Here is a 72,089-nt window from a genome sequence, read left to right as displayed (position 1 = left end):
GCGGCATCTTTGGCTTGCCGGACGGCCCAGAGCTGGTCTGCCAGCTCTGAACTTCTGATAGCCGCCTCCCAGCGGCGGCGACGCCTACGGAGAAGGTCCCCGGCGGCTCCCGCGTCCGGGGCGGCGTCGGGAAGAACGGAGCTCGAGCCTTCTCCTACTCTGGCAACAGCCGCGATTCTGGACGCGTCACCAACGGAGCTGCTTTGATTACCGTTGTTGCCGGCACACTCCCAGAGCATGTGTCGCAGCGTTGCTCTGTGTCCGCACGTTTTACACGCGTCTGTTGGATACAAACTCGGATAGCAGTGGTGTAAGATAGCGGGGCTAGGGTAGGTGTGTGTCTGGAGCAAGCGTAATGTTACGGCCTCGTTCCTGTTAAATTTATCGTGCGGTGGCGGGAATGTGCGTCTTTCAAGTCTGTAGTGTTGGGTGAGGTCTCTGAACGTGGTTAGGCGATCGCCCCACGCCCAGTGTGTTTCTTGTTGCTGTGTTTCTGTTGTAGTGTCCAGATCCGGCAGATCCGATGCCCCGCTCTCGGGGGCGGAGGCGGCCACATCATCAGCGGCGGCTCGGCGTGTGAGACCTCGAGCCGTGGCGTGGGCCGCCTCGTTTCCCGCGAGCGGAACATCGGTGTGTGCCGGGGTCCAGAGGAGGAAGACCGTAGAATTTTGGGGTTGCGAGGGCGAGTCGCCGTCGTCAGAAATTTGGAGTATGCGGGCCGCTTCCCGCGAGACACGACCACAAGCGAAGCCCCGGATTGCCGCCTGCGAGTCGCTGATCACGATCGCAGTGTTCGGCACCGCGACGAGTGCTAGGGCTATCGCGGCTTCTTCGGCCGCCTCCGTGTGTCCCGTGGTCACCGTGGCGCTCGCGAGGCACCTACCCGAGCGGTCTACAACCGCTATCGCGTGCGCGCTTCTCCCTCCTCCATATCGCGCCGTGTCTATGTACACCGCCTCGTTGCTGTTACCAAACTTCTTCTGAAGGTCGCTTGCTCGTTTGTTGCGCCTCCCGGCGTGGTGCGTCGGGTGCATGTTTTTGGGAAGCGGCGGGATGATCAGGCGGTCGCGAACAGAGGCGGGAACCGCCGTCTTTTCTCCATGCTGAGTGTGGTACGCGATGCTGAGCGACTCGAGGATGCATCGACCTGCCTTTGACCTTGATAATCGTTCGTATTGCGCAATGTCGTGCGCCTCGATTAACTCGTTGAGGGAGTTGTGAACTCCGAGCTCTAGAAACTTGTCGGTGCTCGCGTTGAGTGGAACGCCGACCGCCCTCTTGAAAGCCTTTCGGATCATGCATTCGACTTTGTTTTTTTCGGACCCGATCCACCTCAGGTAGGGGGCAACATACGTTATGCGGCTTATCGCGTACGCCTGCACGAGACGGATCGCGCACTCTTCACGCATACCATTGCGTCTATTCGTGATGCGACGCAAGAGTCTGATCGTGTCATCTACCGAACGACGAAGTATTCGCACCGTCTCTCCGTTATGGCCGTTTGCCTGCAGGTGTAACCCTAGGATCCTAATTTTCTCTACGTGCGGTACGGGAGTACCATCTGCCAATGTAATGCGTATTTTGGAATATTCCCGTTCCTCTTCGCGCAGGGTTTTACGACCTCTCCTTGTGGGTTTGTAGAGTAAGAGTTCGGACTTGGTTGCCGAGCACTCGAGGCCCGTTCCACGCAAGTAATTCTGAACCGCATCTACTCCTGCCTGTAGTGTTCGCTCGACGTGACCGTCACATCCTCCTCCGGGAACCCAGAGGGTGATGTCATCCGCGTAGAGACTGTGATGTAATCCTTCTATTTCTGTTAATTTCTCGGGTAGACCGAGTAGAACTAAATTAAATAGTAATGGTGATATGACGGACCCTTGCGGCGTGCCGCACGGACCCGTCTCAAATTCCGGTGATTCCTCGTCGCCGACGACGACGTATGCGCGCCTACCCGTGAGGAAATCTCTAACGTAATTATACATTCTTTGGCCTAGTCCTAATGTTCTAATTGTTTTTAAGATCGCTTCGTGCTTAACATTGTCAAACGCCTTTTTAATATCTAAGCCTAGAATTGCCTTAGTGGAGCTGGTAGTGTCGTCAATGATCTGGTGTTTTAGCTGAAGCAATACGTCCTGTGCTGAGAGGTTGCGGCGGAATCCTAGCATGGTGTGCGGGAACGCGTCATGATCTTCGGGAAAGTCGGTCACGCGGGTGAGAACTGCGTGTTCCATGACTTTCCCGACGCAAGACGTAAGCGAAATCGGTCTTAGATTATCGAGCGTAACTTGCTTGCCAGGTTTAGGAATCATGATAACGCGGGCCCGTTTCCACGCTTTGGGAAGGGAACCCTCTCGCCAGCACTCATTGACGTCGGCCACGAGTCGGGAGATTGACTCGTCGTCTAGGTTTCGGAGAGTCTTGTTGGTAACCCGGTCCGGGCCGGGCGCCGATCGAGTGTTGAGTTCGAACAAGACTAACCGAATTTCCGATTCGCTAAATTCCGCGTCCAGTTTCTCGTTTGTGACGCCGTCGTACTCGGCGTGCTGGATGCTTTCGGCCTTCTTAAAGTAACGGTCACGTATTGCGTCGAGGAAGTTATCGCCTTTATAATCTCTTAGGAGTCTACGAGTCTTATGGCCTTGAGCGGCCCGAGTCTCCTCCGGATCTAATAGGTGTCTAAAAAGGCGCCAAGTGCTCGCCCCGGTCATCTGCCTCTCGAGGCCGTTGCACGTGTCTTCCCATTGTGCCCTGCATACCTGAAGCGCGTGTTCTTCAATGCCTCTGTCCAACTGTGCTATGCGTTTGCGCAACGCCTTATTATGTCTTTGGCATTTCCATCTCTTTAGGAGGGCTCGCTTTGCTTCCCACATGTGTAGGAGCCTGCTGTCAATTATTTCGATTATTTCGATTATTTCAATTATTGGTTCCACATGCCATTTTTATTAGAACAAGCTATCTGACCCAACTGTAAGTTGCTCCACAATGGAATCGTTTGTGAAATGTACAGAACATGTGAAAGATTTCTAATCTTGTGTATTCCGTATATTGTTTCTATATAGTATTTGTTAGTATTTCATGTTCGCATTTGTTTGAAATTTCCTGAAATTTAGTTTTGAGTTGCTGTTCCTGCACTGATTCCGTTACCCGCGGCTTCGTGGGCCTGGAAAAAGGCCCTGCAGTATCCGAAAATACGAGGGACGTTCCGAAAGTAAGTTTCGTCATTTATTTTCATTCGGAAGCTTTACTGCCAAAAAAATACTTACACCATGGAATTATGAACTATGGATCTAGCACTATTTTTCCAAAGAGTCACCAACGACATTGAGGCATTTTTCGTAGCCCGCAATCAGTTTGAAGAAACCACTCTTGTCAAACTCGTTGCCCTGCGATTGCCTAGAGATGCAAGGAATTGTCGCACAGCCTGCTCCACCTAAGCATTGTTTTGGAAGTGACGTCCCGAGAGTGTGGCTTACCGGACAACATCACACACTTCCGTTGGCGACCACGTGCTCGAATAACCTCTGGCACCACCAGTCTGCTGCTACTCTGTCTTCTTCGGCGCTCAGCGTATGCGCCATTCCTCCTCAACTGGCGCTCCTTCCTTCGTATAACAAGCAAAGGGCGTGGATTTTTATGGCGATTGTTTGTTTGACCTGGTATACCATCTTCTCTTAAAGAAAGAAAAAGAAATGACGAAACTTACTTTCGGAACGTCCCTCGTAATAATAATAAGGCCAACAGACAGTGAAGCCAATGAAAGCGCAAGTGTCATTACTTGTATATTTAATTGGAATGTGCAAGTTGTGAACAATGATGTTATGTTTAAACTTATGATACGCTTCCTATTTATTAATATAAGATTCGATGAGTGGCAGAAACAGACAAGAAATTGACGCACATGGGTGCAGAACTCAAAACCACCGCGTGAGGCGTGCAATGCTCCGTCACAGGATTTACCGCAGCCGCTGTCGTACACTTTCTTAAGTATTTGGGTAGGCATGCACAAAACTATAAGCCCGACAGTAGAGCAAGAACGCCTGTATCACTAATCCAAAGTAGGCGTTGTCATGGGCCTCAGCTCGCTCCACTTCCATCGAGTGTATTCCCCTCCAGGGTATCGTTGCTCAACGCTCGCAAACCTCCGAACACCGGCCGCCGCTTCTACCGCCAGGGCGCTGATGTCGCGGCAGCTGCAGCCCTCGAGCCGGCCGTTCCTGCTCCGCGCTTTGCTCATCGGCACAGCCGCTACCTCGGCGACTCGGTGGGCGCGACGGCAGACAACCGGCACGGCTTGCTTGCGTGCGCGTTCGTTCCACTCTTCACTGACTGTGCGTGCGGGCGTGCGGGCGAGCGCGCCTGTGATCTAAGGAGTGACTGGTGTGCGTTGGATTCACTTGCTGAGCGTGCGACTACTTCCCGGCGCTGAAAACGACGCTGATTTGTGCCGTCCAGTTGTCGTGGAAGAGAACGCGACCGTCACTCGACCCGAGCGGAGCGTGGGGTGGAGAGCGGCGTGCCCCCTCCGCCGTGCATTGGGAGCCTTAAACCATTGAAGCTTGGTAGCCGTGTACCAGTGTAAGCCAGGGAAATAGACACCGTTGTGGGTTGCGACCGTAGTTTGATAACCGACTCATGGGCACGCTATAGTGTGATCACCACCAGATGAATGATTCTCCTCTGGATAGCCACGGTTTCTGGGATTATTGCTCAGGTCGTCTGCGCTGCGGTCGTCACCGATACATCTGAGTTGCCTGTAAAGGCCAACGTGTTCGATTATGTCCTGTTCGTGCTTGGAATAGCGCAATGCTATAGGACTGTTGGTGACATGGTGGAGTGTAGTAAAACATGCTAAAATGACGGGACAAACGACAAAGTCTCAGTGTTCTGCAACGGCTGCTGGTGATGCTGTGGAGTGTAGTAAAAAAATTAAATGGTGGAAGGAATACCCCACTCCCAACGCTGGTGCTTTAATTTACCATTCTAATAAATAATTCGTTCACTTGACAGCAATAGTTAACGTTCCAGGGGGTTCCTTGGGAAGATGGACAGCGGATAATACTTGACACATACCAATATGGAATGCACGATTGCTTGCGCAGATTATAGCCTGAGACTGAGACACTGCGCTCAAGAGCATGCACACTAAAAGCGGAGAAAGGATAACATCGACTTAGTGGATGACTGCGCCGATTAAGAACGAACATTAAGTATAAACATCTTACAAATGCTACAGTGGTAATTATTTAGCGACGAAGCAAGTAATAATTAAGGATGTCGTTCAGGTAATTTTAAAAAAAAAAAGGCCTCGCATCATTTTCAACATATGCACCGAGAGAATCGTAACTCTGTCAGTAAGTTAAGCCGCTGGGCGCATCGGAACTTACTAGGATCGGAACAACATGAAAATTTCTTAAATATTTCCTCGCTTTTATATACTGCTTGACATAGTCATGCTACCCTGAATCTCAACATCCCATGGTTAATACTGAATTTTCTCGTCGTTGAATGTCATATGATCTCTGGGCGTATGAGACTCCCCAATATACGGCTCCTTGGGTACGTCACTCAGCGCCGGCGACGTAATATATAGCGTGACGTCGCCGGCCCACATGCAGTGGCTCTGGTTGGCAAAACGACGTTCTCCGCAAGCTCTCGGCGGGGCCCAGTCATACAGTGCTTGGTGCTGGTGTGTGCCACGTGGACGCGTTCTTGTTTGTTCGTGAACCTCCGCGATTATCTTGTCAGTCAGATTGGCAGTATTGTACGCCAGAGAACGTCGGTGTGGGGTAAGCTGCGTGATGAAAAACTGGCGTCCCTGGATTTTTTACTTGCAGAATTGAACAACGTGGATGTTTGTGGTGGATTGTGCGATTAAGGACGGCGACACCGGCTTTTCTTCGGAAATGGACTACGTTTATGGTGGCTTAATAAAGGCGGCGAAATATAGAGACGGTATGGGCTCATACTTGCGTAGCGAAACGAACTATATTGCTGTCTGTGTGTGTGCGCGTTTGTGTGTGTATGTATAATGGGTGGTTAGCAATTCATCATGTTCGCAAAAATGTGGAATGCGGACGCACGTGACAGTAATAGGAGACTACAACCTAAGATTGTAAGCTAAGCACAGTGTCAACTAAGAGGAATCGACAGAGCTTCAGGGCCCGTCCCTTTTGTACAGGCCGCAATGACTGAGCCGCGATGATAGGTGAGCGCGTATATCTCATCGGCGTCTGCGCTGTGTGGCGAACAAATCGTTTGATCTTAATCTGTCGCCTCCCCCCCCCCCCCCCTTTAAGGTATGACTGTAAATGAGTTCCTAGATCCTTCTTTTTTTACCATTCCCGAAACACCGTACGTCTTGACACAAGGAACGTGAATACACCACTAGCAAGTGTTTGCCATTGCACCGGCGTCCTGTGTATACGCTTCTCCACGTGGATTGCACAAAAAGCGACCCACTACATCTATAGCACTTGATAGCAGATGTCATGGGTTTTAGTTATAACAGAGAACTTATTTTTATTTCTTGTTTCTATACTGTACCTTACGTCATAAAATTTATGATGTGATGATGGACATAAACATGTAAAGCTAGGCCTTCTAAAATTAAAAGCAGCAAAGAGAGGCTGCAAGCACGGCGATCTTACGCTCAAGGAATTATGTAATCTTTATATATGCTACGTGCATTCAAATTGCCATGACTACTACGTAAAATCAATTAAAATCTGTAGCTAACATCTCTAATTAGCAGAGTGGCTTATGAAGAATGCTGCAAGGAAAAGCTCCGGACTTATTTGACCCCTGTGGTTCCTTACCGTGTACCAAAACTACTGCTTTTGCATTCCGCCCCTATGGGAACTTAAGCGCCACCACCGAGTATTACTTATAGTTTTGGACGAAAATATTCCTGCGTACCATTTGGAATTATAGTGTAGTTAACGCAAATTAAGTGTGTTCACATGAATGTTATGCAATTTTTTTCCCGAAGAGCACTCATTTAAGCGAAATGTCGTTTCGGCAGAGGAAGAATGTTCCTCGTTGGTGAAATATTCGCTTTCGACGACTAATATAATTTCTTAAGCTGTTTGATCTGTGGAAGATACATTCTTACGAAATCAGCTTATACAGTTTTGAAGCCACCATGTATACGTGGCAAAACACTACGTTGTTGTGCCAGTAAAACGAGGACGCTTACTTTCTAAGCAAAGTTCGCAGATGCTGTCACTTCAGAAAATGACAATATCCAAAAATAGCGATCACAGCAGCTTAGCTACAAGCAGCCCTTCTATGCAGAGTTGGTCGGCTGAACGGTTTGTGCCAACCAGCGCCCACGTCGGAGGTGCGGTGGGGGAAAGAGGCATTCGCAGTGACGTCAAATTTTTTGCATATGGAGAGAGGTCCAGCGGCGAGTGACACCCACTTTTTGAATATGTGCACGTATGAAACATGGTCGGCATGGAATACGACAAGCAGGGACTGCACAACAATTGCATTGTGCAGCACTTGTGGTGCTTTCTTAAAATGCGATCCTCTTACGGCCCTTTAATACCTTCGCGACAGTGTAAAAAAAGAAAGATAATTGGAGGTCAGAGGTATGTGTCGTTCCTCCTCTATGCGTGTATACTGTGCCCAAGCGCATGAACGCTGCCCCGAAACATGCACCCAGAGGTACAGCGGGTGTTTTATAGTAGGAGCGCTCACAAACTATATGATACTGGACTGGGATAAGTGTTTTCTTTGTACAGCGCTATCCGCAATGAGGGGAACAACGGGAGTGAAATTCGCAGAGCCATGTTGCGAAAAAAAATTTGAGGCAAGAAAAATCTCATAAAAAAAAGCATATTCCCGCTGTTGAAAACGTTCATAACACCAACAAATGTTTACAATACCCACCTCTCTAATAATGAGCGCTGGACAGACGTGCACGCACGGCGGGAATCTTAGCCTTTGTTTGTTGTCCCATCTGCTACCACGGCACCGGCTCGAATTCTTCTCCTTGCGCATAGCAAACATCGAAAGCTTCAAAGTTGCTATGGGGAACAAAACAGGGAAGGTTTCTCTCGTCCTTTAGTAGGTGAGGAGGGTGCCGTGATTTACTTCTCGCTTTTATTCACTCCCGAGTGCTGAAGCGCCTTTGTGTACGTTATCATTGTATTCTATCTCTGCGCTCACCTGCGCTATCGCTATTTGATGCGTCTTGCTTTTTTTTCTATAATGTCAGTCTCTTTGTGAACAGTTCTATGATTCCAGCTCTTCCACCTTTATTGCTGTTTTCAAGCTATATAAATTGACGCGCTCCCCCAGAGTGCGATTAGTTATTTGTTAATTTTAGATAGCTTGACATCTTTATTTAATTATTAGTGATGAGCTGTGCGCTTCTGCAAATTATTTTAAAATTGTTTTCGCTTCATTTCTAGCTCATAGACATTTGGGACGACTGAAAAACTTCATCAATCTATGTAAAATCTTACTGGCAAAGAAAAGTAACAGCTGTTAGATTGGTCTCATATGCGATAGTGTAGGCATGCATTTTTTTCATGGTTACGCTTTGTTGAGGGATATGACAGCCAGAGCAACAATGTACGAAACTTAGTGCAAACGCAATATGACTGAAAACTGTCGTATGCGTATACTCAGACACACTCCTAGACATAAACGAGGGGCTACTATGCCTTTTTAACTTCATGTTGCAATGGGCACTGTTCGATCGTATGGGGCAGTTTCTTCTTCTGCCTTAAGGCAGAAGAAGCCATGCCTTAAGGCTTTTATTCTCGTCGCACAGTTAGAGTGTAAGACATGCGCGCTAGAACCTTAGCACTAGGTTGCTGTGACATTTGCTGTAGCACAGTACCTCATGGAGCTTAGGAGCAACCACACATTTTAGCTGAGCTGCAACGGCTTTGAAGTACGAAAGAACACCCACATAGTCCTAAAAACTGATTTTCTATGTCCATCAAAGCGGCAAAAAAATGCTGTAGAAGGCGTAATTAATTATCCAGAAAAGCCCACCTGATTGATCATGAGCCTGAAGCAAGGCTGAAATCTGATGGTATCTTGTGGAAACCTCAATTTCGTTCAAGAGTCACGAAGAAACAAAGTCTGCCCTGAGAAATTGCTGCGCGAGATTCGTAGTGAAGCACTTCACGGCATACCGTTCGATAATTTCTGGTAGGCCTTCAGATTACGCCCTGTAACAAATTAGAAATTTGGAAACATGGAAAGCTGGCTCTGTCTCAGAAATAGCGCTTGCCACGGAGGGCAGCACATACGAGCTTTGAATGTTTCCGATCCTACGGGTCGTCAGATTAACTAGTTTCCCAAGAGAATTGTGCTCAAATGCAGCGATAGATTGTAGCACATTAGAGTGGTCACAACAGCCGTGCACTTCAGTCATGGAACTAAACAAATTGTGAAGAGGGTCTTGCTGAGATTCGCGAATCAGGAGACAAGCGAAACTAAAATTTTCAGAGAGCTCTTTTCGCAGCAATATGGCTGACTTACCGGTGACAAGCCAGCGACGAATTGTCTGTGGCTGTCTGGGGACGTCAAACGTCCAGCTTGAAATCCACTTTCGTGAGTGCTGTAAAGAATTTAGCATTTATAAATTGGCGTTATTTCAAGAATTTCTTTCCTTAGGAGTAGTACGAGATTATGCTTTACTGTTGAGGCAGTCAAACAGATTATCAATTTTTTCAATAAAATCGGCTGTAGGTTTGGCAGCCCCATCCAGGTCACCGTGTAAGCAATCGTGACTGACAATAGCTGAAGCAGTTCCACTCATAGCTTCAGTTGCAAGCGTCACCTTCATAATGTTAAAAAGCAACCTGTGGACACGGCTTTTATATAATTTAATTGCCCATTCTGAAATGATCTCACGACCACTGTTGTACAATTTAATTATGTATGACCAGTCTACCATATATGTGCCAGTGGGCTGCTTAATTATCATGTGTGCGAAGATTATTCCTGCTGCATTTTATCAGGCGCAGCGTGTGAAAGAAGTATACCTTCTCCCCGTCCACTTCAAGAAATATTTTTTCTGATTCCAGATCGAGTTGTTCAAATAACTGAATGTTGCTGGTCTCCTGATCGCAGACAAACACGTTGTCAAGCAGCCAATTTTTCATAAGCTGTGTAATCATGGCAGAAGGAGGTCCTCTATGTTTTCTTCACACGGCTTGGTTCGGCTTACTGCAAAAATCAAGGGTTGCGCCCAGGGCTTTGAGATTCTGGAGAGGAGGACGACAAATGCTATTTTTGCCAACTCCACAGTTCTGGCCGTACCGTTGCCAGAAAAGCCAATGACCACATTGTTTCTACTGTTGCAGTGCAAGTTTGCTAGTAGCGACATCTTAGCGAACATTATAAGGCAATCGCGATTTTCTTAGTCCACTATTTTGTGGTGTCCTTCAGAGCATCATTAACCCCAGGTATAATTCCGGGCCCCATTGGCACTCTTAAGAATCATCACTTTCAAAGTCATCTGGGAGTTGGCAAAGCAAGAAAGTTAGACATGTGGCGGAAAGGTCTGGGGCAGCGCAAATACAGACCAAGGGCAAAGTTTTCCATCTCTTCCGACCACCTCCTTCTATTAACTTTCATGCCCTGATGCTTAATGTGGCCACGAAAGAGTTGGTAAAGCGCCGGCTTTACCCGCGACCAAATTGTCTGCAATGCAGCCCTCTCGGTCATGTTCGGGTTCTTTGTCTTCGGGAATCTTGAGAATGCCTTACTTGCAGAGCCTCATGTTGTCGGCCTTGTACATTGACAAGGTTCTGGGAAAAGTAGTACTCGTACCCCTCGAAGCGTAAATTGCTTCTGGGCGGAGCACCCTCGTCGATGCCATGCCTGCTCAGCACATACACAACTTAAGAAAGAGAGAGAAACGAACCCACTAAAAACGAATAAAAAAATAGTATGGTACTGTAATAATACCTGCACATACGTGACTCAATTAACATAAAGGTCAATATGAGACATAATCAAAACTAATCTCAATAAAATAAAAAGAACACGCAAGAAACAATAACATCCATAAAGTCTCATTATATAAACAGGTAGAGCACAAGCATTATGCACTAATAGGCAGCCAAGATTTCAGAGCGGATTTCAATTGTATGTTAGACTGCAAACACATTTCCTCGTTCAACTACTTAAAGTAAAAAGAGGGCATACACATCCCGGCATATTTTTCCATAGTGTGCATATATTTTAGGAAGTACGTAACCTCCTTAATGTTCGCAGTGTGCTTTGTTAATGTTCGAATTTACAGGAGAAACACATTCTTATAATCACTACGAGTATAAATAAATTATGCAAGGAAGTAACTTCAGCCGCCGTCATTTTGGAAATAGTGTACAAGTCCTCACAGTTTGTGCCACAGAATATGTTAGCCGACAGCCTATGTAAAAATTTATCAATTTGCTGATCTCGTTACTGAGAGCAAAAGCGATAAACGGTAATGCGGTACCACAAGGTAGATTCGCCCATTTCTTTGAATACAGATTTCAGCAGCTGAGCGGAACTGTTGTGTTTAATTTGATATAATAGGACGGAAAGCAGTCTAAGATGCTTACTTTTGTGTTCTACATGTTCACACAAAGAAATCTTCTCATCAAAGTATACATTCCCAAATATCTAATAGTGGGATAGAAGGCTGTCGATGAGCACTGGCACCCTGTACATCCCTGGCACCCTGCCACCCTGCCACCCTGGCAGGGCACGCTGGCACCCTGAAGTCAACTCCCTTGCGGGGATTTCTGAAACACACTAGCGTGGGTTTTGCTTTATTTACACACATTTCTTTATCCGATAGCCAATCAAAAAGTACCTCGGCGACTGCCTGCAATCAGGCCAAAGCTTGACTGCGCGCCTGTACGCTGTATCGTCGGCGAACTGAAAAGCCTTGCATTTAACTTCAGATCATGCTGCAGCCAAGTTTTTCGCATGGATATTAAACAAAAATTGGGTCAGTACGGAATCTCGCCGAAGATCATAAGTAATGCGCTTGAAGTCACTGAATTGGTCCTTTATCGTGACCGTTGGAGGCAACCACTAATATACCTGAAAAAAAAAAAAGAAATACAGTTGATCCAAGCTTTTAAACCCAACAGTTTCTAATTTTTGTAGCATAACGGCATGGTCAATAGCATCAAAAGCTTTTTTTTCCCTCCTTTGCATAGGCCACGCGCTACTTGATTTTTACCATTACGCTTATCGATCACGTCACAGCAATCCTCTAGGAAGTCAGCGTTTCCAAGATACCACCGGAAGCCATACTGATGACATTTAATATCGTCAAGTTCTCACAAAAAGACACCACCTTCTTGTGAACAATCTTCTTGATTATAATACTGAGAGATGGAAATATTGCGAAGGGACGGTAGTTCTTGTCTGACTTCTTACCAGGCTTACATGTTGGCCGAATTACGGATGCTTTTAACCCCCTGAGGTATGTTGCCTTTTTTTAAACAGCCATTATAGATCTGCAGAACTAGATTTCTAAGTTTAGACAACTGCTTTAATCGGAGGCACACCACACGCATATATAGCCACCCATATAAGAAATATTTAACCAATTCGCTTCCATATCAACCTTGATCTGATTGTGTTCCTGGCATCAAAGACGGCCATATAAGTGTGTGGTGTGCCTCCGATTAAACAGTTGTAAGTGGCGCTCTGACCCATCTCCTTCCTTGTTTCTGTGTGTGTTCGCGCCTAGTACCCAAGAAGAAAGATACTAGACCACACGTACTTGCACATCCGCTTTTAACCTTGCTAGTGCAAACGAAATAACGTTGTCGTACGAGATATACATGCGTTTGGCGGAACGAAATGGAACGCATAATCTCGCTACTGATGTGTATTGCATTTGCGTATGCTCACTACCCCAGGATTCCTTGTTTCGTAAAAATAAAACGACACTTAGCTGCCTTGATATATAAAATAATGCACACAAGAGAGGTTGAATTTACCACTTCGCTGCCAAGATTGCCCAGGTGGCGGTGTTGTGGTGTGGCACGATCTGTTGTCGTTACACAATAAAAATTAAAAAAAAAATGAAGTGAACCTTTATGGCGTTTTCTCGTATCTATTACTCATCCCCGTTACATTCACTGTAAATGGCGTTTAGGGGAACTAATACACTCATTTCAGAGGCATTTTTTTTTTTGGAATTCCACGTTTTCGCTCAATTTTTCTTTTGCGGAAATGCAGACTACGTTCTTTGTTTACAACGATATTTCTGCTATTCTATCACTGCCCTAGTCTTTCGGAAGGCCACCGAAGTAATCCTGAAGGGTCTTTCCACTTCATCACCGGGGATACCATGTATATAAAGTATAGCCTATAGCCTACTATGGCCACTTGAGGTATTCGAACGATGACTTGGCGCAAGCCACTGGAAACTAGACGCTTATGCATTTTTGCTTGCTTGAAGTGTTGAAGCAATCGAGCACCTTGAAATTCCGCAAGATGCATGTTGCGAACAAAACAGCCTTTTAGCACCCTCAGATTAACGAACTGGTGTACTAAGGGTGTTCTGCTAACGAATACACCAACTTTCGAAATTTTAAGAGAAAGTGATGCTGCAAGAGGGGTGTTTCGATATCGAAATTACCCGTGAGGGTATAATTTTCCTGAGTATGTACCTCCTGAGACCCCGCTGGGGGTATTTGTCCAATATATTGGATACAAACTAAAACAAAAACAAGTTTTATGGACGCAATACTCTTGTTGCCTGCAAAAGAGGGTCTTTGCCATTGCAATGTCTTTTCTGTCGCCCTTTTCAACAACACTATATGCAAAAGAGCGTGGTTAGCTTTTAAACAAACATATTCAATCCTTAACATAAACACTTTGGAATGTGTGACTTCCATTTTGGCAAGATAACGCGCAGCACGTAGGCTAATCTTTCACAAAGGAAGAAATACAGAGGGCATCATAATGCGTCATTTGTACCAAGGGGCAGCTGTTATGCGTTCTGGCGGCTTCAGCAAAGCCGTAATGTGAATAGTGCGTTGAAAAAAAAAAACTGCTGGTTTCATTTGCAAAGAGCAAGAAGGACTGGCTGACACCCTGTCGTGCGTCGTATCTTCAAGTGTCGGTGAGGAGGACGTGCACGAAAGCCTCGGTAAATGCGGTCACGACCTGGCGTTAATCTGCGCATGCACGGCTGCCGTGTTTCCCCGCCTCCTCTACTCGAACTTAGGCAATCTGCAGCGTCAGACCTCTTCTCTGCTCGTTTTCCGTCGCTTCCTCGCGATGGTCAATGGTGTGGCCTTCGCCTTCCGCGCCCAATTAGGGGTGGACATCTCGGCTGCTTCTTGTTCAGTGATTAAGCCACGCTCGCATGCTTATCGAGCCTCGCGAAAGCCTAACACACTCGTTAATTCACCTGCGACGCTAATTCCCCAGCAACCAGCAACGGGAGCCCTTTCCCTTTGTTATTGGTTTGCTGTTGTACTGCGGCCGGCTATGACCGCAGCCCATGCAGGCTATGGAGGTAACTTATAATTATCTCTATCGGCGTTTCTGTGGCACTCGATCAACTTATGTTTCATGTCTGTCCTTCACATATTTGTGGGGCGGGGATCTGGATAAGAAATTAGAAAGCATTCATCAGCCCATTTTGTTTTTTTCCACTGCAGGACGAAGGCCTCTTACTGCGATCTCCAATTACCCCTGTCCTGTGCCAACCGATTCTGCGAATTTCCTACTTTCATCACCCTACCTAGTTTTCTGCCGTCTTCGACTGCGCTACCCTTGTCTTGGCACCCAATCTGTAACTCTAATGGTCCGCTGGTTATCCATCCTACGCATTACATGGCCTGCTCAGGTCAATGTTTCCCCCTTAATGTCAATTAGAATATCGGCTGTCCTCGTTTGCTCTCTGATCCACAACGCTCCTTTCGTGTCTTTTAAACTTCGCCTAACATTTTTCATTCCATCGCTCTTTGCGCGGTTCTTAATTTGTTTTCGAGGTTTTTTGCAAATCTCCAATTTTGTGCCCCATATCTTAGCACCTTTAGAATGCATTTATTGTAGGCCTTTCTTTTCAATGATAGTGGTAAGCTGCCAGTCAGGACCTGGAAATGCCTGCCGTATACCCTCTAACCCATCTTTATTCTTATGAAAATTTCCTTCTGATGATCAGGGTCCCCTGTGAGGAATTGACCCAGATAAACGTACTCCTTCACAGACTCTAGAGGCTGACTGGGGATCCAGTACTCTTGTTCCCTTGCCAGGCTATCGACCATCATCTTTGTCTTCTGCATATTAATTTTAACCACGCTCTTAGACTTTCTCTGTTAAGGTCCTCAATCAGTTGTTTTAACTCGTCCCCAGTGTTGCTGAATAGGACAATGTCATCCGCAAATCGATGGTTGCTGAGATATTCGCTGTTGATCCTCACTCCTAAGCCTTCCCAGTTTAACATCTTGAATACTTCTTCCAAGCACGCAGTGAATAGCATTTGAGAGATTGTGTCTCCTTGTCTGACTTCTTTCTTTGTAGGTATCTTCCTAATTTGCCTGTGTATAATTAAGGCAGCTGTTGAATCTCTGTAGATATCTTCCAAGATATTTACGTAAGCTACCTAATTAAGTAAGAGCAGCGCGCACATAATGTGAATACGTGGGTTGGTGCCTCACCTGCAGAAAGTTTTTTTTTTTTCATCCCTTTTCATTTCCCTTAATTTATCATTTTCAATTCATTTAATAAGTACATGTAATTTCCCCTGTGTATTCTTTGGTGTCCTTGTTCGCTTCTGATGTTATGGTTAATAAAAATGGGGGCCCCCCCAGCTGCCTGTCTTCTCGTTCATTGCATGACGAGGCCTTGGATCCGGTAGCATTGATTCCTCCAGGTAACATGTGTGGGTTTAGTAACCAGTTGCCTTCACCCAAAAAGATCACTCACACGTGGCACCTGCGACAAAAAAAAAATCAAAAAAAAATAAAAGGTATTGAACATCCGCCATCAAGGCCGTGAGGTGGGACGGTAGCTAGCGCTCGCAGGTTTAGTTCTATTAGTAAAGCATAAATACCCCGGAAAACGGATGGGCAAAGGGCGCCGCGATTGCTTATAGGTAAGAGCATTGCACGCGTAATGCGAAGACGTGGGTTCGTGCCCCATTTGCGGCCTGTTGTTTTTTCATCCACTTTCATTTCCATTAATTTACCATTTATTTTATTCAATTATTAAGTAAATTTAATTTCCCCTGTGCTGTCTGTGGTATCTTTCTTTGTTGGCTTCTTATGATAAGCCACCTTATGATAAGCCACCACTTATGATCCACCAACGCGAAGCCGGTTTTGTCACGTGATCAATATTGGCGCACAAAAAAAAAAAAAATGGAACGAGGATACAAAATTTCAGATTAGCGCTTGAGGAAATCTATTTCTTTTGCACTAAGGGAGACGGAAGGCATGCTTACGCACATATTTCCCACGCGCGCCATCTCAGCTGCTTCGACTATCTCACGTCAATTGGGTGCCATCTTTGCTCACAACCTTGCATTTCTTAAAGAGTGGCTGACATCCGCAATCTCTACAATGTATCCCAAGATGTCCGGCGACTGCTTTTGAAACAGTATAATCATGCTCCTTTAATCTTTCGTTCAAACATCGTCCAGTCTGTCCGCCGTACTTTCTGCCGCACTGAAGTGGAATAGAATATGCCACTCCTTCAGTACCACTCCTCACGCCAGGCTTCAGCAGACCTATGAATTATATCTGTACTGATTTATTATTTGTAATAATAATAATAATAATAATAATAATAATAATAATAATAATAATAATAATAATAATAATATTTATTGTTGCCATCTTACAATAATCGTAGATCAGAAGGCAGGCCCGTCAAAGTCAAGGAAGTGGCTTGCGGGACTTGGCCCGGCATGTCTGCAAACAAAGTCAAAATGGCAACGTGTACAGAAATGAAAAGCTCGTGAAGTTTATCAAACAAAAATGAAACAGCAACTCAGCTGAAATCAGTGACAAAAGAAATACAAGAAACAAGAAAAGAGAAATGTAGTATTATACATATCTTACAGTGCCTTGAACATTTTTTTCAAGTTTCGTTTCGAAGTTGCCGTAAATGTATGATCAGGTTAATAAATGTTATTATTATTATTATTATTATGAAGAAGAAGAACAAGAAGAAGAACAAGAAGAAGAAAAAGAAGCAGGTGGACGTTTCGGCTGAAGGCACGCACGCGTTATTTGCTTGTCTTCAAGGTGATGCGCATGCCGGGAAAGAAGATGGAACGGAGAAGCTTGATAAATTAATCTCACTGCGCTATCGTCACTGTTGCTACTTCTTCTTTTTTCGTGGTCTTTATCGGCCATCGAGAGAACACCGCGAAGTGCATGTGTGAAAAGGTCTTTCTCAATTTGATGAGCTGTTGCTCCTTCTTCGCCGCGCGTCTCACTGTGGGATGCTCGTCGTCGTCTTGGTCCATTGAGCGCCACGAGCCTCGCAAGAGAGCGGATGTGCATATTTTATGGCATCGCATGCGTGCTTCTTGGCCCCAGCTTTACACGTGAATAATTCCTTTTCGTCGGCGACTGCCTTTCTACGCGGGTAGACAGCGAGTTTCGTGCTGGCGACGTCTGAGCGAGAGGCGCTTTCAGTGTGATGGACGAGGTGCGCACATCGTGTTTTCTTCGACAGTAATCCCGTCCATGCGTGGCCTCCGTGTACTTTTGAGAATTACTGTTAAATAATGACAAAGGAAGCGCTTAAAATCTCGTTGTCGTCGTTTTCACCATAGTCTCCGGGCTAATGCGCCAATGCATGAGCTGGAAGGCGTGACACGAGGCGAACACAAGAGCGATAAGCTCGCTTTTAGTAGTGCACATTTATACTACCTATGGTGCTGCCATGCTGGGTACAAGGTAAAGCGCAAAAGCTCCATGTTACTTCCTCTGCAAACCTATGGGGGTCACCATGGTATTACTTTTTGGAGGTGTACGCAGCAGGGGCGTAGCCAGGGGGGGGGGGGGGGGGCTTATGGGGCTTCAGCCCCCCCCGAAATTTTTTCGTGCTGTCATGCGCCGCCGACCAAAACAACTCCCGGCGCCGGAAATCATGCTTGATTTTGTCTAGAATGTCCTTAATTCACGCTCGAAAATACATTTTAGCGCAAACATTGCGAAATCGGGCTGGATATTGCAGAAACGCCCATGCATCGGGAGTCACATATCGTAACGCAAGGAGCCCCACCGAGCACAAAATTTCAAGGGCATTTAGATGGCGAGCGGGCTCGTCTCGGCATCTCGCGGAGGCCGCGGAATCTACGGAGCGCTTGGATTTCAATTCTGAAACTTTGTGGGTATAACGTTCTCATAACATTTTGATGGGAAAGGTGCATTGACATTTCCAAAGTCGTGCTTTAGATTTTCAATTCCGGAACTTTGTGGGTTTAATGCTGTTGTAAACATTTGACGCCAAAGGTGCATCGACTTTTCTAAAGTCGTACATCGGGTCATACAACGAGACAAGCCAAATCAACATACTATCAGACAAGTTGATAAAGCACGCAGCGAGGTGCAGTGAGACAAAGCGTTGTGGTGGTTCATTTGTGCCGTCAGGTCACAGAAAAGAATATGAAAATTTTTTCTTCACCTGCGCCAAAGCATCCATGTCAAGACACTAAAGCCACCATTGTAACTGAGTTCTTATTTATTTTTCTACCTAGAATTTCATTCGCGAGGATACATTGAGCCTCTTTATTTATTTATTCATTTATTTATTTTTTGTTCACGCAACCCGCGGGCTGCCGATTCAGCCAGAGCGCATGCGTTTTTCTCGTGCTGCATCGACAACCGCGCGGCGCACTTGGATGCGCGTTCGTTTTTTTCTGTCCGACTGCATTTTCGCCTGGCAGAGTTTTGGACGCTTTCTGGCTAGCAGACGAGAAAAAGAAACAATGCATAGTCGCTCGCCGCCAGCACTGCGGGGACTCGACGGATTGCAACGCGTTCGCTTGAGCGCAACCTCTCCGGAAAATTTTGTCTCGCCGGTGTAGGATACCGAGCAGTATGCGTATGGCTTTCTGTGGACCAAGCGTCACACGTTTTCTTCGATATTCCTTCGGTAGCCACACTAGGTGCCCAAAGTAGGCATTCGATTGTAGCCAACATGCTTTCCTTTGCGTTATTCTATTTCGCCGCCCCCCGCCCCACAAAAGAAAAAAAGAAGACATCGTTGCGGCGCAGCGAATTGTCGCATCGTGAAAGTTCGATTTTGTTACTTCTTTTGCGGAAAGTAATGGGCCACGGTACGCTTCAGTTGCCGGATACCATAAAATTATTGCAATAGCAGCTATATGAAGACTCCAGGCATATTCCTGCCGTTGCCCTCTTGTTCCGTATAAATAAAGGCCAAGGGCGATAACATCGCGACCGCGCGCCGCATGCTCTATGTGCGAGTGAAAGCGTGGGGGGAAGGGGGAGGGGGTTAGCCGACGATGGTGGCTCAGTCTTGTGTGCGCAACGGAGAAAAGCGGGGAGGAAGCGCGCCGCCTTCCGTCGCACGCGATACATTTTGGGAGTGGAGGGAGGGGGGGAGGGTGCTGTGATCTGTGAATCTGTGGTTGCGCAACCTGTTTACTTGCCTTGTTTGACGCATTATATATAGTGACTTTTTCTTAGGTACGTAGATTTATTGGAGACTTATACGTATATTTAAACATCTTGTTGCCAGGTTTTGTGTATATGCGCAGTGAACTTTGTTTCCAGTGACAATTTTTTGCCCTGTATCAAACTGTATCTTCACATTTGTATATTCCATTTTACCTTCGCAGTTCTAATGTACGAAGGCGAGTCAAATGAAAGTGAGACAACCCGCCCCGCGCAATAATGGTTCGGTTCATTATTTTCGAGGCATGCGCGTAGCACATACGCATCTCATTTACAAGTGACATGCAGAGGTGAGGTTAAATGTTCTTTAATGCTCTCATACACTGGGTTGAACATGCTTGCGTGACATAATGGACACTCCAAAAGTTGAACAGCTTGGTGTCGTGAGGTTTTTGACAAACCAAGATGTTTTCTAAAAAGAAATTATTCGCCGTATGGCTGCCGTATGCGTTGAACATTGCGTTTCATTGGCCACTGTGAAGCGTTGTAGCAAACTGTTCAAAGAAGGACATGAAAGTTACAAAGACGATGCATGGTCGGGCCAAAGCGACCGTGCAATCACCCCCAACACAATTGAAAAGGCCGTGGTTGCTCAGTGGCTATGGTGTTGGGCTGCTGAGCACGAGGTCACGGGATCGAATCCAGGTCACGGCGGCTGCATTTCGGTGGAGGCGAAATGCGAAAGCACCCGTGTACTTAGATTTAAGTGCACGTCAAAGAACCCCAGATGAGGGTGACGATTTTTTGTCTGCAATTGTGAGCGGGGATGACTCAAGGTGCCGCTACAATTAGCCTGAAACACTACGGCAAAGCTTACAGCGGAAACATTTGAATTCACCACTCCCAAGGAAAACAAAGGCCGTCATTTCTGCCGGAAAAGTGTTGACTTCTTTTTAGATCGTTAGGGGCCATTATTGATCGAATTTTCTAAACCTGGAGAGACTCTAAATCGTTTCAGATATTGTGAAAGGTCGGATCGGCTGCGTGTCGCAATCAAGAACAAACGACGTGGAAAATTGAGCATTGGGAACATCTTGCTTCACGACATTGCCCGTTCCCACGTCGCTGATGTGGTTAATACAAAACTGGCAAAGTTCAAGTGGGAAACGCTGCAAAATCCCTCATGCAGCCCAGACCTGTTGCCTTGCGTTTTCCACATTTGGTAAAATTTGAAAAATCTGCTCAAGGGAACCAGATTCGTGTCGGAAGATGACGTGTATTCATTCACAGATTTTTGAGGCAGCAACCCAAGGAGTTTTATGAGACGGGAATTACGCGACTCGTTAGTAGGACAAGTGTCTAAATACTCATGGTGACTACTTTTAAATAAAGTACCCCGTTTGTCATATGTTCCCATTGGCTCACTTTCATTTGACTAGTCCTTGTATATTTTGCAGAACTCCTGCTTTTTACATGTGCTCTCTGTTGCGACCATAATTTCGGAGCAATTACTCGCAATACACAGCCGGTGACAGCTGCTCCTGCGGAATACATTCTAACAAAGGGCAGCATCATTAAGATTTTCCCCTGATCGTTGCATATGCACGAAAATGTAAACAAGGTTGCTGAATCACACACACATATATATATATATATATATATATATATATATATATATATATATAGACCGAGCTGCAAAGTGAGCCCCCCACGAACAAAATAATTTCTGGCTACGCCACTGGTACACAGTAGCGGGAACGGCGGAGGTGACGTGGTAGCAAATGTTAAGAACTAAAATGTGCATATATGACGGGGAGAATATAAAACGTAATCATTCCTTTTGCTCCATGACAATTTTTCTTGTCATGTACCATTGACGATCAGCAGCCGTGTTAATAGCGTAAGCAGAGTGGGAGTCGTCCATTGATGACGCGCGATGCCTGAACAATATGCGATTGTCTCTGGAAAGTTGCATGCGCAGAAGTGAATGGCGTACATAGAAAACAATATTCATGATAAACCTACATGGCAACACAACAATGAGAGGTATGCAAGAGCTATTGTGCGTAACCGTGTGCCTTGTTTGTTGTTCGCTGTATTCGGTCATTCCAGCGGCGCAGGTGACGCCACGCGGCCTTCCTCCGAAGCAGTCCACCGGTGATAGAAATCTACGACGCACTTCGGCGGTTTGGTCTGGCGGTGTGCATAGACGCGCCGATGAGGAAAAAAAGGGAATAGTACTCACATATGCAGCGTGCCGCAGCGCTCAAACCGTGTCGTAGCGAATGTTCCCTGCTACAGTATCTTTAATATGTACTTCAAGACAGGCGCAAGGACCTGAGGCACTGCAACGAGTTACGAAGCTCGTACTACATTTGCATGACACTGAATTACGTACAGGTGGCATCCCACTTGTCTACAGCGATCGAGCCGACCTCTGCGCAAGGAAGAAAAAAATTATGGGGTTTTACGTGCCAAAACCAATTTCTGATTATGAGGCACGCCGTAGTGGAGGACTCCGGAAATTTTGACCACCTGGGATTCTTTAACGTGCACCTAAATCTAATTACACGGGTGTTTTCGCATTTCGCCCCCATCGAAATATGGCCGCCGTGACCGGGATTCGATCCCGCGACCTCGTGCTCAGCAGCCTAACACCATAGCCACTGAGCAACCACGGCGGGTCTGCGCAAGGAAGAAACAAGTTTTAAGGCAGGTACCGAGTTACGAAGAAACAACTCGAAACGCAAGTGGAAAAACGTGAAACGCGTTCAAGCACAAGTACTTCGTCCTTAGTCAAAGAGCTACGCCAAAGTTCAGTTCATTTGCTCCGCCGTACGCTGCTCGAGGCTCCAGACGAGTGTGATCACCTCTGTACGTTACCAGTTTCGTGAATTGTTGTATTATACAGCCGTTTCTTTTTTAGTTTACATTTCGAAATGCACTAAAGTTTTTTTCTTACTGCACAGGATTAATTTGTTGCAAACAGGAGCGCTTGAAAAACAACTAACGTCTGTTACCTCTATGCGCTTGCGTTTACTAAGTGTTTGCGAAAACACAAATATATGGCTTCATGCCCGTGAGCATTTTCAAGGCAAGTAACGACATACTGACCTTTACAGAGCCTGTACCTTCACCTACTGTGGTGTTAACGCAGTGCCGCGGGCATTTGATTGCACTCGTCGGCAGGCACAGTGATTCGACGCTGACCTCGGTTTGTCTAATGGAATAGTAAGCTGTTGGGTAGTTGGTTTGACATTATTTTTGCCAAGGCGAGCACAGAAGCGTTGCGGAAAAAGGAGACGTGGATAGGAAAAGCGCTCACTTGCAACTAAGTACACTTTCAGAGACAAAACGATTTGACACAACCTAAAAAGAATCGGAAATAAACACGGCGTTGACCTCGTTTTCACAGCTCCTCTCAAGCATTCTCGGTTGTGCGCCTTTCGAAACGGCCACAACAAGAACAAGACCTGTCGAAGGAAACACACGAAACCGCTCGCCTTCTGTGCTACCAAAGTGGTATATAATATACCAGTCGACTGTGGGATAGTTTACATTGGGCAGACGGGGCGCTGTCTAAATAACAGGCTAAGAGAAGATGCTTCATTTTTAAAGGCCCTGCGCAACTCCGCGGTCCTTCCTGCGCACTGCAGGCATTGTGGCTGTAAGCTCCTTTTGTATAAAACCGAGATTAAAAGCAGATCCAAAGGCAGACTCGAAAGGGAAATCCTCGAGGCAGGCCAGATTCACGCTCGTGCTAACCTTGGTGCTCTGTCAATGCATTTGATGGGTAAGAAGAATTTACGTTCGTCGCTTTCGGCTGAAGTTTCCACGCCACCTCCTTTGTCACTCTCCCCCGAAATGTTTTTTTTTTTATGACTTTTATCAGGCCACTTGCACGTGCCGTTGTTGCTATCACCTACACTATAGCTGTCATTATTGATGTAGTGATGCATGCCCCCGTTATTAGGCGAATTTTATATACATGTATATATAAAATGTAAACATATTTTTTCCAATTTTCGATGACAGCGCACGCGCAATAACCTTCCTGGTGGTTTGTCTCTGAACATATGTTAGTCGCAAGTGAGCGTCTTTCCTGTCCCCGTCTCTTTCTTCCGCAACGTTTCTGCGCTCCGCTTTGCGAAAATTGTCTCTAGTGGACTTGATGCCGAAGCATATTAAGTGACCGGCGTTCAACGTAGCTTGGCCTTCATTTACATACCTTTGCGTCTCTTTAGCGAGCGAGAAAGTATGATTTGCAGTGAAACTAGAGCGCCTGACGTACTTTACTACTCGAGATGCACAGTCTTGCGAGATCGCGTTATCGCCGTCTCGACAGCCATTTTGACCTACCGTCGCGCCGCCTATAGTCGCTAGAATGACCGAATAGGATTATCGCGTTTCTGCGGCCATCCAGCGTACACGCCTTATCACACAGTAGCTGCGTTCCGAATGACCAACACAAAAATCAAGTAAACACAGTGACGGCAAAGCATCGCAGTGCAAGGACAAGTAACGCACGCTCAACTTTCCTCGAAGGTAGCGCATTCGCTTGACCTCGCGGCCGCTTCACGTAGTGAAGGTGTGTCTCTCTCTCATCGTGCGGGGCTGATCGAACCGGATACTCAAGACAATGAGGCGGCTTGCAACAAAGACGACCCGCAAGAAGGGCTCACTTCTGACGCGCCACAGATCTTCCCTGACCCAAGAGCGTCAAGAGTGTATAGCCCTGGAACTTCGCCGCGAGTAATTAAAACAGAACGAAACAAATGAAGCGGTGGTGGCGGCGGAAGAGAGAATCAACTAGCACGTGCTGGTGCCCTGCAGGGCTTCCACAGCTCAGTGCCGAGGTAGATGTAGACAAACCGGTACGAAATGAAAGTGACTGCTCGGAGAACACGAAATTCGTCGAGACGTGCATCGTGGACATCTCAGAAACTTTTCACAAAAGGCTCGCGGGAGGGGCGGACTGAAGCTTGACGCGCAGTGGGCTGTAGCGCCGTACCAACTGAGCAGCCAGCCGCTGCAGGAGGCTGACCGCCGCGCCCTGATGCGACCGGAGGCAGGAGAACCCTGAATTCTTTGCGGCGCGGCAAAAAGCTCGACTTGCTCTGTGCGTTTGCGGTTTGAGTGCGCGGCCGCGCACCTCCGGATGCGCTGCGTCTTGCGCCGCCGCGCTTCAGTCCTTGGTTCGAGCACGGCGCTCTGTAGTGCGTGGTAGAATGCCCGTCGAGTGCGCGTATTTTCGGGCCAAAGTGGGCATGGCGGTGGCTCAGTGCGGCGGTTCTCTCTATTTACTTTTCTTTTCTTTTATTTTGCTGCAGCTCTCGGCGTTATTCCGGCTCGTTGCAATGATATGACGAAATTCCGGCAAAATGGCGACCGAAATAACATGCCCGCCCACACCCCCGCTTGGCTTGGAAAGAGAGCACGCTCTGTTGGGAAAGATGGAAGGTTGTCAAGGGAGGCAGGCTTTGATTCGCACTTTCTAAAAGAAGGGAGCTAAGGATACAGAGCGCAGCTATAGGAAGGCCCCTAAACCGCAACGTGCCAGTGTTGACAATTTGAGAATTCTTTTGGAGCCTACTAGCAGCAAGTTTATGTAAGGCCTAAAATGATGACGTAGTCTGCAACATAAATTCGCGCGGGGAGGGAGGGGCGGAGTGCGTAAATGCTATTTCACCTGTCTCATGTCATGCTGCCACTACTGTACTTTTCTTTGGCAATACAATTACAACTCTTGAATTTGCACATTTCTTCTAAATGTTAAATGCATCCTTCCAGGACAAGAGATCAGCCATGTTGATCCATAAAAATGGCGGCGAGGTATTGTTGATCACAACTCCGGCCACTGGAGAAGAAACCGTCAAGTGATTATAGCACTAAGCGGAAGGGAGCATCGAAAGATACGAGGATCGTCGAAGTAAGTATGATATTTCGCATTTATTGAAATATCCCGGCATAATCAGTCTTGACTCCGCATAGACATTTGATTAAAATGGAAAAGTATTTGGCAAAGTGTATATCAGCGAACGATACATTTAGAGAGCGTCTCTTAAATTACCAAGCAGCGAATATATGCGCATGGGCATAAGATGGAGTTCACATGATAAAGACGCGAACAGTTAAGAAAATGGTGTCGTTGGGATACGTATTGCTATCTTTTTAAACGAACTGACATTGCTTTATTATTGATTCTTTATTACATTGATAAATTCAGTGTTTGGTTTGGTTTTCCCAGCGCTGAAAAATGTTATCTCCTAGCAATATATTTCTTTTTCTGCTTGTTCTCTTCCTGGCTTTCCTTTTTTTTTCCTGTGTACGCCGCTGCTCAGATCGCTATATCAGATGCTAATCTGGTTCGCCGCGTGGTCGGCTGAGCAGACAGCTGCATTCATGCGCGTGCAGCTAGCGGCACCTGAGACAATCTGGCTGCTCGAGAAGTTGGTGGCGTCGATTGCACCAGATGTGACCGGTGTCTCCGGGAAAAGGGCGCTGATGAACCCCAGTTGGTCCAAATTTCCGGAGTCCCCCACTACAGCGTGCTTCATAACTGTATCGTAGTTATGGCGCCTAAAACCCTATAATTTGATTCAAAAAAGCACACTTTTGGGAAAGTGAGCCGCCGCGAACAGGAAAGGAGAAGTAAATGGGGGTCATCACAAACATTTGCTTCAACAGCCTATAGAAAGTCCGCAGTTGTTCAAATAATACTTACCAGCTTGAGTATCTGCCAGCCCCATACGACATGTCTTGTCAACATGTCAGAATGCATTGACTTGTCAATGTGTTCCAGTCTACAAGATCGCCGTGGCCTTTTCTAATCAAATTTTCGAATCGCGATGAGTGGTCCACACCAGTGACGACGTAGGCGAATGACCTGCAAGAGAATGACGAAGGGCGAAATGAACGAAGGATGAAAGTGCTTGTTACGTAAGAGCGCTCCATATATCGAAACTACGCCCTCCCTCCTTTTCTTCACTTTGCTGGATAGGCCACTACTTGCAGCATGCAAAGCGAAAGAAGCCATTTACTTCCCATCGCATCTCTCACTCACGCTCTCTCTCTCCATTTCTTTCTACAAGTACTCTGAATATGGTCTTGGCTTGTAGCGCGAAGTGAACACGGACACAGAAAGGGGCAGACAGGACGAGCGCTAACTCTCAACTAAATTTTTATTAAAATGATGTGATCGCGAGGACTGTACCTGAGCCCAGTAAAGTCAGACAACCTAACTGGTGTGGGTGTGTCGCGTTTTTTCGTCAAGCATGAGCTTAGGTTGGTTACTGCGGACTTATGACATATGACAAAGAAGGTTTCTTTCTTGTTGTTCCTGAAGAATTGTACGCACAAAGAGCTAAAACCGCTATTGACAAAAATTTTGTTCCAATAATTACCAATTTAAAGAAAGTGAAGAAAACTGCAATCGATTTGCTTGAGAAATTTGGTCTGGAACACCTCGCGTAGGGAGTTAAACATTCCAAGGGTCTGCCCCTCGACATATTTTTTAGTGCTAAGACACATAAGCCGGAAGTTCCTTTTCGAGCCATTATTTCTGAAAAAGGAACCTGGCAGTACACTGTCTCAACGTTCTTGCATAATGTACTGTCTTCAGTTCATCTTAATGACCCCTTCCTGATAAGAAATTCGGAAGAACTTGTAGCCTTCCTAACAGAAAATAATCCAGGTAAATGCTCGGCGATCAGTGTTGATGTAAAAGGCCTTTTTGATTCGCTTCCGCAATCGGAACTACTGTGTAGTGTTAAAGAAGCAGTGACGCTCAACAATGATGAGTTCCGGTTTACTCAGGACTATGGGATGCCCGTGGAAACGTTTCTGGAACTTTGTTGTTTTACATAGGGAATACCGTTGTAAAATGGGGTAGTTCTATATATGTACAAAAATCGGGAGTTTGCATTGGTTCAAAAGTTGCGCCAGTTTTGAGTGATATTTATCTAAGTCGCGTCAATAGATAAGTAGAAAACAATCTTAAGGAATTGGCGGTGCATGCGTTTAGATACGTAGATGACTACCTGGTGTTTTGTTCTCGCGATAACTGCAACAAGAAAGCTACGGATATTTTAAAAGTTTTTAGGGCATGTGGTGGGGGCCTAGGTTTCACGCTTGAGCTTATCCAGGGAAACAAATTACAGTTTTTTAGATCTGTGCTTAACGTTCCAGGATGAGCATGTCTGTTGGCATTATTCGCCTAGGGCTAAGAAGCCACTGCTTGAATTTTCTTCTTGTCATTCTAAACTTGTTAAACAGGGGATAGCTTATTCAACTCTTAGGTCTGCCATTACTAAGTCATCTCCGCACAATATGCAACAAAGTTTTTCACAACAGATAGAAAAGCTTGTAAAGGCTCGCTATCCCGTGCATTTATTACCACTAACCTGCGAAAACTTTTAAAATGGGTAAGAAGCCCCGGTAAGAAACAAGCAAAACAGAAAAAAAGAAACAAAGTTTGCTGTGGTACCCTATATACATAGATTATCCCATGGTCTAAGGAACGTGACCAATAGGTATGACGTCAATACAGTTTTCTCGGCGCTTCGCAAGTTGTCTAACATGTGCCCTATCATAAATAGCAAACTTGAACAGGGTGGCAAAAAAAAAAAGAAAAGATGACTGCGGCGTTAAACATGTGTCCCCTTTAGTGCCCTGCGACACCGGTATAGTTTATCAGATTCCACTCGACTGCGGGAGGAGGAGGAGGAACTTTATTATTGCAGAATCTGTTGCGCAGTTTATTCCAGGTCTGCCGCTCGGCTAGTGAGACCTCGAGCTGCGCAGTCCGCCTTTTCGTTTCCCCGCAGGCCTTCGTGCCCGGGGCACCAGACGATGCCGTGGGTCCATTCTAGTGAGCGACCCAGGATTCGAATGGCTTACATTGGACAGAACGGCAGGTGCATTAACATTAGACTAAAAGAACACAAACATTCACTAAACAATCCTAATGCATCACATTTAGCGTCACACTGATTAAATTGTGGTTGTAAATCTTTCTTTGAAGACATAAAAATTCTTTCCAGACACAAATGCCAAACTACACGGGAAATTATCGAGACATTCCACATCAAAAGATTAGGAGACACTTGCGTTAGCCATGCATCGTTGTCTCTGTTAGATTGCGAATTTCAGTAGCTTCGCAATACGTGTACTAATCTGAAGTAATCTTTTCTTTTTTTTGTTTCCTTCTTTGACTTCCATACCTCCTGATATGTGTAACTGATGTTTTTTACCTTGTCATGTTCTTATGCTGCGGTTTTTGCAATCACCAATATATATGTTCATCGTTTCAATAAAAATTTAGTTGAGAGTTAGCGCTCGTCCTGTCTGCTCCTTTCTGTGTCCGTGCTCACTTCGCGCTACAAGCCAAGGCCTTGTTACCGTGCCAACTCGCCCAACTGTCTATCCTTTTACTCTGAATAACTTTGCGCGTATCCGCATCCTGTAAATGTATAACAGGCTATCATTGAGTGCTTGCGCTGGTTATAAAACGGCCTCCTTTGCACGATGCACTGCCGAACGCAAACGGAATGGCTGCGATTCGTCCGGTTGAGCCGGTCTCTTGAATCACCCCTGTCACAGACGGTACGCGAAGAATGAATAGCCAGCGCAGCAGTATTTGCATATGAATTTGGCTGAATTTAGATGTTTAAGCCTCCGAACAACCAGCAGACATAAACTGTTCAAGCTAAACCTTCTGCTTCTGCTACTAGACGGCGTTCCAAACCATCCTGTTGGTTTCCATGAGCAAGAAAGGCTTTCTATTGAAGCGGGTAGATGGTGAGCGTGCCTGCCTTTCCGTCCCAGAGGAAGGTTTGTTGGAGGGAATCTTTGCTACAGGATTCCTTGCTCTATTAATTTTTATTTCCTTTTCTTTTTAATTTGCTCTACGGATGCAGTTAGCGATACTGCTTCCTAAGTTGAAAATTACGTATAAGCGAGTTAGATACCGTACCCTATGAGCAGAAGCAGCAGGGAAGTCTGTTCTGTGGAGTGACGCAAGGTTAAAATGCGCAAGATCCGTAATGTTTCAGTCTCCCGTATGTTACCGCAAACGCAGCAGTTATTGTAATTGCGACACTTGCACCATTTGACCGGAACCCTTGCGCACATATATGAGTCCCGGAGCGTGTGTTAGACGTAACAAATTAAAAAAGTAATGTAGCGGAATGCGTAAGCTTTAGCACACGCGCATGCGCACACACTGCAAATTCTGGCCTCAGACTAGCTGCAGTCCAACTTCTTTTGGGTGGTACCGAGCACGTGCGTCGCTAATACCTTTAACATTTGCTTAGGAGAGAACAGGCAGACTGGGCTGCAGAGTGAAACTGTTCTTTGTGATGTGCGCGTGGTCTTCTTGCTTTCTTTATTTATTTTTTATGAAATACAAAATGCCAAGCTGAGGCTTTTGCAGTCTTGTGAATACACCTTTCGATCAAGTCACTCCGTCACGCACGTCGACAACGCCCTCCGTACCTTATCGACGGCAGGAGCGTGAACTCGAAAAAAGAGCCCGTGTCATGACGGACGCGCCCGTCAATGCTAATTTATTTGCGTGCGCCGTTCTTTTCTCACCTGCGCATCACTGCCATTCTGTGCTGTCTCTTTAAGCTCTAAGCTCTAAGCCCTAAAGCAGGTATACCGAGAAAGTATACAGAAAGGACGGAAGCAAAGCAGACTTGTGAGTCACAAGTATAGTGTGCTCATGATATTATTGCATTTTGCGTTACATAGACGGAACTAATAAACGAACATAAGGAACAAAACGTTGACGTACGTGGCGCCACGTATGTGCGTGTTTTGTTCCTTATGTTCGACCATTAGTTCCGTCACTGTAACACTAAGCGCACTACAATAATGAACGTCCACCAACTAGCCCCGTTCATTGCTTTACTAAATAAGTATCCTGTGTGTTTGTAGGCCCATACGCAACATTGTCTCCAGAAGCTGTTTTCCCCTTTTCTGTTATCATTTTTTTTATTTTGCGGTTTCTTTCTGCTCTTTCTATCTTTTCACCTGAGTTACGTGCTTGCAGAGAAAAAGCATCGAAGGCACAAACGCATACATACGCTTGCACCCCGCTCTATTCTGGCAATAAGGACCTCCTCGTGAGTACGCATTTCACTAATGATAGGCGCACTTGACGACCGCAGGCGCGAGATATAAGCCACTATAACTTGAATTGTCGCACCCACCGCGATGGCTTAGCAGCTATGGTGTTGCGCTGCTAAGCACGAGGTCGCGGGATAAGATTTTGGCAGCGGCGGCCACATTTCGATGGGGGCAAAATGCAAAAAACACCCGTGTCCCGTGCATCAGGGGCACGTTAACGAACCCCAGGTGGTCAAAATTAATCTGGGGTCAGCCCCATTTGGCGTGCCTCATAATCCAATGCTGGTTGTGGCACGTGAAACCCCAGAATTTTTTGTTAACTTGAGTGGGCAGCTCTTTTTTTCGTTCCACGCAGTCTCTTTTCATCCTTGCCTTTGTGTGATAGTTAGGCTTCTGTAATCTTTATATCTGTCTGTAACGTGCACGGGAGATACCCGCGATGGCCTTTGCCTTTCGCATGAAATTGAATACTGCACTTCATCGTATAACCGCATTGATGTTCTAACCCCTATCCCCCATCCCCAGTGTAGGGTAGCAAACCGGAGACTCATATCTGGTTAACCTCCCTGTCTTTCCTCTTCATTCTCTCTTTCTGCCTCGTTCTTTTCTTGAGAATGAAATTCCCAAGCACGTAGAATAACAGTGGGGCCGATTCACTGATACCCATAAAATATGAACCTCGCAGTAGCTCCTAACTGTGATGGTCTTCTGAAAAGACAATTTCGCCACGTATCTCTTTGTTGCAGTAGCAATTGACCCTTTTTATTTTCACTTTTTTTTTCAATGAGATTGTGAGCACACATAATTTGCCGGTGCTATAGTTGGATTCAAAATTTATTATGGTTCTCGTAAATTTTAGGATAATTGGTGAAATACGGTGAGGATCCTAGCTCTTCATGAATTCCCTGTACATCGAGGATCACAAATTTCTTCTCTCCTCAAGTTTCGTATTTCCACTAATTACTTTTGAGACTTGGCAAGGAAAAAGATAAGCGAAAGTCACGTGGGCGTGTACACAAACAAGAAAAGTCATAGGACGGTAAGCTGTGTCATGTATGAAACTGCTAGCTATAGTTTTACCTTGCGATACACGACATAACCCAATTGATTTTCAGTGGTGGGCACAAATGAAATAGCGTTGGAAATACAAATGAAAGATGCGTGAAGCTGTATTATCATAGCGCTTTATTTTATGCTTACCAGTCTGGTCCAAACATCTTGATCTCGAGTGCCACATACTACTGCCTTCTCGCCTGTGTATTGTTGCAGAAGGAACGTATAGCTCACTTCATTCCTGTATCGATTATTTTATTACGATAGCAATTTAATGGGTACCTTAAGCGCAATCCCGCCGTCGCCGTCGCCGTGAGGTTCCTTATAAAGTCCAAGGGCGATAACATGGTCGCCGCGTACTCCACGTTGTATGCGCGAGTGAAGCCGTGAGGGTAGCCGACAATCGCGGCTCAATCTCGCCCGCCGGAAAGATGAAAGCGTGCAGGAAGCGCGCCATCTCCGGTCATGCGCGAGACAGCCAACGATGCAAAGCACCGTGGGAGTGGACAGAGTGGGCCGGCGGCGTTCTACTCAACGTGCAACAGCGCTATGTGTTCTCGGCGCTCACTTTTCGTCTAAGCGATAGACAGCACGGATGTCATTTGGCTCGCTGTGGCTGCCGCGTTTCCTCACGCCAGCATTTGACAGCGAGTTTGCGCGGTCGTCGAGTCAGATGTGTTCATGTTTGCTAGTGCGCGCCTGACGCCATGCTTCTTAATTTAATTAGTTTGTCTATGCTTACAGGTGTGTACAGCAGATAAGCTTACTATCATTACTTTGTACAGCTGTCCGCTAATTTGCTATCCCACTCCATGCTTCGCCTTTCGGGCGAAACTGTGACTTTTCGAAACTTCAGCCACGCGCAGGTTAGGGGTGTGACGCTGACTCAAGGTCTCATCATCAAACTGGAGTCATGTAGCTGCAAACCGTGAAGTCTTTTGTGAAGCGCAACGATGCAGCGCAGAAACATATGGAGAGATCAATATGAATTACATCATCATCGCCCCAAAGTTTCTGCCGCTCAGTTATCTCTGGCAGCCGTGACGCTATTGCGATAACACAGCGGGGTCAGCCGTCCATCAAGATTACAAATGGGCGATTGAGACATCCAGTATATGTGCTGGCGCGCCACTGTGCAGGCATTGCGCACTGTGCACGTGCGCAGTGCGCGATGTGCACTGACACTGTCAGGCATTCACTGGCACTGTCAGGCAGTGTCAATGGCACTGTCAATGCCACTGGCACTGTGCAGGCATTGAGTGTGGTTTTGTTTTTCATCTCTCCGCCAATAGGAGGCACGCGCATGCATAACGTGAGTCATCGTCGCTGTTGTGGCTAATGCAGCGCACTTGCAGCTCGGTAGCAGGGTTGCGGTTCGCCTTCACTCGATCATTCCACGTACAGAAGTACAATGCCATCAGGTGTAGCATTACAAGATATTAACGAGCTAAAATCCAGGCGACGGTTCAGGCGCGGTGATTCACTTGCGTTGGCCTCACCTTGCGGCAGCGTAATTGCGTAGCTATTGGACACAGCCTGGAAGAGCGTCTAGCAGCGAGTTGGCCGCGGTAATGCAACAAGCTTTCCCGAGGCAGGCAGGTGTTTCAGAGCTACCTGCTGGTTACTAGAAACAAAGGTAATGAAAAAGGCTTCATAGATCCACTCCTTCCTGAGTGAAAGCGCGCGTTGAGGTGCTCTAGAGAAAATGTTTGAGCCGACAAGGATAAAAGTAAAAGCCGTCGCCTATGCGTTGCGTTTGTAATTCCACTAAATTCGCTCAACCGTCTTAAGCGAGCGCCGAGCTTATTATCTCTTCTTTTAGCGGAAAGCCCTGCCTGCTTTCCTTCTGGAAGAAGAGCGTAATCAGCTACGACGCTATATGAGAATGGACGCGGCAGGGGCCAGAGCGTTTCAGTGACGCCATGCGCGTATCGAAGCAACGAGGTATCCCTTCGTGGGAGGCCGTGCTGTGGAAGAGGCCGTGGAGGCCGTCTCAGGGATACCCGTTTATCCGGATGGCAGGCGATGATGTGCCGGTGCAGCCTGTGTCTTCTAAAGTCCGCGGCCGTTACAGCAGGGCAGTGGGGGACGCTTGAGTTGTGGGCGCTCTTTGCGAGAGTGTCTGGCTCTTCATTGCGCGGGTTCCTTACGTGCACCGGTAACCAGTGCAGGCATAGTGAGCATCCTGCATACTGAAGGACCGCCAGTCTTGAGGAGAGCAGTGCGACCCCAAGACTAGCCTTGTCAGGGCTCTGCAGGTAAAGCAGCGCCGCCTTGGAGTCCCAGAATATGGCTGCCGGAGTCGTTGGTAGCGCCTCTGCCACTAGGTCCACAGCAATGTGGAGTCCTGCTAGCTCTACTGCGGTAGAGCTTGCATGTCCCGGGAGATGGCACAGCTTGCTCTTTTGTAGGGCCGGTGCAATGCAGGCTGCTGTGGATGAGCCCGTCTGCGGTATCACGGATCCATCGACGAAGATGCGAAGGTGGTCCCCAAGTCTCTCTTGGAGGAGAGAGGCTGCCATCTGCTGTCGGGCACATGTTGGGGAACGGTTCTTTGAGACATCTGGCAGCTCCGTCGAGATAGGGATGGGTGGTTGGTGTGGTGGGCGAGGCTGTACGGGGTTTGCAGGCGTGCCCCTATGACTTCCTTATAGAGGCCACACAGCCGTCCCATGTCTTAGGCTGGCCGGGAGCCTAGGCGGGTCAGGAGTGCTTGACCACCTGCGGCATGGTGTAGACGATCAATGGGTCGTAGCCCCTGTTGCAGGAAGAGTAGTGACAGGGGCCAGGTAACTGTCTCAGCAAGAGTGGCGGCCACTTGTGAGGTTCGGGAACGCCAAGACAGACCCGTATTGTTGACCGGTTTTGCAGCTCTAGTTTTCGCAGGTGGGGTGGGTGCAGCGCCACAAGAGGAAGGGCACAAAGTAGCCGTGAAGTGGCTGCAGATTCAGAGAGCTGCAGGGCCCAACTGGTGGTACAGCCCTGTCCACGGGCAAGGAGCTGTGAGATCGCCTTGCGGACCCGAAGCGTCTGGGCGCACAGGGAATTGGTAGCCGGCAGCCTGGTCAGCCGATTGTCAATGCGCTGCCCCAGGTACGTGACTGCTTTGCTCCAGGGGATCTGGACGCCCTCCAAGCGCAAACGGGCAGCTGAGCAGTGGGCTGCTGCTCTGGGATGCAGCAGCAAGGCCTCGGTCATCCTGGCCGAGATGGTAAGGACGATGCTGCACAAGTAGGCAGCCGCAGTGTCCAGCGCTCTCTGTAGGGCCGCACGTGTCTTGCGGATGTGTTGCGGTGGTCCCCGCAGCCATAGGGCGATGCCATCCGCGTAGATTGAGGACTGCACGGCGAAATGAGGGTCGATCGGTAGGGAAGCAGGCAACCGTGCCCAGGCCAGCTTGAAAAGAAAGAGGCTCACCACTGACCCCTGCGACATGCCTGCAGTGACTGGACGGGGTTATTCTTCGATCGACCCACACGTACTCTGAGGATGCGATTTTGCAGGAACGACGCGAGGAACTCCCACACGTTGCCACATATGCCGAGGACGTCCAGGCCGTGCTGGACACCTGCGTGAGGGAGGCTGTCGAAGGCGCAATGTACGTTGATCAGCAAGAGCATCACGAGGTCCCCGCCGGCCTTGGCGCCCTCCAGGGTGGACACCATGTCAGCGATGGAGTCCGCAGTGCACCGCCGCCACCGGAAGCTCATTTGTTGGTCTTCCAGGAAGCCGTGAGTACGGGCCACCCAGTCCAGTCGTGACAGGGCCATGACCTCGATCTCCTTGCAGGCTGCGGAGGTGAGGGAGACCAGTCGATATGACGACAGTTCCCTAGCCGGTTTTCTGGCCTTGAGGATGGGTGCAAGAAAGGCTGTGCGCCACGCCTCTGGCACCCGCCCTGACTACCAGATCTCATTGAAGCACTCGAGAAGGCGCTGTTGCTCGCTGACAGCCAGGTTGCAGAGCATTTGTGGCGTTACACCGTCTGCTCCTGGTGCGCTGCGGCGTTTCCCTCGCCGCAGGGCCGCCTCGAGCTCGTGCAGGGCAAGTGGCTCTTAGTAGAGGGGAGCGACCTGGCTGGACCGGTTCGCCCCTCTTGTCCCAAAGAGTGCAGCCATCCTGCCGGTCGGACACCCACCTGCCCAGCTGCCCACCTGTCTATCGGGAGAGGAAAAGAAGAGCTCAGCGGGAAAGGAGTTGGATTGAACCGTTGCCCCTCTGAGAACGCTCTCTTATGCGCGAATGTTATAGGGTAGTCACCTGGTGCATTTTTGGCTATTGAGCCAGGTCGGCGTCGAATTTATCGATGATTGATGCTACCCTGCCGCGAAAGAAATGAATGTTATGCCGGCGGTTTGCGGCCAACGAACAGTGTCCAGCGATTGAAACGCGCTACTATGAGAGCGCGTGGCTGCGCTAGTAAGAAGTGCCGGCAGCTGCGTCAATTGTCAAACCAATCCAACCAATCTTCAGAACGATTGCAGCGCCCGCATATCCACTGGTGGGCCTTCCACCCAATGTGCGGAACTTCGGATTAGTGGTTCCCCACATTCCATCCCAGCTACATGTATGGGAAGACCACTAGTATTGCGTACTCCTGAGGAAGAAGCTGCCTAATGCAAGCGTCAGCAAGAGTTGGTTCGTAAACGGGATCGCCGTCGTTGGGCGTGCCTCACGCGCAAAAAGAAAGGAACACTGGGACAACCGCAAAAAAAAAAAAAAGACCGCATTTCCAGAGCATGTTAACCACGCGAAGCACGGAAAAGCGAAAATGAGGTGAAGTAATGGTGAAACAATGGTTTTACAATATAGACTAATGCCTAGTTTCAGTTGCATGGTGCAACATTCGGTGTAACTAACGCGGCTCCGCTGTTCGACCATCTTCACGCATTGGAAGGGGCGGTGATTTTTTTAAATACAACTTGCATGTGGTGTAAGTGCTTTGTCTTGTCGGGCTTACAAATGCATATGTCGATTCAGGCACAGTCATGTGAACATTTAGACGCATATGTTTGCATGAACCAACATTTTACGATATGACTTTGGCTTGCGGTCCCGGTAAATCTGACTGCAATTTCGGCCCAAGCACTTACAACCAAGATGTACTGGAGTGGATTACGGTCCCGTTTAAGGTCCGCAGACTATAAGAACTCTAAAACAGCACCCATCCTCAATGATTTATTTCGGGGAACTGTGTCGGTGTATGTGGTGCGGGAATTAGAAGCGCCGATGAAAAAGCGAAAGAGAAAATCAAGATCGTGGCCTCGTCTACAAGACCTTCACTAGTAGCGCTGCATGGAAAGCCCGTTCTTATCAAAGCAGCATATACCCTAAAATGGAGGAAATGCAAAAAAAAAAAAAAAAAGCTGACAAGCGAGCCGCGTAAACAACTTGTCTTTCCTCAATGCTCCCATCATTTGTTTCCGGATCCTGGTGCCACCCATTTACGGTGAGTGGCGACACACATACGCCAGCACTGGAAATTATGACTTTTCGATGAGATGCTTTCAAATAATGAAGTCGATTATTGATGGAAGCGATTTGGAAAAGAGAAGGAGGGGTAGCAACTTAAGAGTACCACGAAACGATGGTAGGGTGTCTTATACAGGGTCACAATAGACTACAGCACGGACTCGAGCATGCTAGAAAGTACGATTTCGGCCCGCCAATCGAGCTGTGTCAGCTCTGTGTCGTCGTTTTATTCCTTCTGCTGTCCTTGTCTTCTGTGCGGTGTTACAACCCTTACCATGAATCGCAACCAACTGGCCCAACTTGCCGTTCTGAATCAACATTTGCCGCGGGAATGGGCTGGGTTCGGGCGGGCTTACTGATGACATTGCGTGCTCTGACCAGGCCCGGACCCTACAAAACGGCCCGTAGAGTGCTATAGTTGAAACTAACAGCGTTAGAAGTGTGCAACAGTGTGCATAGAGTATCGGCCCAGTGCGGTGACGTGGTATGACGTCTGGGTCCAACGAAAGGCTAACGTCAAACATAGACTTCACTCACTGGTGAGATTCGCGAGGGAAGCTTCCACAGTGAGCCACACTTAGTTATGTTGCTTTTACTCATATCCCCCAAAATTCTCGAGGCATCACTTAAATGTGATATTCTCTCTCTGTGCACAAAAAACACTGTTGTATTTTTCTCAGTACTAAGTTAACTAGGATCAATGTTCCCGCTAGCCCAGAACGACGCGGAGCCTTGTTTGCTGACGCAACGGATAGGTATAGTTAATAGGAGACCACAGTTTTCGAGGTCTGCCATGGAGTCCACGTTCAAGGGCTCAGGGCGGGCGTTTTGCATCAGGTGAACTGCAAGATGGGCGTATGCCGCTCTAAGAATGTCGGTATGCTGAAAAGAATGAGGATATTACACATAAATGGCGACGCATTGCGGAACATGCAGCTGTAATCCACATGTCAAGGCCATCCTTCATGTTGATCAAAAACAGGGACCAGGCAAGCGAAATTGTTTAAGCCTTTTTCATTCCGAAAATGACAGGCACACGTATCAATCTTTTATTGAGTGCCTTGCACGACAAAGAATTGATGTTTGAATCACTCCCGTGGGCCTCTTATGCGACGTTTGGGTTTGTTTTACTTTCTTCTTTGTAATGAACTAGATTGTACGTGTGCCTTTCTGTGCTTTGTCACATTTGGGCAATTAGCTGATATTATGATATAACTAGACTGATTGCCTTACACACCTACATGTCATTGCAAGCATGTGTACAAATTCTAAAGACGCCTGCTTCATTCCTTCGTATTTCGCCTCCCGATCATGCATAGACAGGGTGTTCGAATAGAGTGTGGCATGCATGGCTGTTGAAAGGACAAAATGCATGGTCTCATGGAGTCTTCAGCATTCAGTTTAAATGTTGCAGCAAGGAACAGTCGCCGAATATAGTCAAGAGGCCTACCCAATCAGTGGCAAAAGGGTGACATATATTTAGGAATGTACGTAAGCAACGCTGCACAATAAGCGAGTCATGAAATTGAAGCCCGTACGTGTTACTTTTTATTTCAATCGGTGTCTTGTGCACGCTGACCTGCCGTTCCAAAGGCACAAGGGCCATTGTCTCAATAAGAACAGCACAGTATCCACTATGCAGAGAAATCCAGCGGTGTGTTCTTTCCGTCATTCACTTCATGTTCTGTAATTTGTTCCTCACTAACAGACTGTAAGACAAGCCCCATTGAAGGGTCGGCTACAGTCGAAGGTATCGCTCGTTTGGCCACTGTCGGACACTTCAAGTCTCATTTCCCTTGAAGACTTTGGCATGTCCGAATCCCTCTACTGTTACAATCTTGCGTTTGCTAACTGTCTGCTTTCGTAGGATACCTAATTATTTGTATCGAGGTATTTTACATTATAGTGAACACTTGCTTACCATTATTTGGCTCGTGTATACCACTAACCACTTTGCTCAGTTGTGGCCTCTGGGACAAAGGTGACCCGCTACCATGAATAATAGAAAGAAACGAAGTCTTTGAGCGATGTCTCCACAGAGAAGGCTGTGTCGTGAACAAGCCTTCGCGTTCTTTAGCAGGCGGCCTCGGGAGGTGTCCACTACTGCCGTGTGGAAGAAAATATCCTCGAGACCCAATCTGCCAGAGGTTGGTGCCTGCCGGGCCAGTTCGTTGCTGTCTTTTCATGCGACGAGTTTCGCAAGAACGGTAAACGTTTTGTTCTCCAGTTTCCCCGCGATTCATCGTGACTCCTCCCAGGCACTGGCTCTCTGGAAGACTAGGGCACCTTGGTGCCCGCGTTTTTCTACCCGCTAAGGGACAAGCTTACGTACTACCAGCAGTAACCATTAACGGACTGCTGACCCCTTGCCTTATATATTGACACGATCTCAACCGTCACAAGTTACACTTGCTGAAAGTGACCATGAATCGGCTGGATGGCCTCAAAGCGCCCTACATCTGTGAGCGACAACACATCCTGCAAGTCGTGGCGAGTCTGCGAGAAAGCTCTTGGCACATGACATGACAAGAACGTTATAAAGGTCTTGAAGAGCTTATATGCGGGGGGGGGGGGGGGGATGAGCTGATGGCTTCACCCATGACGGGACTGGCAGGCCTAGACCCACCGCCACATCACGGGCCGTCTAGACGGCCTGGAGTTGTTGTAGATGTTACGCACACTTGAGGGCGGATTCTCAGGAGTCCTTGGTTTGAAGTGAAGAGACCTTTAAGGTTGGGCACAGCCAGAGCATGTGTTCAAAATTACAATATTCGTATCCGCAATTGCAACATGCCTGTGAGTTTTCCTGATCGATTAAGAGCATTAAGTGAGGAGCAGGGTGAGGTCTAGTCTGTTGCATTCTAGGCGTAGAGGCCAGGGCGCTATCAAGCTTGGAATGTGGCAGGGGAGACATTGAATTATGGGGTTTTAGGTGCCAAAACCACTTTCTCATTATGAGGCACGCCGTAGTGCAGGACTTCGAAAATTTCGACCATCTGGGGTTCTTTAACGTGCACCTAAATCTAAGTACACAGGTGTTTTCGCATTTCTTCCCCATCGAAATGCGGCCGCCATGACCGGGACTCGATTCCGTGACCTCATGCTCAGCAGCCCAACGCTATAGCCACTGGGCAACCAAGGCGGGTGGAAGGGGGAAAGTTCTACGGCTAAAGTTATGATGAGTGGTGGTCTCATAATATGTATGAAGCGGTTCTTTTTCTAGATCTATGGAAATTTCTGAGGCCCACGTCTGGCTGCGCAGTCCATGAGGTCACGCGCAAACCCATGGACAGCCTCATTCGGGTTAATCCCATTCGGTCCAGTGATGTACCTTAAGTGGGCAGGGAACCAAGAAATGTGGTGATATCTCTGCTCTTCATTTCTTACAGTGAAGTCTTGATCACGAAGAACCTTACCTGTTGCTTCCGCTACCTATCCGGACGAGAAGGAGCAGATGGGCGAGCGTGAGTCCGCGTATATAAAGGTTGGCTTACGACTATGAATACCTAAACCGATAGCAGCGTCCTCCGCCACATGGGATGTCTTGACCCTTACAGAAGCTGCTTTAATAATTTTCCCCCTACGTGCACCACTGTTATGGAGAATCTTGCCCCTGCGGGATACTGTGCTGCGTCGACCAAAAAGGACATCTATTTTCTGTTGATGTAAATTTTGTAGGGTTGCCCTTGCTCGTGCGTTCCTCCAGCACATGTTATACACAGGACTAATGTTATGGGGTGCAGGGTCTGTTATGAAGAAAGACCTGGTATCTTTGCTGATAGATTTAGAGGGTTTGGGGCTATACTGGGGTTCAATGCCGGCTTCCTCCAGCATTTTAAGGCCAGGTTTAGTGGCAACGAGCCCAGTGATTTGTGTTATGCAATGTGCTTCAATAATCTCATCAATAGTATTGTGCATTCCCAGGGCCAGCAGCTTTTTCGTGCTAGCAGACTGTGGTAGTCCAATGGCCCTTTTGGGTCCCGTTCGAATGAGAGAGTCAAGCTTAGCTGTTTCAGCTCGTGGCCATTCTAAACAAGCTGCAATGTAAGATAGGTGACTAAGGAAGAACGCCTGAAAGTCCCGGCTGCAATTGTCCGTCTTCAATCCTTTCCTTCAGCTAGCTACCGTAGCAATGAGTTTTCGAACACTGCTTGCTTGTCCTGTTAGACGACTCAGAGCTTCTCTCTTATGCCCGTCTAAATGAATTTTAACATTCCCAAAGCTGTTGGGAATGTAGAAAACGCTACCCGCCTCAGGTATCGCATTGACAGACCCAGGAATAATGTCGGTTTGAACGCGTTCTAGTGGAACGCGTTCTAGTGGAACGCTTTTTTATCCAGTTTCTTCGACACACTGCAGTTCAGAGCAGACATTACAAACTCGCAGCCCTAGTGTCCTAACTGTAATCGGGTGCAATGGAAAAAACGCGCACCTGCTGAGATAGCAATGCTATTAAATTAAGGAATAGAAAAGCCGGTAGGGTAGAATTATATCCTGAGTCATCAAATATATAGCGTGTGTCACAAACCCTACATGAACCATTCAACATATCCGTCATTTCGCTCAGTCAATGAATTAGTGAAAGGAATTTTTGATGGGTCATTTCAGAAGGCTTTCAGTGGCACTCACTGGCGACAATGAAGATTCATCACCACTGCTGGAGTCCGGCTGTGCAGGTCATCAACTTAATTATGGCTTTGCATGAGTTTTATATAGCCTTGCATTACAGCTCTGGTGTCAGTTAAAGAAATCATCTAACAGTTCAGTCATATTGAATTTCGTGTGCACGAGATGTAACTTATTGCATGATAAGTGTGAGAGCACGGATAATCCTACTTCACAAAGTTATTAAGCTTGTTCAGCGTTTACTAAACGCATGTCAAGGGGACACTAAAGACAAATACTTATTCGGCGAGGACTGTTTAAATACCATTCCAGAAATCTCGCAACGCTTGTTTCTTGCCAAGAAAACACTTCGTTTATGAGAAAAGTGCGTCTGAATGGCCCGAATAACTTCTTCGAAACTCAAATCTCCTACCACTAAACCGGGGGAGTGGTGACGTTGCAAATGCCATCGCCACCGTTCGCTCCCATGGGTGAGTAAAATGGCGCACGACAACGGCAGTAGCGAGCTCAGACAGAACGGTGCAAGCAGCTGCTTCCAGCGTTCTTTTTGGTCAAGTGGCGTAGACTGTTCGGGAGTCCCGCGAAATCACATGGAAGTTGAATTCTCTGCCTCTTGCAGTGTGTCCCAGTTGTAACTATTAAAATATGCTTGCACAAAAATTACACTTAGGGTAGTTAGGAAGCTGTATTTCACAGAGAATGCACAGACGGAAACATAGAGTCCGGAAAACGGGCAGCTATAGCATGCCTTTAGCTCTTTCATATAAAGGAGTACTAGCGGTGTCCTTCTCGCACCAGACGAAAATAAAGCGACCTGTCAGTAATAACACCACGAGGGTAATAGGCTTAGGGTATATAATAATATATGAGGGAAAGGGTGGAAGGAAATAGTTAGAATTGTGCATGCATGTAGGTGACACGTGGCCAGCCTCTTAAGGAAGTCATGTGCCGAGGCGCCTGTTCCACCATCACCGCGACCGATCTGCATGTGTGCAAGGGGTCTTCCTGGCGCCATGTGCGGGAGTGCGTGCGTTCAACAGCGTGGGTCATATAGACAGGAGTTCCTTGCCGAGCCGTTCTCTCGCATCCTCTATGGGGCCATTCCGATGCCAAGTGAGCAAACCGAGGATTGCTTAAAAAGGAATCCGGTCAGGCCCATAAATCGCGCCGCGGTTATATCGCAAACGCGTACAAGGGAGCGCTTAGCAGCAGGCGAGGCATCGCGCGACCGAAGCTATCCGAAACGCTCCCGCACCCAGAGTGTATTAAATTTGACCGCTTGTGTTGCATCGTGAATTTGTGCAAGCCCCCCGTTGCCGCTTTCCACTTCGTTAAACTTACTTTTGTACTTAACCTTTCGGTGTATATACTGCACACAACATAAATTTCAATTTAGAAATGCTAGTCATTTGGACTTGCACTGCGAAAATATACGAAAATACACCAGGCATCACATCAAACGTCTCGGGACCACCTGTATCCAAATACTGTGCCGTTAATGAATTAGCCAGCTCCCCTGTTTGTGAAGTACGGACATCATGAATATAGGATTACTCCCACCTTCCACAAATGCGACCGCGGCATTAAGACGTTTGCTGACTCCGCCCTTTTAGCTTTCCTACTCGTGTTGATCTCATCTTGCGTCAGCTGTGCGCGGTAGTTAGCCTATTTAGTGTAGACGTAATCGGTGTGGGCATCGTACACCTGATCACAGCTCTTAGGGAATAAGCAATAGACGAATCAAGACATGGCTGAGACGCGGGTGAAGGCAGCAGAGCAGTAAAATTCTAGCTTTTCAAGCTGTGTACTGCGTATTCTGCGTATGTATACTCTCGACTACGAGCCCGCATGGCATTAGGTGCCGTGGATCCAGTGCTAAGAAATTATAGTACCATAAGAACACACGTGTTCATTGATATCTGCTACCGTTTCATTTGCGCTTGATATTCGCACTGCGTTTTCATTCATTCGTAACACAAGCTATACACACGATAAACAATGAGTAAAAGGTAAGGATGCCGGACGCCTTGGGCCATAGCGCCTTGAACAAAACAATGTTGACGGCACCGTAAAGGGCGTGGGAATACTCCCAAACCACATAAAAGCAAACGAGCACAGGCTGCAGTTTCTACATCCCTAAAGAATTTTGTGACAACCTAGAGCGTAGCGGATTGTAGGGATCTCTAGGGGAGCTTTGGAGCAGTGTACACGGGCTGCGCTTAGTAAAGCAAATAGAGCCGCCGTGTCCGCATTGTGATTGGAAGCGTTCGCGGCGTCAGTGCGTAACCTTTGAGCAGGCGTTGAAAGTATAGGACACAAACGACAGTGAACCGGGGAGACTGACGAAGTTAAGTTCTTATCTGGCGCCGGCTGACCCATGCGGTTCCTAAATGATCGCGCCGACGTTCCACAGACTCTTAAGCAGCTGCCGATCAACGTAGCAGGAGAGTGGTAGGGCAGCAGCGTTGTGGGACAAAGGAAGAGAGAGAGATGAGGTGGAAGAGGGCAGCAAAATCCATGCGAGCGTGGCAGGGAGTGCAACTTGTGGAACGTCGTAAGCGCTGGTAGGCAGCCACGAAAGGTGTGCATCCCGCTTTAGAGACTCGCGGTCACGCGTTTCTCTACGGCGGATGGGACCCTAAATTAGTGCTTCTCCTGCGGCTGCCTCTTTGAATCCTTGGCAGCTCTCTGCCTTAGGTAGAGGAAGGAAAAGACTTGAGAGCGGCAGCCTCACTTTAGAGAAAGGGTGGGGGGGGGGGGGGGGGGGCGCTATCCTCAATTCGTCCACACGCGTCGAGACCCTTAGCCAGTGGTGTCGGCAACGTCGTTTAACGTTGCCGTACCGACAGTGGTTTCGTTGGCGGCAGCGAACTGAAGAGGACCCTCTCTGACAGGAATGATGCAGTTTGTTGAAAGAAGTCGCAGGGTTGCTTGATTGCGATAGCAAATTTGTAGATGGTTATACGATGGTAGTGATAGTAGCTTTACCAGACGTATAAACTTGGACACATTCGCTTGCTAACTTAATTAACAAACATGGTGGAAGCGCGCGCAGGCAACCCTAACACATCACACTCGATGAGCGCGTGCACTCGCTGTCGGAACGCTGGTTCCTTACAGGGTTTGCCAACGTCGACGACGCTGACTATCAGAGACGGGCCGTCGCGAGTGGTCTAAGAAAGAGTAGTCTAGTAAAAAAGGCGAGAAAGCGCGTGTGCCTGCCACGACAGTTGTGTGCATCTGATCAGCAGAACGAGTTGAAAGACGTCTATCTGATCGAGGAGCCAAAGTGGGGTGGCGAACGGCATGGGACACTTGGCAGGATGGGCATCCACGTCGCCACTTTGGTGATTTCTCTTCCACACAAAATCATTCTCCTACCGCAACCGAAAGTAATAGAATCATGATGTTGATTTACGGAATCAAACTGAGGGACGTGAAGGCTCTGGTATGTCGGTACAGCCACGGGTGCAGCAAAGTGCGCCAAAAATCCAAAGTGCCTGCGCTTGAAGAGACTACCGCGAAGAGAGTATATCGCGGGCCCCATTTGTTTCTTTTCGGGAATCTTGTGGGTTCATGGATGCAGGGGAGCCTTTGTACAGAATTGACCTCGACGGCGCCTCAGGCATGTGCTCCCGCCCGGCCGACGCCGTCGTACCTGACCGTCACTTCGTGCACGTGTCGCGCGTTGTACTCACGCTTGGCTCTATTGGGGGGCAGAAATTGATTACTTATGGACAACATTATTGTGTGTGTGGGCTCTTATCGCGACCATCTTTGGCCTCTTAAACCCTGGCCTTTATAGAATCCTGTCGGCCTGCCTGATCGGTCGTATTGGCCATTGGTGGAGAAGCCTGCGCCTCCCGCCGGCAGGCGGGTTGCTTGGATGAAGTAGAAACTAATTTAAGGAAGGGCTGCGAGTAGTTTTGTAGGGAGCAAGGAGACAGCAGCACACGGCGCCGGTCAGGCAGGCCGTTCAGGCAGGCCATCGACAATTTGTATGACATCGCTTTCTATTTGATATTTGTTGAGTGTAAATCTAAATGCCAAGTTAATAAACCTAGTTGTTCGAATGGCACTTCTCGTCGCCTTCGTGCCTGCGGATCTGGACTTGCCCCTGCCGGAGATCATCCGCTCTGATAGTCGTCTCCCTGGTGAGCTGGTGCGTCAGAGCACTAACAGCTGCGTCAATTCACTACAGCAGAGCGACGGCGAATAATTCGAGGACTTGAGGCACTGGGACACTGCGTATGGCAAATCAGTTGTGCGGAAGCTTACAAGCTGGAGGAAAGTACATGAAAGGGAAAAATTGGCATCCAGCTAAACTGTAGCACGAAGCTAAAAAAATGCGTAGGTGTTTGTCAGAAAGAAAGCCTACAGTTCAAGGAAAAATTGCCCTGGAGCGGGATTACCGTTCACATGCGGGTGTACTCCCAATACTCGGCATTACAAACTGTCCTTGGAGCCGAGTGATACACGCGCAAACGTACATGTTATCGCTCATAACCTAAACAGTCACGCTGGGAAAATTTATGCTTTGTTGAAAAATACTTCGTCACTGGATGACTCTGAAAAAAAAATCGAGGAGTCTTCGTGCCCCTTTCGCTAGCAGCGAAAGTCTTTTAGGTCGATATCTCTAATTCGAAGTCCTTAAATAGCATAGGCGCGATGTTGAAGGTCATATTTGGCAAGACTAAGCCTTTTGAGAGTCGAACAAAAAAATTAACTACAGAACTTATGAGAATTGTCTACGAATCGTAACATTTTTTGACTGGGTTGTGGCTCCGTTTGTGCTTAATGTTGCCTACTTGCCTTTCCTAGCTTACGGACGTCTACCCATGGCCTTTCCGGTGGCAAAGCATGCTTAGCCTTTAGTAGACAGTTCAGTTATTTTCTCGCAGCATCCATCCCCTTCAATAAAATTGTGCCACTTGAGCCGGAACGACAGGCACGAGCACGCCTTGACGGAGCAGATCGATACAAAAAGAACGCCAACTGCCGCAGTAGCGAGTGAGGGGTTCCGTGATGGGCGAGTGCATCACCGCGTTGCTATGTCGAACTCGCTGTCGCTAATAAATAACGTCCATTTGGCCCTGAGGGTATGATAATAAATGATGCAAGCCTGTGTTATGCGCGCATTCCTTGTCCACACAAGCTCTCACCAGCGTTCTGACTGCGCCTTGGTAAGCACCAATGAAAACGCCCAATCGTATCAACGCGCTTGCCTGCCCGCGAGGTGTTCGTGACTCGAACGATGGTCAGCAACGTTCAATTGAACATTGTATCGCCCCAAAATTTCAAGTATGGCCACACCCAAATTTCAAGTCGGTCTACCCCCCAATTTAAGTTTGGCATTCCGCCTTGGCAATCCGCCTTGGCGTTCCCCGTACCTCCCAGGTGGCTGCCACTCTTGCCGAGGCAGGTGCCTGGCCCCTCTGACTCTTCTTCCAACAAGGGCTACGACACATTGATCGACTCCACCATGCAGCAGGCGGTCAATCCCTCACGACCCGCCTACGCTCCCCGCCTGCGTCACACATAAGACGGCTGTGCAGCTTCTATGAGGATGTCATAGGGGACACGTACGCCAGCCAATGCTGCATAACCACCTCTACCAGAGCGACCACCAGTCCCCATCAGGACAGAGCTTCCAGGGGCTTCCAAGAGACGCTCCCCGGCATGTTCCCTACAGCAGACGGCTGCCTCTCTCCTCAATGGGAGATTTCGGAACCACCTGCACTACTAATGCCGGACACGCGCTCATAGTCAGCAACCTGCGTTGCCTCCGCTCAACAAAAGAGCAAGCTGTACCGCCTTCCCGGACATGCAAGCTCCACTGCAGCGGAGGTAGCAGGTCTCCACCAAGCTGTCGGCCTACCGGCGGAGGAGTCGCCAGTGACCCCGGCAACCATCCCATGCGATCCCAAGCCGGCCCTCTTCTGCTTGCAGAGACCTGAAAGTGCTAGCCTTGGGGTTGCACTGTTCATGTCAAGATTGTCAGCTCTCCAAGAGGCATGATGCTTGCTATTCCTGCACTGGCCACCGGCGTACGACGGCATCCCGGGAAATGCGGAGGCAGACATTTTTGGCAAGGGTGCCCACTACACCACCGTTCCTGTCAGCCCTGCTGTAACGGCCGCTGATTTCACGAGACACAAGCTGCGTCAGCACCTCATCGCCTGCCACCCGAACAAACGGGTATCCCTGTGCCGGCTTCCACGGCCCCTTCCACAGCACGTCTTATGCGCGAATGTTATAGGATTGTCACCTGGTGCATTTTCGACGATTCATGCCACCCTGCCGCGAAATAAATAAATGCTATGCCGGTGATTTTCGGCCAACGAACAGTGTCCAGCGATTGAAACGCGCTACTATAGGAGCGTGTGGCTGCCAGCACTTCTCGCGCTAGCAAGGAGTGCCGGCAGCTGCATCGCACCCAGTGTGCGGAACTTCGGATTAGTGGTTCCCCACATTCCATCCCAGCTACATGTATGGGAAGACCACTAGTATTGCGTACTCGTGAGGAAGAAGCTGCCTAATGCAAGCGTCAGCAAGAGTTGGTTCGTAAACGGGATAGCCGTCGTTGGGCGTGCCTCACGCGCAAAAAGAAAGGAACACTGGGACAACAGCAAAAAAAAAAAAAAAAAAAGACCGCACTCCCAGAGCATGTTAACCACGCGAAGCACGCAAAAGCGAAAATGAGGTGAAATAATGGTGAAAAAATCGATTTACAATATAGACTAATGCGTAGTTTCAGTTGCATGGTGCAACATTCGGTGTAACTAACGCGGCTTCGCTGTTCGACCATCTTCACGGATGGAAGGGTCGGTGATTTTTTTTTTAATACAACTTGCCTGTGGAGGAAGTGCTTTGCCTTGTCGGGCTTACAAATGCACGTGTCGATTCAGACACAGTCATGTAAACATTTAGACGCACATGTTTGCATGAACCAACATTTTACGAGATGACTTCAACTCGCTGCCCCAGGTTGCGGTAAATCTGACTACAGTTTCGGCCAAAGCGCTTATAACCAAGATGTACTGGAGCGGATTACGGTCCCGTTTAAGTTCCGCAGACTATACAAACTCTAAAATGGGACCCATCCTCAATAAATTATTTCGGGGAACTATGTCGGTGTAGGTGGCGCGGGAATTATAAGCACTGATGCAAGAGCAAAAGAGAAAATCAAGATCGTGGCCTCGTCTACAAGACCTTCAGTAGTGGCGCTGCATGGAAAGCCCGTCCTTATCGAAGCAGCATATGCCCTAAAACGGAGCAAATGCAAAAAAAAAAAATATCGAATAAGCGAGCCGCGTAATGTTGTCTTTCCTCAATGCTCCCATCATTTGTTTCCGGTTCCTGGAGCCGCCCACTTACGGTGAGTGGCAACACACATACACCAGCACTGGGAATTGTGACTTTTCGACGAGATGCTTTCAAATGATGAAGTCGATTATTGATGGAAGTGACGTGGAAACGAGAAGGAGGTGTGGAAACCTAAGAGTACCATGAAACGGTGGTATGGTGCCTTCAACAGGGTTCACACTACATTACTGCTCGGACTCGAGCATACTCGAAAGTGCGAGTTCGGCCCGCCGGTCGAGCTGAGTCAACTTTTGCCGCGGCAAAGGGCTGGGTTCGGGAGGGTTTGCGCATGGCATTTTCGGGCTCTGACAGGCCCGGACCATACAAAACCTTATTTATTTCGTGTACCCTCAGGGCCAGGGGCAATAAAAAGGGGAGTGGTTACATCAAATACAGAAAAAGAAGTACAGTGCAGCAAAATGGTTAATAGTACAGAAATAGATAGCTCTCGGTTATACAATGTTATCTGAGTGTTCTTGGAGTGCTGGTTAATAAAATGAAACACGGTGCATGGAGTGCAGTAATACAGTGTTCCGGTAATACAAAAACAGTGATACAATTGGTAGTACGAAAACATGAATCGAATGCTCCTGTTTATACAATATCATCTAATACTGCCATGAAGTTTTAATGGGCAACAATAGTAGCGGTTGAGGCGGGTACGCAATTCCACTCGGCAGATGGACGCGGAAGGAATGAATGAGACATGACATTGGTTTCGCATAATGGAATTCCAACTTTGTTATTGTGATCTAACCTTGATGAAATGTATTGAGGAGGGGAGATAAGTTCATCGCGAAGGGAAAGATGATGAGATATCTTACGAAAACGTGGAAGCCTAAGGCCTTTACGGCGAGGGGCTAAAGATGGCAAATCAAGGTTTAATTTCATTACAGAAGTGCTGGCAGTTCGGTTATAATTAGAAAAACGAAATGAGCAGAGTTATTTTGTACCATTTCTAAAGAGTGATCTAGGTTTTTCTGAAAGGGATCCCAAACTGCTCCAGCGTACTCAAGCTTTGAGCGGACTAGTGACTTGTATAGCTATAATTTCAGGGGAGACGGTGCCTTAGTGAAATTGCGTTTTAGGTATCCGAGCATGCGGTTAGCGTTTTTTAATTACGTAAGAAGTGTGCATGGACAACGAGAGGTTTCTAGTAATATGGGTACCAAGATATTTGTAGGATGAAACAGGATCTAAGGGGAGATTGTTAATGCAGTAAGAAGGAAGCTGGTTAGATGTTCTGGACACGCGCATAAATTTACATTTTTTTATATTTAATTCCATTCATCATGATTGGCACCAAGTGGAAATAGCGTTAAGGTCGGATTGAAGAGAAAACATATCAGTGTCGCATATTATTTCCTTGAATATTACGCAATCATCGGCGAATAAATGAATGTTAGAGGAAGCACAAAAGGGGAGATCATTTACGTAAATTAAGAAAAGGAGGGGACCAAGAACCGACCTTTGAGGTACGCCAGACTGTATGTACTCTGCTTGGTTGTGAGTTTGAGTCATTAGCAAAGACAAACTGTGAACGGTTAGAAAGAAAGCACTCAAGCCATGCAAGCAGTCTGGGATCAATGTTAATTTCGATGCAGCTTAAATATTAGACGGTTATGGCACACTTTGTCAAACACTTTCGAAAAGTCTAAAAATATACAGCCGGCAGTTGAACAGCGGTCAAGAATGACGTTTAGCTTATGCGTAAATAAAACTAGTTGTGTTTCACATGAATATGTCTTGCGGAAGCCATGTTGCGATGGTGAAAAGAATGAACTAGTTTCAAGAAAGCTAGCGAGATTAGAGGCAAGTATATGTTCTAACATATTACATGGAATGGAAGTGAGCGAGATAGGGCGGTAGTTATATGGAGAATGCTTGTCACCCGACTTATGGAGTGGGATCACCTTTCCGATCTTCCAATCAGCAGGCAAAGAACCCTTATCTGGCGACCGTTGGAATATCACTGCTAGAAAAATTGAAGAGTAACAGCTAGTGCTTTTAAATAATTTCGCGTTTATTAAATCGTGTCCTGGAGCCGAAGATAGGTTTAAAGTTGAGATAACTGGTACGATGCCTGCTGGTTCAATGATTATGGGAAATATTGCTTGGCAATCGTAGTCGTGCGTGGATGGAAGAGTAATGTGTGTAGTTGATGAAAAGTTGTGCATGAAAACATCATTAAGTGTGGACGCACATTCGTTAGTTGGAATAACATTTCCAGAGTTGTCGATTAAGGTCACCATGTCATCCATCTTGGGGTTAATGACGCGCTAGAATTTCTTGGTGTCGGTTTTAAGCATTGATGGCAAGGTGTGGCCAAGAAAGTGATCATTGGCTTGTTTAAGTGCGGCTACATACTCATCTGCCGCCAGTTTGTATTTGGTCCAGCGGTTTGCGCTAAGTGAACGTTTGGCTAATTTGTGCAGGCGTTTCTTTTTGTTAGACAGGCGCTTGAGACGGATGTTATACCATGGGGCGTTTAGTTTACATGCAAGGGAGCACAGTGGGATGTATTTGTTTGTTAGTTCAGCAATTTTTGTAGCAAACATATTCCAGTTGGTCTGAACGCTACGGCTGTCGAAGTTGTTTGAAAACACGTCTAAAAAAGCAGATAATTCGGCGTTGATGGCTTCAAAATTTCCTTTCGCGTAATCTCGAAAAGATTTGAATTTTTTTACCGGTTTTGGTCGCAAAATATTTATGTCGAACGAAAGTGCCGAATGGTCGCTCAAGCCGGGTAAGTAGGTGATGTCGGTAACTAGGTCAGGTCGCGATGTTAATACAAGGTCAACTGTGCTCTTAACGGATTCGGTAGTTCGTGTAGGTTGAGTAACAACTTGCGAAAGTGAAAAGACAGAGCACATGTCTAAGAACTCATTGGCTAATGAAGAAAAAGGGTGTAAAGTTGGAGGTTCAGTGTTCCATATTATGCTCGGTAGGTTAAAATCGCCAAGCTAAAATAAAGGTAATGTAGCATGACGGGATGTAACAATGATAATAATATCATGCATCTCATTTACGAAATTAGATGATTAACTGGGGGGGGGGGGGCGGTAACAAACACCAATGATTATCTTCTGGCAATTTATTTCAATGATGGCCCAAACAGTTTCGAGCTCAGTATTGACATGAATTCACTGAGATGGGAAATTTTTAGAATTGGCTAAGAGCACGCCGCCTCCCTGACACATTATACGGTCACAATAATACAGTGAAAAATGGTGTGCAGTTTGAAGAATTTCGTTATCTTGAATCTGTGATTGTAGCCACGTTTCGGTAAGCACAAAAATATCGGCATTGCAAGTCTCCAATGCAGATGCTAAGGAAGTGCGCTTATTCATGGTGCTTGAAATATTAGTAAAGAACACAGATACGATGCATGATTCTCGTCCACATCCCCTCACGTTTTCCTAACTGGGCACGTGCTGGAAATTTGCATGCCCACCGTTATCTCGTGGTTCATATGGCATATGCTCGTTGACGGTGTCTGTTGCCGGGTCATAGACGAACTATTTTTTATTCATTATTAGTTTGGTGTACCTTAACTGGAAAGGACATAGTAGGGGCTTGCTTTTAGCGTACTCAATTAGTTTTTTACGGACGTGACGGGTGGCAAGCGAAAAATCTTCGGAGATAAAAATGTCCTTATCTTTCAGCTGTGCGTGCATGGAAAGTATTTATCTTTTATTTTCGTGCTGGTGAATTTAACCACGATTGGGCGACACTTACTAGGCGTGTAGTGACTAATGCGATGAGCCCGTTCGATTGCCGTGTCAGGCAGGCTGTCAATCACGTCAGTCAGTGCTTTTCTTATGCGTGATTCGGACTGTTCCCACGATTTGCGAGAGTCACGGATGCCATGAAATATGAGGTTATTGCGTCGCGATCTGCCCTCAAGATCGTCAACGCGCAGTAGTAAAGAGTCAAGCCTAGTTGCTTGGGCTTGAGCCGACGCCTGAATGTCAGTCATTTCATTATCGAGATGGTCTAAAACATTTGTTTTTTCTTCAAGGTTGTCCAATCTTTTCTGGATACATTCCATTTTGGTCTCGATGTTCTTTTGACCGACCTTAATAGCCTCGACGCCATTAACCAACTCGGCCTGGCCCTTAGCAGATTGTACAGAATGAGCCTGAAGGTCTTTTAACAGCCGGAAAATGACTTCCGTCTGCTCAGAAGGATTGAGGGCAAATTCTGCAGCTGAAGTAATGCCTCAGTACGCATAGCTGCTTCCGTGCCAACTAAACGGACTGACGCTCGGACAGCCGCTTAAGTTGCCACTGCGATGTGACGACACAGTTGACGACGATGGTGCGCAGAAGGCTGGGTGCAGTAGTTGTAGTGGGTCGATGTGAGGATAGTTGCCGGTCTGCTGGTAGATTGTGGCCTTGCTTGATAGTAGTAGTGGTTTCGAAGGGTCATACTCCGAGTACGCTGTGCACGGACACAGCAGCCGCAAGAACGCGAAGATCGCCTGCGAATTGAAAAGGTGCGCTGTATGAGCCGTGCTCCAAATGCTGCTTCCGTGCGAACTAAAGACACCTACTTGTTACTGCAAGCATGTGTAGAAATTCTAAACACACCTGCTCTATTCCTTCGTACTTCGTCTCCCGATGCTGGATAGACAGGGTGTTGGAAGAGAGTGCGGCATACGTGGTTGTTGACAGGACCAAATGTTTGGTCGCATGGAGTATTTATTTAGCATCCAGTTTAAATGTTGGAGCACGGAACAGTCGCCGAGTATAGTCAAGAGGCCTATCCAATCAGTGGCAAAAGGGTGACAGGCATTTAGGACTGTACGTAAGCAACGCTGCAGAATAAGCGAGTCATGAAATTGAAGCCCGTACGTGTTACTTTTTATTTCAGTCGGTGCCTTGCGCACGCTAACCTGCCGCTTCCAATGCGACAAGGCCCATTATCTCAATAAGAACAGCACAGTATCCCCTATGCAGATAAAGCCAGTGTGTTGTTTCCGTCATTCACTTCATTTTCTGTTATTCGTTCCTCACTAACAGACTGTAAGATAGGCCCCTTTGAAGGGTTGGCTACTGTCGAAGGTATCGCTCGTTTGGCCACTATCGTACTCTTCAAGTCTCATTTCCCTTGAAGCTTTGTCCTGTCCGAATCCCTCTACTGTTTAAATCTTGCGTTTGCTAAGTGATGGCTTGCGTAGGATACCTAATTATTTGTATCTAGGAATTTTACATTATAGTGAGCACTTGCTTAGCATTATTTGGCTCGTGTATGCCACTAACTACTCTCCTCAGTTATTGCCTCTGGGTCAAAGGTGACCCGCTACCATGAATAACAGAAAGAAGCGAAGTCTTTGAGTGATGGGGTCTCCGCAGAGAAGGCTGTGTCGTTAACAACCCTTCCTGTTCTTTAGCAGGCGTGTTCGGGAGGAGTCCACTGCCGCCGTGTGGAAGAAATTACCCTCGAGACCCGATCTGCCAGAGGTGGGTGCGTGCCGTGTCAGTTGGTTGCTGTCTTTTCATGCGACGAGTTTCGCGCGAACGGTAAACGTTGTGTTCTCCACTTTCCACGCGATTCATCGCGACTCCTCCCAGACAGTGGCTCTCTTGAAGACTAGGGCGCCTTTGCGCCCGCGTTTTTCTACTCGCTAAGAGACAAGCTTGCGTACTGCTAGCGGTAACCATTAACGGACTACTGACCTCTTCCTTTATATACTGACACAATCTTAATCGTCCCAAGTTACACTTGCTGAAAGAGACCTTGATTCGGCTGGATGGTCTCCACACATTATAAGTTGTAATTGACTGCCTCGAAGCGCCCCACATCTTTGAGCGACAACGCATCCTTCAAGTCGTGGCGAGTCTGTGAGAAAGCTCATGGCACATGACATGACAAGAACCTTATAGAGGTCCTGAAGAGCTCGCATCCGGGGGACCAGGGATAAGCTGATGGGTTCACCCATGACGGGACTGGCAGGCCGAGACCCACTGCAACACCAAGGGCCTTCTGTACGGCCTGGAGTAGTAGATGTTATCGACACTTGAGCGCGGATTCTCAGGAGTTGAAGTGAAGATACCTCTAAGGCTGGGCACAGCCAGAGTATCTGTCCAAAATTACAACATTCGTATCCGCAATTGCGGCATTCCTGTGAGTTTTCCTGATCGATTAAGAGCATTAGGCAGGGAGCAGGGTGAGATCTAGTCTGTAGCATTCTAGGCGTAGAGGCCATTGCGCTATCAAGCTTGGGATGTGGCAGGGGAGAAGTTAAATTACGGGGTTTTACGTGCCAAAACCATTTTCTGATTATGAGACACGCCGTAGTGCAGGACTTCGGAAATTTCGACCACCTGGGGTTCTTTAACGTGCACCTAAATCTAAGTACACAGGTGTTTTCGCAATTCTCCATCGAAATGCGGCCGCCATGACCGGGATTCGATTCCGCGACCTCGAGCTCAGCAGCCCAACACTATAGGCACTGAGCAGCCAAGGCGGGTGGCAGGGGGAAAGTTCTACGGCTAAAGTTATAATTAGTGGCGATCTCATAATATGTATGAAGCGGTGCTTTTTCTAAATCTATGGAAATTTCTGAGGCCCAAGTTAGGCTGCGCGGTTCGTGAGGTCACGCGCAAGCCTATGGACAGCCTCATTCGGGTTAGTTGCATTCGGTCCAGCGATGTACCTTAGGTGGGCAGGGAACCAAGAAATGTGGTGATATCTCTGCTCTTCACTTCTTACAGTGAAGTCTTGATCACGAAGAATCTTACCTGTTGTTTCCGCTACCAATCCGGAAGAGAAGGAGCAAATGGTCGAGCGTGAGTCCGCGTATATAAAGGCTGGCTTACGACTACGAATACCTAAACCGATAGCAGCCTCCTCCGCCACATGGGATGTCTTGACCCTTACAGAAGCTGCTTTAATAGCTTTTCCCTCTACTTCCACCACTGTTATGGAGAATCTTGCCCCTGTGGCATACAAAAAGCGCTTCTAGTTTGTGTTGATGTAAATTTCATAGGATAGCTCTTGCTCGTTCATTCCTCCTCGTGCGTTCCGATTTTAAGGCCAGCTTTAGTGACAGTGAGCTGAGTGATTTGGGCTATGCAATGTGTTACAATAATCTCATCAATAGTATTGTGGATTCCCAGGACCAGCACCTTTTCCGTTCTTGTAAACTGTGGTAGTCCAATGGCGCTTTTGAGTCCCGTTCGAATGAGAGAGTCAAGCTTAGATGTTTCAGCTCGTGTCCATTTCAAATAAGCTGCAATGTAAGATACGTGACTAAGGAAAAACGCCTGAAAGTCCCGGATGAGATTGTCCTCTTTCAAGGCTTTCCTTGAGCTAGCTACCCTAGCAATGAGGTTTAGAACACTGTTTGCTTGTCCTGTTAAACGACTCAGAGCTTCTCTATTATGCCCTTTGAAATTAATAGTTAACGCTAAGATTTTAACATTCCCAAAGCTTTTCGGGATGTCGCAAATGTCACTCGCCCCAGGTATCGCATTGACAGACCCCGGAACAATGTCGGTTTGAACGCGTTCTAGTGGAATGCTTTCTAGAAATTCTTGTTGTTTTAGAGCGTGGTTCTGTCTTTGCATATTTTATCCAGTTTCTGCGACACACTAGAGTTCAAAGCACGCGTTACAAACTCGCTGCTCTAGTGTCCTAACTTTAATCGGGTGCAATGGAAAACACGCGCACCTGCTGAGATATTGGCGCGTAAATTATGGAACAGAAAATTCGGTAGCGTAGAGTTTTATCCTGAGCCATCCAATATATAGCGTGTGTCATAAACCCTAGATGAACTATTCGACATATCCGTCAGTTCGCTCAGCCATTAAATTAGTGAAAGTAATCTTTGACTGGTCATCTCAGAAGGCTTGACAGCACTTGAGCTGCACTCACTGGCGACAATGAAGATTCATCACCACCGCTGGAGTTCGGCTTTGCAGGTCATCAACTTAACTATCGTTTTACACGAGATTTATATAGCCTTGCATTACAGCTGTTGTCTCAGTTAAAGAAATAATCTAACAGTTCAGTCATATTGAATTTCGTGTGCACGAGATTTAAGTTATTGATTGATAAGTCTGAGAGCACGGATAATCCTACTTTACAAAGTTATTAAGGTTGTTCAGTGTTTACTAAATGCACGTCAAAGGAACACTAAAGGCAAATACTGAGTCGGCAGGGACTGTTTAAATACCATTCCAGAAATCTCGCAACGCTTGTTTCTTGCCAAGAAAAGACTTAGTTTACGAGAAGAGTGCATCTGAATGGCCCGAATACCTTCTTCGAAATTCAAATATTCTGCCACTAAACCGGGGGAGTGGTGACGTTGCATATGCCATCACCACCGTTCGCTGCCGTCGGTGAGTGAAATGGTGCCCGACAGATGGCAGCAGCAGCTTTTTGGTCAAGTGGCGTAGACAGTTAGGGCACCCCGCGACACCACATGGAAGTTGAATTCTGTGCCACTTGCACTTTGTGCGAGTTTCGCGAGCCAGTAAAGCCAGCGCAGCACTACGCGATAACGAAAGTACAGGAACGCGAAACCGCGGGCGGCGCTGAGTCGAGCGAAAATGAAACCTTTCGACCGCACGTGTCGTTGTCAAGGGCAACTTCAATTAATCTTTTTGTAAAAATGAAATAGAACGGGACAAGTAGCATTTTATCTCGTCTTATAATAAAAATATGTTTTTTGCAATGACTGGTTGAGTAATATAGACAAAATTTAGCTGAAGACTGCTTTCATCATGGGGAAAGTAGTTGAATGTCCCAGGGGAGCCTCTAATCAAGTCAAGGATTTACCTCAACTTCTGAATTATTAAGGATCTTTTCGCGATAATATTGACGTCTTAGAGATTCTCCAGCACTAATCTGTCACTTCAGCTTGACTTAATATTTGCCTTGACTTAATATTTGACTTAACTTTGCTATGAATGAGCTTTTACAACGTTGCAAAAGACATACTGGTCTGCAGTATGTGGTAAATAAATAAAATAAATAACCTATATGCTAACACGTAGTAGTGCACATAGTCAAGGGAAACAATGTATTTCTATAGGCACGAATACTGACGACCGCAGTTAGTATGATTGAGACGCTTGTCAGCTATGTAGGATGGGTCATCTCTACCGATTCAGCTCGCACTGACGGACAGGGGCCAGGAGCTGGTGGGAACATATGGGTCCCGTAACTAGGGAACCACTCCGTCTGTTGCCTGCGTGCACCACCGATTTATTTCGGGCCCAGTAAATGTTGCTCCATCATCATGTAAAATACATTCGTCCCATTTGCAACTATTAAATTGTACTTGTAAAAAATGACACTTAGGCTAGTTAGGAAGCTGTAGTTCACAGAGAATGCACAGATGGAATATTAGAGTGTGGAAAACGAGCAGCTGTAGCATGCCTTTAGCTCTTTCATATAAAGAAGTACTAGCGGTTTCCTTCTCGCACCAGACGAAAGATAAAGCCGCCTGTCAGTAATAACACCAAGAGGATAATAGGCTTGGGGGATGTAATAATAAATGAGGGAGATCATGGAAGGAAGCAGTTAGAATTGTGCATGCGTGTAGGTGACACGTGGCCAGCCTCTTAAGGAAGTCATGCGCCGAGGCGCCTGTTACACCATCACCGCGAGCGATCTGCATCTGTGCAAGGGGTCTTCCTGGCGCCGTGGGTCGGAGCGCGCGCGTTCCACAGCGTGGGTCAAATAATCAGAAGTTCCTTGCCGAGCCCTTCTCTCGCATCCTCTATGGGACCATTCCGATGCTAAGCGAGCAAATGGAGGAGTGTTTAAAAAGTAATCCGGTGAGGCCCATAAATCGCGCCGCGGATATTTGGCAAACGCGTACAAAGGAGCGCTTAGCAGCAGGTATCGCGCGACCGAAGCTATGCGAAACGCTCCCGCACCCAGGATGTATTAAATTTGACCGCTGGTGTTGCAACGTGAATTTGTGCAAGCCCCCGTTGCCGCTTCCCACTTTGTTATGCTTACTTTTGTATTTAACCCTCCCGTGTATATACTGCGCAGAATATAAATTTCAATTCAGAAATGCTAGTCATTTGGACTTGCACTTGTTAAAACATACGAAAATACACTAGGCATCAAATGAAACGCCTCAGGGCCACCTGTACCGAAATACTGTGCCGTTAACGGATAAGCCAGCTCGCGAAATCTATGTAGTAGGGACATCCTGAATTTAAGATTACTCGCACCTTCCACAAATGCGACCGTGGCATTACGACGTTTGCTGACTCCGCCCTTTTCGCTTTATTACTCGTGTTGATCTGATATTCCGTCAGCTGTGCGCGGTAGTTAGTCTATTTAGTGTATAGTATACCTGGTCACAACTTTTAGGGAATAAGCAATAGAAGAATCAAAGCATAGCTGAGACGCGGGTGGAGATAGCAGAGCAGTAAAATTCTAGCTTTTTAATCTGTGTACTGCGTTTTAATTCGTAAGTACACCCTCGACTACAAGCCCTACAGGCCTGAGGTGCGATCCTGGCAGTGCTAAGAAATAATAGTACCATAAGAACACACGAGTTCACTGGTCTCTGCGGCCGTTTCGTTTGCGCTTGACATTCGCACTGCGTTTTCATTCATTCGTAACACAAGCTACACAATATAAACAATGATTAAAGGGTAAGGATACCCGACAACTTGGGCCATAGTGCCTTGAACAAAACAATGTTGACGGCACCGTAAAGGGCGTGTGGATATTCGCAAACCTCATATAAGCAAACGAGCACAGGCTGTAGTTTCTGCATCCCTAAAGAATTTGGTGACAACCAAGAGTGTAGCGGACTGTAGGGATCTCTAGGGGAGCTTTGGAGCAGTGTACACGGGCTGCGCTTCGTAAAGCAAATAGAGCCGCCGTCTCCGCATTGTGATTGGAAGCGTTCGCGGCGTTGTGTGCATCTGATCTGCAGAACGCGTTGAAAGACGTCTATCTGATCGAGGAGCCAAAGTGGGGTGGCGAACGGGATGAGACATTTGGCAGGATGGGCATCCACTTCACCAGTTGGGTGATTTGTCTTCCACACAAATTCATTCTCCTACCGCAACCAAAAGTAATAGAATCATGATGTTGATTTACAGAGTAAAACTGAGGGACGTGAAGGCTCTGGTATATCGGTACAGCGACGGGTGCAGCAAAGTGCGCCACACATCCAAAGTGCCTACGCTTGAAGAGACTGCCGCGAAGAGAGTATATCGCGGGCCCCATTTGCTTCTTTTCGGATATCTTGTGGGTTCCTCGATGCAGGGGAAGCCTTTGTACGGAATTGACCTCGACGGTGCCTCAGGCATGTGCTCCCACCCGGCCGACGCCGCCGTACCTGACCGTCACTTCGTGCACGTGTCGCGCGTTGTTCTCACGCTTGGCTGTTTTGGAGGGCAGACGTTGATTACTTATGAAACACTTTATTGTGTGTGTGCGCTCTTATCGCTTCCATTTTTGGCCTTTAAACCCTGGCCTTTATAGAATCCTGTCGGCCTGCCAGATCGGTCGCAGTGGCCATTGGTGGAGAAGGCTACGCCTCCTGCCGGCAGGCGAGTTGCTTGTATGAAGTAGAAACTAATTTAAGGAAGGGCTCCGAGTAGTTTTGAAGGGAGCAAGAAGACAGCAGCACACGGCGCCGGTCAGGCAGGCCGTTCAGGCAGGCCATCGACAATTTGTATGACATCGTTTTCTATTTGATATTTGTTGAGTGTAAATCTAAATGCCAAGTTAATGAACCTAGTTGTTCGAATGACACTTCTCGTCGCCTTCGTGCCTGCGGATCTGGACTTGCCCCTGCCGGAGATCATCCCCTCTGATAGTCGTTTCCCTGGTGAGCTGGTGCGTCAGAACACTAACAGCTGCATCAATTCACTACAGCAGAGCGAGGGCGAATAATTCGACAACTCGAGGCACTGGGACACTGAGTATGGCAAATCAGTTGTGCGGAAGCCTACAAGCTGGAAAAAAGTACATGAACGGGAAAAATTGGCGTTTAGCTAAACTATAGCATGAAGATAAAGAAATGCGTAGGTGTTTCTCAGAAATAGGGCCTACAGTTCAAGAAAAAATCGCCCTGGACCTGGAATCGCGTTCACATGCGGGTTCACGGATCGGCGTCGCTGATGAGGCAGCGTCATTGGAGCCAAATATACCACCCGTAAACGTACATGTTATCGCTCATAACGTACGCAGTAACTCTGGCGAAATTTGTGCTTTTCTGAGAAATACTTGGTCGTTGAATGATTACGAAAAAAAACTTCAGAGCAGTCTTCGTACCCGCTTCGTCAGAAGCGAAAGCCTTTAAATTGATATCTCTAATGCAAAGCCCTTTAATAGCATAAACGCGATGTTGAAGGTCATATTTGGCAAGACTAAGCCTTTTGAGAGTCGAACAAAAAAATTAACTACAGAACTTATGAGAATTGTCTACGAATCGTAACATTTTTTGACTGGGTTGTGGCTCCGTATGTGCTTAATGTTGCCTACTTGCCTTTCCTAGCTTACGCACGTCTACCCATGCCCTTTCTGGTGGCAAAGAATGCTTAGCCTTTAGTAGACAATTCATATATTTTCTCGCCGCATCCATCCCCTGCAATAACATTGTGCCACTTGAGCCGGAACGCCAGGTACGAGCACGCCTTGACGGAGCAGTTGGATACGAAAAGAACGCCAACTGCTGCAGTAGCGAGTGAGGGCTTGCGTGAGGGGCGAGAGTATCACCGCGATGTCATGTCATACTCGCTGTTGCTAATAAATAACACCCATTTGGCCCTGTGATTATGATAATAATTATTGCAAGCCTGTGTTATGCGCACATTCCTTGTCCAGACAAGCTCTCGCCGACGTTTTGACTGTTCCTCGGTAAGCTCCAATGAGAACGCGCCAAGCGTGTCAACGCGCTTCCCTGCCCGCGAGGTGTTCGTGACTCGAACGGTGATCAGCAATGTTCAATTGAATATTGGGTCACCCCAACATTTCCAGTATGGCCACACCAAAATTTCAAGTCGGTCTACCCCCAAATTTATGTTGGCCTACCCCCAAAGTTCGCCCACCACCAAATTTAAGGTGGCCCACTCTCAAATTTTAGTTGGCCCACCCTCAGATTTCAACTTGGCCCATCCCCATTCCCACGGACTGTCCTGGCTGCCAGCTGCCAATAACCTGTATGCTACACACTCCGGGTCCGCAAGGCAGTGTCACATCTTGCTCGTGGACAGGGTTGCACCATTAGGTGGCGCCTGCAGCTCTTTGAAGCTCCAGCGTCTTCACGGCTGCTGTGTGCCCTCCCATTGGTGGCACCGCCCCCCCCCGTCACCTTGGGAAGCTGTAGCTGCAGCATGGCTCAGCAGTCCGGCTCCACCTTGGCATTCCCCTCACCTCACAGGTGGCTGCCACTCTTGCTGAGGCAGGTGCCAGGCCCCTCTAACTCCTCTTCTTCCAACAGCGGCTACGACACATTGATCGACTCCACCATGCAGCAGGCGGTCAATGCCTGCTTACCCACCTACGCTTCCCGCCGGCGTCGCACATGGGACGGCTGTGCAGCTTCTATGAGGAGGTCATAGGGGACACGCCAGCCAATGCTGCACAACCACCTCCAGCACAGTGACCACCAGTCCCCATCAGGACAGAGCTGTCGCGGGTCTCCATGAGACGCTCCCCGGCATGTGCCCTACAGCAGACGGCTGCCTCTCTCCTCCATGAGAGATTTTGGAACCACCTGCACATCTGATGCCGGACACGGGCTCATCGTCAGCAACCTGCGTTGCATCCGCTCTACAAAAGAGCAAGCTGTACCGCCTTCCGGGACATGCAAGCTCCATTGCAGCGGAGGTAGCAGGTCTCCACCAAACGTTCGACCTAATGGTGGAGGAGTTGCCAGCAACCCCAGCAGCCGTCCCATACGATTCCAAGGCGGCCTTCCTCTGCTTGCAGAGACCTGAATGTGCTAGCCTTGGGGTTGCATTATTTTCGTCAAGAATGTCAGCTCTCCAAAACGCAGGGTGCTTGCTATCCCTGCGCTGGCTACCGGCCTACATCGGTATCCCGGCAATGAAGAGGCAGACACTCATGGAAAGGGTGCCCACTACTCCACCATTCCTGTCAGCACTGATATAACGGCCGCTGATTTCACGAGACACAGGCTGCGTCAGCACCTCATCGCCTGCCACCCGGACAAACGGGTATCCCTGTGCCGGCCTCCACGGTCCCTTCCACAGCACGCCCTCCTACGCAGGTAATCGTCGCTGCTGCTACGCTTGAAAGTTGCCTGCTATTAGACAGCGGCCAACGGCCATCGACTCCATATCATCACCTCACCAGCATGTGCCTCCTTTACTGACCCAGAGACACTCGCGCACCTCCTGCTGGCCTGCCCGGCTTCCCTGCAGCCTCGTGGCCCTCTCCTGCAGGAGTTCCACCGCCTGGGACTTCCTTGTGCATGGCAGGAATACATCCTCTTCCCTGGTGGCCACCAGCTCCCAGCCCTCCTAAGTGTTGTCGAGTACCTCGACTCCTCGGGGCTCTCGGCGCGACCCTAGAACTTTCTGAAAAGACGGATAGCCTCCCGGCTATCCAACCCACTCAAGGCCTCCTGACCTACCCCAACCTAGCTTCTGCTGGGTCACCTCCTCTGGTCTGTGACCAGCCCACTCCTCCGGCCGAATTCACTGGGCCCTTCCAGCCGGTCTGCTCTATTGCTGCCCAAGGCAGCACTTTACCTTCCTCCCTCCAATCTCCTTCACTCCGCTCTCCCCCTCCTTTTTGGCACTGAGCCGTGCTCCCGCAAAGGTTGCAAAAGATAGTGCCAGCCTTTCCTCCTTTGCTTTTCCTCCTTTGGTGCCCGGGTGTATGACTAGCTGCACTGTCGTAAGATAATATGCTGTTAGCTCCTACTGCAGGTCCTTGCTGCTGCTGCTCATGATTGACATTGTTGGTCCATCAAAACTGGAGAAAGAAGAAAGTGCTTTTGCCTGAGCGATGTGCACTGCTCTCTAAGCAGTAGCTTTAGTGGGTGCAAGAAAAAAAGAGGAATAGAAACTGCAACTATGGCCTTGTTGCAGAGTGGCAATGTAAAGGTGCACATAGTTACATATCTATATTTTTGTTTTGTGCAATACTATTGTAGTTGATATGAGCAGTTGGACTCTGTATGCGGCTGTCCTTTCTACTCCTTCTGTCATTTGTGGTCCAAGGCATGGTTGCTCCCAAGTTTTCTTATATATATATATATATATATATATATATATATATATATATATATATAGGCGTGGCATGTGAAGGCTGTTGTCTCCTTGGCTTTTGGTCGATGTCATGACCTGTATTGATCATGTACACAATTCAGGAACAGAATAGATTCATAGAACAGAATATAACAGATTCAGAATAGCAGGAACCACTTCTCGCCACTTCACCAAGGGAGACCAGGCCGGTCAGACAGGCCGTCGACGATCGTATGACATCGGTTGGCATGTAGATATGTGTACAGTGTAAACTTAACGTAAACGCCAAGTTAATAATCCTAGTTATTCAAATGAGGTCATGATGATGACCTCTTGTTGTCTTCGTACCTGCGGATCTGAAGTTGCCCCTGCCGGAGCTCATCACCCTTCATCGTCGTCTCCCTGGTGAGGTGCTGCGTCAGAACACTAAAAGTTGCGTCACTTCGCTACAAGACGACGAGGGAGGAAGTCGTATGCTATAAGATATTTGTTTATACGGGCCGCTTCTTATTATACGGAGAAGGTAGCAAACATACAACGCTGAGAGGCGTGTCACGCCTGATGGAAGGGTGGCCGCTGCGTGAATCGCCGAAGCCTTTGGCGAGATAGCGAGTTTCAGACAAAAACCTCCCGCATTTCCCGCTCCGCAGCCTCTGCTATCTAAATCTCGGCGAGGGCATGCGAATGCTAGACACGAGTGCAAGGTCGAGAATGCAAGGTAGTTCAACAGCGTTTCATGTGTGCCTCATATTCAAATGCGCAGCGACATGGAGACGCTGCGCCCCCATCTAAGGGGTGCTCGCAACTGAGAAGAGCGTGGTTCTGAGTCAGGGCTAGCACCTGTCGCTGGCTGAGCAACGGAGTAGGGAGAGTGCGCGTCGGAGGGAATAGGTTTCCGTCGCTAGCTTACCAGCAGAGGAAAGACGCGTTGGAGTCGGGGTCTAGTGGCTGAAAACGAATTTGCATTTCGCGAGACACACAGCTATGGAAAAAAAAAAAGAAAGAGCATTTGGTGCGAGCAAGGGGCGCTGCTCTTAGACAGTGGGGAAGAAATGTTTTCTTGGGGCGGCATTTACCCGTTGTATGCTGGCGTTCCCGTGAATTCTCCTTTGCTTATTCTTCATTTTTTTTTTAAATTTGGATCACTTTTGTCCAACGTTTCCTTGCCTTTTGCATTCGACCCAAACTCTGAGCTTGCCACGCCTCCACTAGGCACCTTAGGGCTTATGCGAATCTCCTGAGGTACGCAGAGCGCGCAGAGTTTTCAGAAGCGAGAGAAAACGAGAGACCAAAAAGTTTAGGGTAGACATACAGCAGAAGAAAGCGAACGGTCCCCGAGAGGGAAGCAATACAGACTGCGCCGTCTCGGGTACCTTCCCTACCTTTCCCACTGATTCTTGTTCTTGTTTTTCGAGAACTGTTGGTGTGGATGGAGCGGTGGGCATGGCGTACGCAAGCATTCGAGCGTCAACTCGGACAAAGTGGATCGCAAGGAAGCGGCCACGTGCGTAAGCGAGTCTGCTTGCCCCCTGGTTCCTCAGAAGCGGGGGATAAAGCGCTGGGAAAGATCTACTCAAAATGGCCCGCTTGAACCGTGGCTGTGAAGGAAAGAAGGCAAATAGAGAACCGAAAATTCGTGACCTCGTCGAAACGCTACTTGCATTTTGAAGATGCGCTGTCTGTTTTGATTCCATCTCGTGGACCTGCAGATTTTTCATATTTTGTTCTTTTAATTTATCTTGCCAGGGAATGCCTGTTTTATGCACCAACGATAGTATGTTTTCTTTGTTTTTGTATATGTTTTTCTAAGTGACATCACGTTACAGAATTCAGAGCACCTTATCATTACTTCACCCGAGTTTCTTGTCTTGTTAGAGGCACTATGAGAGTTTGTATTTTTATTGCGCCAGCGTCACCTTTATTCTGTGACCTCATTCATTTTGCCAATACTGGTAATTACTCTCAGGTGAAGCGCAGTACAGTCCGCTGCAACGAATCCTGTGGGTTCCTAAATGAAAACGGCGAAGATACCTTTATTTCTCATAAAACTGCATGCAGGCACCTGTTTTCGGAAGCAAATGAATATTCTGCATTTCTTAGTACTGATCACAAAGAATACAAAAGAGCTACGTCGGCGTTCTCATGAGCGTTTGAAACTTTCTAGCTTCACGTTTCCATGTGATGCGCTGAAAAGGGACACGTTACCGAATTTCGGATAAATCTTTGGTGAGATGATTCGAGCATGTATATATCCTTCCGTCCTGCTGCCAGTGAGCGGTTGAGCCTAGAGCTATTTCCTTACGTTGACAATAATCACTATGCTTTGTGCAAAGTATTTTTTGTTAGTACTATAGAATAATTAAAAGGAAAGTGTAAGTGTAAGACTTACAGTTTGTGTCATGGGAAGTTGGCGTTTCAGCTTCCTCCGGCGACGGGTTTGTTTCTTTTTTTTCCACTTCCCCCTTTCTTTGTGTTTCATATTTCAGGATCGAAACCCCAGTGATGTTGTATAGGTGCCGTCGCAAGCATTTATAAGTGCGGACTCAACCTTGCGAGATAACTCATTGATGATATGCAAGATCATGGAGTCCGTTGTTGGCAATTTACTTCAGCGCTCTTGTGGACAACGAGTTGCAAAAAAAAAAAAAGTATGAAAGTGTGAACCCGCACACTTCCCGGTTCCGCGAATAAATTTCGACAGCGCCAGTTGTTTGATATTGGTGTTTTAATCGTTCTACTATTTAGTAACTAGAAAAATTCCAAAATTGTTTTCAATACTCAAGGCGTATCATATACGAGGGCGAATCAAAGTCTTCGGCATCATTTTTTAAAACCAAATCACGGCTGTTAATGCGAAGTAAACATATTAATTACCAGCGTTGGATCTTTCTTGGACCGGCCCGGCCTTATCTGCCGGTAGCTCCGTGGCACGGCGCTGCTGTCAGTTGTTGAAGATGGCGGTTGGGCTTCACATGCCCACGGCTTATGAGCCATGAAGTGCGATTTGTTTTCTACGGGGCAAAGGGGGACGAACGCCCATAGAAACCTACAGGGAAATGCAGCACATTTATGTGGAAAGGTGTTTCGCTTTGAGAAGTGTGAGATGGTGGTTTTGTGATTTCACAAAGTGCCGTGAAGACTTACATGACAGTCCACCGTCAGCTGGACCAACTCTACCACAGGGGCCACACGTGTATGAAAGGGCTTGGAGACTATGTGAAAAAATAGTTTAAGCTACGTATATTTGTAATTGCCTGTATGTATCTTATCTTGTGAATTAATAGATAGAATACGGGCAAATGTCTGTTTTATTCGTCCTCGTATATATACATATATATATATATGCATATATATATGTATATATATATATATATATATATATATATATATATATATATATATATATATATATATATATATATATATATATATATATATAACTCGGAGTAAGGCTCCCGAGTGACCACGCTTATAAGATTCCCACAACTCATAAAATATATTCGTAGGTAGTCACCCAGTGGGGTCCATTAATGTGTATCTAAAAAGCGCACTGACTGTGCCGTTTGGTTGACGAACACTTTGCTCTGGAAGCTTAAGCGGTGCATGGATTTACCCTGAGACGGGAGCGCGTCCCATTCCGACGTGGATGCCACCCTGCAATTGGCTTCCCTTCATTGCGAACGGAACCACTGCCGAAAGCGCAACGAACCGCTCTGGTCTTCCCCGACAATCTGGAATTACTGAAGCGCAGACGCTTTCACCTTTGTTTCGTAAAGATAATGGCCACGGGCAAGAATGCTTCCGAAAGGTGGGAAATCCCCGAGCGAGAGAACCGCACCCACACATATATTTTACTGCAGCTTGTGGCCACTGGGAACAGGAACGCGCGCAGCACAAAGGTAAAGCTATTGCATTTCGGTCTCTGACGAAGCGAGAAACCTAGCAATACACCAAACCAACAGCTGAGTCACCTTTACTGGCATGAAGGTGTAACGACCCTAAGCAAGTTCTGTTCATTTCTGTTATATGCGAGTTGGTGAGGAAAGAATAAGGTAGAGAGCACCTCGCCTACTGGATTTCTCGGTGTTACACAGGAAAAAAAACCGAGGAAGTGAAAGTTGCACAACAGTCTTCCTCTGCCTTTCCCTCCCCGTTGTCACCGCTTGTTTTGTTTTCCTGTCGCGTCATGATGGTTCAGTGGCATATGGCATGAGGCAGCTGAGCGTTGCAGAGGATCCCTTTCTTCTTCGTCCTCGTGCGTCCAGGTCTCGTGATTTGCTGCCACCGCTGTTATCCGTGCCTTTCTTTCCATCTGACCTGCTAGGCCGGAAAAGGCCAAAGCGACACCTGCGCTGACAGCTGTGTTAGAGGGAAACTTGTGTCTCGAAACACCACCCGAGAACTCGCGGCTTCTTTGATCCCTCCTTCGGTGCCTTCTGCATTTACGTTCAGTTGTGTACTCTCTATATTTATTCTTGTCACTGCACTCTACTGCCGCCCAATAGTTACGAAGCGAGCGCAGCTAATGCGATGGCATCGCGTGGAGCCTTCTGCTACGGGGTGGGCTGACCTTGCGACCTTCCCGAGTCTGAGAAGCACTATACCGCGGCCCCCAATTTCCGCAGTCGCCCATGTCATGATGGGAGAGGCTGGTCGATCTCGTGGCTCTGCGGCATTCACGACTAAAGGCTCGGGCGTTGTCCGGGACCCGTACGTTTATTCATTCGTTATGAGATGTCCTGACGTTCCTTTCGCCAATGCGTTTATACGTATTTCCTCTGTCGTTCGCGGTAGTCTCTGGTTGACTGTGTGAATGTATGCTGTGACAAGCCAGACTCATTCGCTCAGCAATAAAAGGCGCGCATGTTGTTTAAATGAAGCTTTTATGTGACGCTACGAATTGCGACCATTGTCGACTTTGAAAAAGCACAAGCGCAAAAAGAAAAAAAAAGAACACGAAAGTGATTGTTCTGCGCTGCTGCATTTTCGTACATGTACCAACGCGCCCAATTTGTCACATTGTCGATTTGTGCAAGGCTGCGAACATTAATTATTGGCGATCTTGCTGCCTTTCATTCGGTGTTGTTAATGCTCTAACCCCGGTGATTGCGGTGTACGGTTTTTGATTGCTAAAGAAGCGTGTCTACCTTTGCACTTGGGCGGCGCACGAGCTTTCATTATTTATGCAAGCTTTTGATTAAAGCTCATTGACGTCATAGCATAAAGAAACAGAAACACAATGATCTTAGTTAAGGGTGATCTATCAGGACGTCAGTGGCCATAAATATTGCCGGATCTGTATTTTTTTTTTGCTTTCCGGGAAGTGCAATTTATTAAGGTGTATCAATTTCTCATGTTTTCTATTAACGCAAAAGAATGCTCTATACAGGCGCCCACCAAGAAAGACCTGTTGTTGACCTTGAATAGGCAAGTGCCATGGTTGGAACGTTGTATACCAGGCTGAGGTTGACCTAATTTTCCACTTCGGTTACCAGCATCACTATTTATGAACATCATACTGATATGACATGCAAATCAAGAGAAGAAAGGGCTTTAAGCTAGGGCGAGAATTCAGCTTATTTCTGTAGCAAGAACCAAAAGCATTTTTAATACTACTGATTGAACAGCTTTCATCATCCTATTATGCTTCATACGTCGTAAATGAACGCGTATATTCTGGGGACGTATATTCGGTTATCGAGCCTGTAGATTCACCAGTTAAAGGAGAGATGTGCGCGTGACTGTCTTGCTGCGTCTTTTAAGTTTTTTCATTTTTTCTTCAGTCTTTCAGACAATAACTCTTGCACTGCGAAGTGTCATGCTCGAGCAATGCGCACAGGGTAATCTGCACCAGTTGTGTATCGGACATAGTGAAACAAACAGCTGATATAGTGTGAATCAAGGCGGCTCTTCCCGAATGCGTGGGTCCCACTACGCGCCGGAGTTGCTTAGTGGCTATGGTGTGGTGGTGCTAAGTGTGAGGCTGCGGGTTCGGATCCCGGCCACGGCGGACGCATTTCGGTGGGGGTGACATGGAAAAACATTCGTGCAGTTAAATTTTTAGGTGCACATTAAAGAAACCCAGGTGGTCAAAATTATTACGAAGTCCCCCACTACCGCGTGCCTTATAGTGAAATCGTGATTTTGGCACGTAAAACCCCATAATGTTTTGTTGGTCATACCGAAAGTAATGTCATAATCGTGACGTCAACAGCCTACCATTGTTATCCCTGCTGGACCCTGACTACGGTCTTGGATGATAGGCCGTTACCGGAAATAGAGCAAACAAATGGCCGATATAGTGCGAATCGAGGGAGCCCGCGAGGGCAAGTGAGGCTCGTAAGCGTGAACACAAGCTCAAACACTGACACGCCGTCGTCATCATTCCATCGTCATCAGCCCATCGTCGTCGTTTTGTACTAATTATTTCATTCCACTCTCATCATGCCTTTGCCGTCTTGCCGTCCTCGTCACCTTCCGTCGGGGTCATTATATTGTCGTCATTCCACCTTCGTCATCACATTGTTGTCATGCGTCGTGGACACAGTCGCCTTCAGTGTAGCATCGTCATAGTGTTGTCGTCACGCCGCCGTAGTCATACCATTGGAATCCTTCCAGTGACACTTCCAGTTCCAGTAACGTTGTGACCACGTCTCGGTCGCAATTTCGTTGTCGTTATGCCTTTGTCATCATTGCATAGTCGTCAAGCAGCTGTCATCATTTTGTCGTAGTTATTGCCATTGTCGTTTGGTACTGTTGCCAGACGGTCGTCGTCATTCCAGTATCGTCATATGATTGTCGTTATGCCGTCGTCGTCATACCACTGGCATCATTCTAGCAAATGCATCACGTTGTCGTCACGTCGTCGCCATAGATCGTCGTCGCTCCAGCGTTGTCATCTTGTGGCTGTCGTACCATCGTAGTTACATCGTTGTATTTTCGCCGGTATGCAATCGTAACCTTTAAATTGTCGTCATGCTGTGGTGGTCACTCCATCGGCTTCAGTTTGACTGTGTGATTCTACTGTCATCACGCCTTCGCCGCGACTCCATCGTTGCTGTTATGGTCATACAGTCATTTACATGCCGTCGTGATCGTTATGTCATCGTCATTGGTTCGTCATGATGCGTGGCATCCGCATGATTGAGCGCAACGAGGTAATGTTCAGCGAGGGGGTTCCTTTTCAAAAGAAGCTCAACTAGGTCGTGTAGTCTCTACTTACAAATGATAGCTAAGCTGGAACAGCGTGCTTCAGGAAAACCCATGAAAGCCTCGTTTAAACCGATTATCAAATCACGTGGATTCAGCAGATCTTTTTCAGCTTACCGCATCGCTGATAGAGTGAAAGTTTTCGTGGTAGCCTGCATGCACTTGTCAAGACATAGGATATCAAAATAAGAAGGCACCGCTCCGATAGTTTAGTGGGTATGACATAACACTACTGAGTCCGAGGTCGCAGCTTCGATCCCGGCCATGGCGGTGCATTTCGACGATGGCGACCTGCAAAAACGGTCGTATACTTAGATTGAGGTACTCGTTAGAGAACGCTGAGTGGCCATAGTTAATCCGAAGTTCTGCACTGCGGCGCGCCTCGTAATCAGATTGTTTTTTTTTTTTTTAATTCGAAAGCATGCCCTTAGGCATAATA

At 47.4% G+C, this 72,089-nt stretch overlaps 1 protein-coding gene across 1 annotated transcript; it reads right to left on the bottom strand.

Annotated features, from left to right (window-relative positions):
* Positions 1–34,472: 34,472 nt before the first annotated feature.
* Positions 34,473–47,926, bottom strand: LOC140218553 (uncharacterized). The gene is made up of 3 exons (XM_072288330.1): positions 47,746–47,926; positions 35,252–35,559; positions 34,473–35,165 (listed from the first exon to the last, which is right to left on the bottom strand). The coding sequence occupies exons 1-3, from the start codon at positions 47,924–47,926 to the stop codon at positions 34,473–34,475; spliced, it is 1,182 nt and encodes a 393-aa protein (XP_072144431.1).
* Between the last annotated feature and the right edge of the window lie 24,163 nt (positions 47,927–72,089).

The sequence above is a fragment of the Dermacentor andersoni genome, chromosome 5, assembly GCF_023375885.2.
Source record: "Dermacentor andersoni chromosome 5, qqDerAnde1_hic_scaffold, whole genome shotgun sequence".
NCBI lineage: Eukaryota > Metazoa > Arthropoda > Arachnida > Ixodida > Ixodidae > Dermacentor > Dermacentor andersoni.
This window is presented reverse-complemented; position numbering and strand designations above follow the sequence as displayed.

What these genes read in the sequence shown, in the direction of transcription:
- LOC140218553 (XM_072288330.1), bottom strand. Translation starts at nt 47,926, where the DNA reads ATGCCGTCGTACGCCGGTGGCCAGTGCAGGAATAGCAAGCATCATGCC. An exon ending in CACTGGCGACTCCTCCGCCG is followed by an intron (nt 35,560 to 47,745) that starts GTAGGCCGACAG and finishes TCACCTCCGCAG; the next exon opens with CCTGCAAGGAGATCGAGGTC. An exon ending in TGCAAAATCGCATCCTCAGA is followed by an intron (nt 35,166 to 35,251) that starts GTACGTGTGGGT and finishes TTTCTTTTCAAG; the next exon opens with CTGGCCTGGGCACGGTTGCC.